General features: G+C 42.5%; 1 long non-coding RNA gene across 1 annotated transcript; it reads left to right on the top strand.

Moving 5' to 3' along the window:
* Positions 1-34,502: 34,502 nt before the first annotated feature.
* On the top strand, positions 34,503-40,526 carry LOC309362211. The gene is made up of 3 exons (XR_014164880.1): positions 34,503-34,908; positions 35,620-35,686; positions 40,410-40,526. It is a non-coding gene; the product is annotated as an uncharacterized lncRNA (long non-coding RNA).
* The last annotated feature ends 31,563 nt before the right edge of the window (positions 40,527-72,089 follow it).

The raw sequence follows: 72,089 nt of genomic DNA, 5'->3' as shown, positions 1-72,089 counted from the left end.
GAGACTCAACTCCATAGGGTTTATTCCTTAACCATTTCTTCTCCCAAAGATATCCTGCAATTTAGCAGAGGTGCAGAGTCAAAGCTTTTTCATCTCCTGGAGGGGCTAGCTTTCCATGTTAACAAACCCCATCTGCCCCTCATGTCCCTCTACACCACATACAGAAATTGCCTTCTTGACCATTGGACCCACTATTGGTCCTGTCCTTGCAATCTACTGGAGCCTTTCTTTGCATGCAGGTGAAGTCCCTAACTCACTGAGGGTTTGAGACCCATTGGCTACCCTCACCTGGTTTAGCTGGCCAGTTGAGGCCGTCCCTGGGGTGTGGCTGCTGTTGCATGCTGACAGTGTCTAGATGCCACAGGTGAGAGCTGAGTGCAAGGTGGGGGCCAAAAGTGGACAAACTAACCCAGAAGGAGCATGATGTGTCCCCCACCAGAGGTACTTCCCCTCCCCTAACATCCCATTCACCCTACTTTCTGGAGAAGCCTACTGGAAATAGGGTAGTCTCTCAAGTAACGCCTATAGGGCCTTTGTATGTTAGTACCAATAACTTGAATTTGGCCCAGTAGCGGATTGACAGTTAGTGCAAATCCTGCAAGCAATGTGTGATGTTCTGGTGATAGTTTGCTTGCACAAGCAACCTCAGGACCAAACCTGAGGGTTCCCCATACAGTTCCCCACAGTTCATGACAGCTCCTTTTAACCATCTGCAGATTAGACCTATCCAGCTCTTCACCCATTCCTTGTAGAAGTTGGTTTTCAGATCCCTCTCTACCCTCTGACTTCAGGCTGGAGGCAGTGGGGATAACACTGCTGGATGATGTCTTATGCAAACCCCTTGCCAGTAAAAATCAAAGCCTAATGCATAGGCAGCGAGGTTCCATCCCCGTCTGCCTACTACTATTCTAGCTTTTTTCTTTCTTTCTATTTTCAAGGGGCATTTTTATACAAGGATTTTTTTTTTAAATGATCCCTTCTTGCAATTTGAAATGGTACCATCCACTTTACCCTTCCCTGAACTCAGTTGCTTCATTCTTTTGCTTGTGGAGAGTTCAGGGCTTAGCAATAGACTCTCCAATGTGTTGTTAAATTAGCTCATTCTACAGCATTTCCTGCTGTCAGAGATGCAGATGTGCTTGATTTCATTAGGTGTAGCTGTAGGCACACTGCCATCCTGCCCTGCTGCTGAATTTATCCCATGACTGCTAAAGGCCAAATAATCATAATCATTTCAAGTTGATAGCACAGTGCATTTCCCTGGGGAGTGCTATTCAAATTCAATCAGTCATACTAACAATGGTCTCATAATTACAGAAAGGGAGTCTAGTACACTGGATTTTTTAAACACACATGCACAAATCATGTTCGCCTCCTATCAAATGGAATTACTTAGAAGGGAAGTTGTTGTTGTTGTTGTTTTAACAGTGGGTGCAATCTGCCAAGTGGGGCTCAATGAAGCTTGTGTCAGGCACAATGGAAGATGCACAGGAGCCTTGTTTGGTTGGCTGCACCCATTATGCCTCCCTTGCAAATTATGTTAGTCCATTGACTTGCAAAAAATATAATAATTGCTATGTTAATTAAACAGAGCTAAAGTTCTGTTTAATATTATACAAAGTTCGGTGAGCCAGAGAAGCCGTTTTGTACACAAACCTGAAGTCTGCATGCATGGAACAAGCCTTCCACTAACAAAAAGAGCTTGTAGGGAAACACAAGATAACATGAAGTGGTAATCACCAGTGGCCAAGGCATGGCAATGTATGATGAGCCCCTCTGGAATAGTAGGGTTGCCATATTTCAAAAAATACAAACCAGGACACCCCAAAAGTTGTTGACCAAAATTGTTGACTTGCTTAAGGACAAAGTGCCACGTTTTCCCCCAGGTATCAATTTCACCGGGAATATCCAGGCATATGGCAGCCCTAGAATAGAACAGAAGTCCACCTAATCTGGCTTTGCATAATAGTCAACCAGAAGCCTTCAGGAAACCCACAAATAGGATGTGAAGGCAAGAGGAGGGTTTTTTCCACTAGTTTCATTGACACTGGTGTTTGTTGGCACATTGCTTCTGAATGTGGGCATTTCCTAGGGATGGTGGGGAGGGGTTCAGCCCAGTTCACACTTCATGAAACAACAGACAAACAGAACTGCAGCTCTCCTTTGAATCATGCATTCCTCTTGAATTTCGTGAAACAGTTTTGCGACAAAATAACATGTAGGAGAATGTGTATATTAAGAGAAAGTGCACACAAGCTTGCATGTATTTATGAAAATAACATACAGAACTGCATTTTATTAGGCAAGATATGTATGCTATGAGAAATATAAACTAAAATGATGACAATTTTTTTATAAGGTCTTTATTATTATTTTTTTTTAGAAAAAATGTGGAAAAACAAGAAACGAAGTGAAACAAAAAATGGCAGATTCATCCATCCCTAGTTCCATATAAGAACATAAGAAGAGTCTGCTGGATCATATTAAATAGTCCAGCATCCTGTTCTCACAGTGGCCAGACAGATTCCAGTGGGAAGCTCAAAAGCAGGACATGAATGAAACAGCACTCTTCCCTGCAAGTGGTATTCAGTGGCAAACTGCCTCCAACAATGGAGGCACAACATAGTCATCACGGCTATTAGTGACCCTTGTGGTGATAGGAGTTTTTGTTTTTTTAAATCTTTATAAACAATACTTAAGACTCTGATGGATGGTACACACTTGCATGCATATATAATACTGCATTTTGCCACTTTCATCACCATCATCCCATGGTTGCCATTTAATTTTTGTAGAACCAGAGCTTGCTTTGCCCCTTTGTACAACCCCCATTTCCCTCTAGTTAACACTTGCAAATTGCTGCTGATATGGAGAAGTGGGCAGGGAGGGCCATTTCAAGGGGTGAAATACCAAGAAAGAGTAGGTCACAATGGCTATCAAGGGGATTAGAATGAAAAGAGGTTTTCCTTTTCTGTGTGAGTGGCATGATTCATATCTCTTTTGTGGGTGTGGTATAAAGCATTCAGTTCCTCTAGCAAGGAAATATGGCAGAAATACACATTAACTTAGACATGCTTGTGGTGAAATGTGAAGTGGATGTGAAAGCAGGCAACTAGATGTGCCAATATTTATTGTCGTTATTATATATTGCAAATTAAAACTATTTGTTCATCACATACGCATCCTTTCCTTTCTCCTAGGAGTTTAGGGTGATGTGTATAGTGCTCCTTCTTGCAGTAACCTTGGTAGGCTGAAGGACAGAACCTGAGCCAAGGTCATCAGAGTTAACAAGCAGGTATTTGGACCTAGATCTGTGATTGGGCTATCAAGTTTCCAGATTGGAGTGAAGGAGCTTTAGGGCAAATGGGGCACTGTCCCTCCAACCTGAGTCCACCCTTAGTCAGCTCCTGCCTGCTTTCCTTCTCACTTATAACCAATCCAGTGGAAGACACTGCTTGTCATCTGTCTCATCAACCTCAGCAAGCCCCCACCTTTGTCTCAGTGGTGCCCTTGTAGAACTCAGCAGGAAGGAGGAAGGGAACAAGGCAAGAAAGAGTTGCCCCTGCCTCTCATTGGCTGTGGCTCCACCTACTGTTGTTCGTCCTGCCTTCCACTATACCAGTCCCAAAGAGCACCAGCCACCACTGCACATATACCCCTTTCTCACTGACAGTAAATGTACGGCTGTTGGGGGCCATGGCCAGTTGTCATGGGAAGGGAGGAGCCAGTGGGTGCAGTCCTATCACCCAAAGGCTTTGGAAGCATCTTCAGCCTGAGAGATCATGTCCTCCTCCCAGAGAGCACGTGTGGCAGTGAGATCATCAGGACTGACCTCACTGCTTGTGTGCATGGGAGCAATTGTATAGCCACAACAACCCGATTGGTGGTCCCTCGGTTGCTGGGGTAATTCTGGCCATTCATGCATTAACCGAGGGACCTATATATACCACTGCACATTGCATTGAGCTTCCTCTTTTTGCCTCGTGCTTTGGATCACCCACTCACCCTCCCTATATTTAGGGTCCATTATGACTTTGTTATGCCACTGTGGGTCGTCTGTTTTGGGGACAGGGGCCCAGTAGGAATTTCCCCATTTGGTGGATTGGCTGGTGCCACTTGGGTTTCACCTGCTGCATAGCAAATCATCACAACTTTGTAAGGTTTGGTGGTTAGGCATTGGTTCAATGTGGAGTTGAGGGGAGGTTGTCACATCTGCCCCTCCAATGCGCAAATGGGTATTTCATTAAAGGAATCCAGGGGCTCGCCTTGCTTTTGTCCGATCCCCTTCCTGGGGTTAGGGCCACGCCAGAGCCCCTGGAAGCATTTGGGGTGAGTTTGAGACAGCGCCTAGTCCAATGCTCCCCCACAATGTTTACCTGTAGTGACCTCTGCTGGTGTCCAGTCGTCAGTGCTGCCCTGCTGAGGTCAGGTGCAGCTAGCCTGCAACCAATGCCTAAGCAAACCACTCACAATCTGTAATCAATAAAGTTGTGGCAAAATTATGCCAATAACCTTAAACTAAATTCTGTGTCAATTGTGTCTTTATTTATTGGGGGGAGGTCTTGGGATCTTAACACGCAACTGTGCAACCTTCCAGGTACGTCACATGACAGAGGCAAAACTGAGTGGAGCAATAGATGTAGATTTCACCCATATACTCAAGGCTGCAATCTACATATGCAACCACTTTCTCTGTCCTCCATCCACAGTAGCAGGAGGCATTATTAGAGTTAAAGGCTGCGTTCCAGCCGAGGTTGAGTGTTTCTTGGGCAGAGTCCCAGAAAGAGATACAAAGGCCTGGATGACTTCACCCCCTCAGAGGTTTCCTACCCTTGTGCTACCCCTTCACACCTGCACTTAATAACAGAACAAAAGAAGAGCCCTACTGGATCTTGCCAATGGCTCATTTAGTCCAGAATACCCTCCAACATTTCTCCAATGAAAATAGGGATGTCCCATTCCATAATGATAATTTTACTATTTATACCTCGTACATCTGGATGGGTTGCCCCAGCCACTCTGGGCAGCTTCCAACATGTTTAAAAACATAATTAAACATTTTTTAAAACTTCCCTATAGAGGATTGCCTTCAGACAGCTCCGGGGTTGGATAACTCCATACCCTCCAACATTTCTCCAATGAAAATAGGGACATCCTAAGGAAAAGTAGGACATTCTGGGATCAAATTAGAAACAGGGAAGGCTTCTCTAAATCAGGGACATCCCTGGAAAAACAGGGACACTTGGAGGGTTTGGTCCAGCATCCTGTTCTGGCGGTGCCCAACCAGATGCCTTTCGGAAGCCTCAAAGCAGGACCTGAGTGCACTTGTGATTCCAAGAAACTTGCATTGTTTAGAAACATCATGGCTTTGACAGTGGAAGTGGAACATGGGCATTGTGGCAAGTATGCACGTGCAGGTTCATATCAATTCCACTCACATGGAAGATTAAAGTTGCATGTATGTGACCTCCCCTGCTTTTTAAGGCCATGTAGATTTTAAGCTGTTAGGAGTGAGGAAATGCAAACATTAGAACACTATGCTCAGGACGGCATGCTAACTACAACCTTTTCTGGGTGGTTAGATTTTGCCTCAGTTACCCAAGCACTGTATGGCTAAATTCCAATCAGTTTCCCTATGGCACAATTTTATGGAGACTACAAGGGAGATTTTACATGTTATTAGGCCGCGACGGCAAATGTCTTCATTATCCAGCAAACATGTTAATTAGGCATTCTTCTAATTACTGTGATTACAATGTACTTAGTTCATTCCTAAGAAGAATTGTGCATCAATTTTATTGCCCCCCCCAAAATGTGTTAAATATTTCCTTGTCACATTTAACAGACTGGCTTTTTGAGAATATCCAAAAAGCTGAAATGCAGATACAGTTTGTCTCTGGTTTTAAAAAGACTTTAAAAGGTCACATGGCTCTATGAAGTAAGTTACCCAAAAGGAAACTTAAACCTGACCTAGCCAAATGTAGTCACGAAGCACGAGTTGTGAATATGAAAGTCTCTCTCTCTCATTCACAGCACACACCTGCAGTTAGGGGATAATTATGACACCCTGCCTTGCAGGAGTATTTGTAAGGATTACCGAAATAATATATACAAAGAATTTTGATCATTCAGAAGTTGTTGTTGTTTTTATAGGACTGGTGCAATAGGCCCTGCTGCTATGATGCCAGGCCTTTAAAGATTATTAAAGGTAAAGGTAAAGGGACCATTAGGTCCAGTCATGACCAACTCTGGGGTTGCGGCACTCATCTCGTTTTATTGGCCAAGGGAGCTGGCGTACAGCTTTCGGGTCATGTGGCCAGCATGACTAAGCCACATCTGGCGAACCAGAGCAGCGCCCGGAAATGCCGTTTACCTTCCCGCTGGAGCGGTACCTATTTATCTACTTGCACTTTGACGTGTTTTTGAACTGCTAGGTGGACAGGAGCAGGGACCGAGCAACGGGAGCACACCCTGTTGTGGGGATTCGAACCGCTGACCTTCTGATCGGCAAGTCCTAGGCTCTGTGGTTTAACCCACAGCGCCACCTGCATCCCTAAAGATTATTATGATGCCTTTAAAGGTCATAATGGTGCTGTGCTGTAAAACCACAGAAATGTGGCTCCCGTTGTGCCATGGATGCAAGGTTGCTCTGCAAAGATGTTGCCAGAGGTGTCTGGAAATGCTTATCTCTCTGTGTATCTTTATACCACAATTACCTTGCTTCAGTTTGTCCAGGCCAAGGCTGGATCTACACTGACCCATCTAAAGTTATTTCCCCCTACTAGAACAATATTAGACATGTCATTCGAAAACGTCACAGGGCATACTTGTAAATTAAAACGTTTTTTATATTGGGTTTCCCCCTGACAAATGAAAGTTAAACTCGGCCACACCATTTTCCAAACACTGAATCTCTACTCGCTGCTGGTCGCTGGTTGCTCTGCTCCTCCTTCTGGTGCCACATTTTAATTCTTCCTCCCTCCATGTCTTTTGTTATTTGTACCTCAAATACCATTGGAGTAGGGGGTCGGAGATGGAATACAGTTTTTTTAAAAAGGTAAAACACTACATATAAGCCGTCTTTCACCAATGTAGCAGCATAAAACGATTAAAAATGAAACAATAAAAAGACAAGGTAATAGCGCATTATGAACATCAAAAGTAGGACATCATGTGTCCATCTACATATCTTAATGTTAAAAACCATGACTGTAGATCTGTCCCAAGTATTTAGCCATCTTACTTGGAGCCAAGAAGATATAACAAACAGGTTTACGTATATTACTTTGATTTCTAACATTTTTATGCCTCCTTTTCTTTAGACATTCCGTTTGTCCCCCCAGGCCACCCCACACATTGATCTTGCTCTGCACCCTTCCCGAATGCTTGAGATGTGATAATACCACCTTCTTTGCCTACATGCAGGATGGAGAGAACGTGCGTGCAGCTTACAGGACAAAGGTAAGAGTCATATCCATTGTTCTGTCCAATTTTGACCCCTGGAAGACTGCTGAGAAGAGAATGCAGCCCTCAAGCAGAAAAAGATTATCCACCCCCATTAACATCGCCATAAGCATTATGTGCCAACGAGTTCAGATGTCAGCAAGGCCTATGAATTCTTAAACCTCAGATGCTGCCCATTAGCCTTAGCTTACCCACCTGCGTCTTGTGTTACAGTGATTGTTTTTGCTAAATTCTCTTTTTATTTTATCCTTCATTTGCTGCACTTCAGTGATGAGAATGAAAGCTTTTACCAAAGAGTGTGAAATTAGCATCCCTGTTGCTTGGGGGTAAATGTGAGAGCTGATTTATAATGTCGCAAACTGAAGACAGATGGAACTATTAAAAAAAAACCCAAAAAAACCCTCACTTCTTTTCTCTCATATACATAAGTAGTCTCATTAATACTTGTGTGCCAACATGGGTCTCCAACTTTAAACTCCAATGGGTCAAACTCAAACTGTTTGACATACAAAATGAAGAAGGTGAGGTGTCCAGGTTTGATTCCCCAACCCGGATTTATGGGGTGTAACTGAAAAGGCCCCTGGTTACAAGAAAAGTTGCTGAAGGTGAAATTTGTAGGGGGAAATGGCAACGATGAGAAAGGTGGGAAACCTACACCCTGGGGGCTAGATGTAGCCCTCAAGTCCTCTTTGTCTGGCCCCTTCCCCAAGTCACACCAAGTGACTCTGCTCCACATTCTGTTCAAGTGTTTTTGCCTGGCTGGAATGTGCCCTCAAATGACCAAAATGCCTTTGGGTGACCTTGATAGAGCATCAATAGATGAGTACATACTGATCTTTGCATGGCTGGGATGTAGCCTATGTATAAAGGTAAGAGTCACATTCAGTGCTCTGCCCCCTTTCACATCTGATTCTGCCCATCACTGGAATGTGACACCCAAAAGATTGCCCAGAATAAAAAGCAGCCATCTGTCTGAAAATAAAGTTCAGCACCCCTTGGTCTTTCCCAACTCCCCACAGAAAGTGGCAGCCTCCCTCCACTGATTTGCAGCTATTTAGTGTAGCGGCTCAAAGTATTGGGGGTAAAAGATAGGAATTGTTGTTTAGTCATTTAGTCGTGTCCGACTCTTCATGACCCCATGGACCAGAGCACGCCAGGCACTCCTGTCTTCCACTGCCTCCCGCAGTTTAGCCAAACTCATGTTAATAGCTTTGAGAACACTGTCCAATCATCTCGTCCTCTGTCGTCCCCTTCTCCTTGTGCCCTCCATCTTTCCCAACATCAGGGTCTTTTCCAGGGAGTCTTCTCTTCTCATGAGGTGGCCAAAGTATTGGAGCCACAGCTTCAGGATCTGTCCTTCAGTGAGCACTCAGGGCTAATTTCCTTCAGAATGGATAGGTTTGTTCTTCTTGCAGTCCAAAAAGATAGGAAAGGATCCCTTAATTCAGAGATTAGAGAACCCTTTTCAGGTCACGCACCACATAGACCTGATTGGCAACTTTCTGGGGAGGACAGTGCTTACCAATCATGGGTGTTGCCAGAGGCAAAAGTGGGTGAAGCAACCAATGTGATAGCTTTGTACAGTAGGGTATGTTCTTGCCATGGAAAAGTTAGAGGTCAGCAAAAGTCATCCAGACAAGCAAGAAGCACCTTCAATCCAGATGGAACCCCTCCTGCACGGCACAAATGAGTGTAGCTAGAGAGATTTCCAATAGTTGGGTAAAGGTAAAGGGACCCCTGACCATTAGGTCTAGTCGTGACTGACTCTGGGGTTGCGGCGCTCATCTCGCTTTATTGGCTGAGGGAGCTGGCGTACAGCTTCCGGGTCATGTGGCCAGCATGACTAAGCCACTTCTGGCGAACCAGAGCAGCGCACGGAAAAGCAATTTACCTTCCGTCCAGAGTGGTACCTATTTATCTACTTGCACTTTGACGTGCTTTTGAACTGCTAGGTGGGCAGGAGCAGGGACCGAGCAACAGGAGCTCACCTAGTCGCGGGGATTCGAACCGCCAACCTTCTGATCGGCAAGTCCTAGGCTCTGTGGTTTAACCCACAGTGCCACCCGCGTCCCAATAGTTGGGTAGAGGGGTTCAAATTTGGCTCTATGACCAGAGGTTTCCCACCCCTGGCTTAATGAAATCTACGAGCCACATCTCTGGATGCCTACCAGTTTTAGCCAACTCAGACCCCCACCCTCACCCCTCTGGTAACCATCTACCTCGCAAAATGGAAGTGTGCCAGGGTCCTCTGCTACCCGCACCCCTTTAATGTAAACAGTGACTCAGCCAGGAGCCGCCAATCTTAGAATGATCTCAGCCCACTGTTATTCTCCCCCTATTGTTGAATTCCCTTTCGTTTTTTAAGACATGCCTATTTCTTCTTTGCCTTTCAGATTATATTAAGATGTTGACTCTCATGGTCATAGCACAGAGCACAAACAGCCCATCAGCACTATTACAGAGGCCTGCTGCCCCTAAGTCAATAAATGAGTTGGTTTGGGTTTTGTTTTGTTTTTTTAACCAACTGCATTATAAATGGCTCACAGTGAGAGAATGAGAAGATGCGTGGGGGGGGGGGAGAGTATTTTTGCAGGACCATGTGGTTAGCATTTGGGTTGCAAATCAGTTCTAGTATATTAATCTTATACTGTCACTGTCCATCAGCATCTAAAGCACAGCATGACATAAACAGCACAGAGATGGAGGTAGAAATGGTTTTGAACAGATGTGTGTGTGGGCTCCTTCCTCCAGTGGTAAAAATGTGTTAGGTCTGTTGTTTGAATTTATATTCCACCCTTTCTCACCAAAGAGCCCAGAGCAGCAAACAGATATACAATTTCAAAAGAAGAAGAAGAAGAAGAAGAAGGGAAAACCATTCTAAAAGACATCAAAACATTGTGAAATCAATTATAATTAAAAATATACTTCCATACAATGATCTCAAACATTATTCTTCTGTGACCAAATGCCTCGGTAATCAGCAATGTTTTCAAGTTCCTCCTGAAAGTTAATAGTGATGGAGACAGGCACATCTCACTAGGGAGAGCATTCCACAACCAGGGAACCAGCTCTGAAAAGGTGCTGCCATAAGCCAGTGCCAACCAGACAGCCACCAGTGGCAGCACCAACAACAAAGCCTCATCTGCTGGTCTGAAATGGTTGGTATTTAGGTATCCCATACTCATTGTGAGAAGGAACTGGGTTGTTATGAGAAAATATGGGGATATTTAATAAGTGTTTACCATTCACGTGAAAAGGATAGGATCTCACAAAGGTTTCCTGAAGGAAAGGAAGGGAGGGAGGTTGTTTGATCAGCCCTCTTAAGGCCAGGCCCAGGCCTGCAACACCTGAGATCATCATCTGAGGCCCTTCTATATGTGCCTCCTCCACGAGAGGTCTGGAAGGTGTCAATAGAAGAACGTGACTTTTCTGTGGTGGCTCCCTATTTGTGGAATGCTATCCCCAAGCAGGTTTGCCTGGCGCCTTCATTATACACATTTGGGCACAAGGTGAAAATGTTCCTGTTCAACCTGGCCTTTGGCTGATTTACATGTGCCTTTTAAATGTGTTTTGAGCAAGGCATTTTTTCAGCCTAAACTCACTGGAACTGAGTTCCGGCACCTCTTTTGTGCATTCCAACATCTCTGTAGGTGGCTGTGGGTGACATGACAGAGGCTGTGGGTGGCAGCCGTGGAGGGGACGATGCAGAAACCCACGGTGGGGTGCTTCCCCCCTAAAAAAAGGTCAACATGTCCCAGCACCTCTTTTTCTAGAAAAAAAAGCCCTGGTTGTGAAAGGGGGGATTATTGTGTTGTCTTCATTCTTCTTATTTTTATTATGTATTTTGTGTTTTTTATATATTGTCATTTTATGTTGTGAATCACCCTGGCATCTACAGATGAAAGGTGGTATACAATTTTTTAATGATGATGATGATGATGATGATACAAACTGAATCCATATTTAGTGGGTGTGATTAGCATTTCAAGAGACCCACATGTCATGAAGTCCTTGAACAGAGGTCCAGTCAGTCATCTCAAGGCCAAAACCTATGACCATAGAGCACATGGGAGTTTATAGCCTGCTGTCTGTGCTTAGGTGCCACCTGTTGCCAGAATGCAGAGCTGCAGCTCTCGACTGAGTTATCAGGGGACAAAAAGGGACCATTCCGTCGTCCTACAAAGCCTCAAACTTTATGAGCTATTCATTGCCTGAGCAATTCAGTGCCTTAGTAAAGACTGAACTGCTCTTGTCCTTTTTTTGTCTGTGTTGTCAATGCCAGTTGCTTGGTCAGTGCTTGCTTTGCATCCAGAGGAGCTTGCCAGGCTTGGCAGCACGTTTTGTTCATCTCCATTTATCTAACATGCTATATTCCATAAAATGCAGTTGGCTCAGAGCAAAGAATTTTTACTTCTTGGCCCGCTAAGATGAACCGTTTGCTCCTTTTCGGTGCCGCAGCCTAGTAAGTCCCCTCTTGCGTGTTGCAATGAGATACCACATGTTATTTTCGAAACCTGACTGTGCCGTGTGTGACAATAACTTGTTACATGTGGCAGACCGAACAGTTGGCTCTCAAGATTAGGTTGGGCAATAAAAGGTAATTTTATATGTCACTGAAAAGATAATTAATTTTTTTTCCGAAGGGAACTCATCATCTGAAGAAGTAATCTCTGCATCAGGAGCCGGAGGCTACCTCATCTGCTTCCAGTACACTCTTCATGTTCAAGCGACACAGCAAGGTCACCCCTCTATTACAGCTTCTCTTGTTAGGCATGATTCTAGTGATGACAGCATGTGCCTTGACTGTTTGCCTGCTTTTTTGTTTCTTATTTGGGTATACACAGAAAACGTTCCTCGAACAGCAATGATCAACGATGCTTTCACTATGTGGAGTGCATTGCTGTGCAGGAAAATCTTCGTATATTGTCACTTTGAAAGGGTGGCAATGCACAAGGGCTTGTTTTGCTATGAGTATACAATTTCCCAATATTTCAAAATACATGGGATCTGTTCCTTTCCTGGTTACTGCTCATTTTTCCCCCACCAGGAGATGCTCAAAGAATTGTTGCATTGAAGCCACAGACACAGCAGTTATTTATTAAAAGTACCAGCTGGGACTGCTCAGCACTGCCTGGGTGTTTTATTTTATTTTATTTTTGATGTGATTTTAAAATGGATAGTGCAATTTGTGAGTTTGGATCTGTCAGCGTCCTGAATTGGATAAATCAATCCAAAGTCATGTTTGGGTCCACCATCTTGATTCAAAATGACAGCAGGCACTCAAACACTAATAAAGAGTGCCGCCCCCACCTTAGGAATGTCCGTGCCCAGTTTGGCGACAATATCTCAAGAGTCAGCAGAACCTATTCCCGAAAGCAGGTGAAGCCATCTGAAAATCATCTTGGTCTGCCGACTTAAAATAAAATGTTGCCCAGGCCTCAAATATAAATAGAGACTGTTGCCTCTACCTAAGGACCCGCCATGCTGAGTTTGGCAGTGATATTATGAGAAACACCTGAACCCATGCCAAAAATGGGCAAACTTATGCTTGTTAGCCGCCCTGAGCCCAGCTTCGGCTGGGGAGGGCGGGATATAAATAAAATTTATTATTATTATTATTATTATTAAAGGCATGTTTTGATTCAAAATGGCACTTGGCACACAGATGTCAAGGTCTCACCCCTATCTTGGTGATGATAACTTGAGAGGCAATTCAGCTTGATTATTGCAACATGCTTTGCTAACTTCAAGTTAACCAACCTTGGGTGTTGAAAAGAAAAAGGAAAAAAAGATTGCAGCTGTAAGTATGGACTCTTAGAAATCTGATCATTGGTGCTGCCATGAGGACTATGAAACAGGTGAAATAGATGGCACCTAGAGGATGAAAGGCAGTTTTGTAAATATCTAGTCATCTCAGAGTGAAGGCAGGAGTGCAAGTTCACCTACATTTCAAACTTATTTGTGGGAAGTACCGTAGATTTATTTCGGCTCATTAGTAATGTTTAAAGCCAGTCAGGACAGAAAACTTTAGGAATCAGCTGCAATGTGCATCCAAGAGTGACTTGGGGAGTTCACAATGAAACCTTAGATACTTGGCCTGCTATGGCCAGGCTAGCAGTCCAACTAGCAGTCTTTTCACAGCCCAACCAAGTGGAACTCCTCACAAAACACTTTACCACACAAGGCACATGTTTCTGTGTTTTGCTGACAAGATGACTCAGAGGCAACCAAATGCACCAACATTAGCTCCATTTGAGGCCAAGACATTTTTTGGCACAATCTAGCATCACCAGGAGACGCCATACAATGGGGGCTCTCTACATCTTGACAATGTCTGCATTGCTGAGACACTGCATTCCATGTACTCTGCTCTAATGTGAATGATTTGCAATGGAAAATCATAACAATTTGGATTGTGTCTGCTGTCTGCATGTGTATTCAGGGACTTTAATTTATCTACCCTCTCTTCTTTGTTCATTTTAGGGTGATTATAATGTTGGAAAACAGCTGCCTAAGATAATATTGTGTGTGGAGGGGGGGATGCTCTTGAACTTTCTGTACACTTTGAGAACATTTAAACAACTACTGCCATTCACTGGGATGTTTATTTACAGAGGCTAATACACATAAACAGCTTCTGTGGGAAGATGCCCTGTAGCCTCTAGTAGCTTTTAAAGAAATGTTAGCAAACTGTGCATGGCAAATCTACACTAATATTGTATGCTAGAGTATATTATTACAATTTTGTTTTAAACATTTCTATACTGCCTCTCACATCAAGTTTCAGAGCAGTGTATAGCAATTGCATATTAAAACATTAACAGGAAGATGATGCAACTGAAGAAATTGGGCAGAGTTAGAACTATGATGTATCAAGCAGAGGTCTGGGAGCACAGATGTGTTTTTAAAAAGACATCTAAACTTTATTGCGGATTCTAGCTGCCATCAAGTCAGGGGCTGATGGAAGAATTGTGTTGCAGGGGCCGCCCTGTCCTACTAGCCTGGCCATTGTCACAAACTCTGTTCCTTGATCTGAATTACAGCTCCCATCATTTCTGGCCACTGGTCAAGGTGATGGGAGTCAGAGTTCTGCAACATCTGAGGTCCAGGTTGCCCACACTTACAATAGCATGAAAGGCACTCCTTCAGGTATCTCACCATATTCAAGTATTTTACTTACTGGCTTTTTTTAAAAGATACTTTATATACTAAAACGTTCTATGTTTTTATATGTTAAAAAGAAAATTCTCTTAACAGTTCACAGGTATTACTGTAAAACCAAAATGCAAATGAAATAAGATATTACAGATAAAAAATTAACAATTATAATTAATACATTGCAGAAATTCTATTAATTAAAATAATTAATTTGCATTAGATGATCTCCGTAGTCCCTTCCAACTCTACATTTCTATGATTCTATGATTCTGTGTATTGTTATTGGCCAACCCAATCACTGCCATTATAATCTAGGGGGCATGACTCTCAACCAGGGTCTGTACTCCTTTGGAGAATTGAAGACACAGTGGCAGATTGTGTTCTCCCTAAAAGAGGGCACATGTTGCAGTGAGACCTGGAGACCGACCTCCTGTGTTGTGGGTGGGTGAAATTGGACAGCCACAACACCCAACTGGTAGGTCCTTCGATGTTGGGTTTAATCTGGCCAATGGGGTGCAGTCCAAATGGATTGAGGGACCTATAGATACCCATGCATGTGACCCAGAGTTTCCTCTTTCGGCTCATGCATTCGGAACACCCGCCTACCTCTCCCTACTTTTAGGGCATTTTTTGCGATTGACCTTGCTATGCCGTCATGTGTTGTCTGTCGTTGGACAGCGGCATGACAGGAATTTCCCCCACTTGGCTGATTGGCTGTTGCCATTTGGGTTTCGCCTGCCACGTAGCAAATTGTCACAACTTTGTAAGGTTGTGGATAGGCACTGGTTCAGGTGATAGGGATGGGAGAACGCTCTCGCCATCCCTATGTGAAGGGTATTCCGTTAAAGGAATTCAGGGACTCAACTGGTTTGGTCAACCCCCGAGAGGGGGTTGTGCCCGTGCCTGAGTCCAAGGGGGCATCTGGGTGGTGAACATAGTTTGTTCCTGGCTTTTTGCCTACCCACGTGTTCACCCTTGGCTGACCTATGCTGGTGCCCTGGGTCAGCACTACCTGCAAGGCAGGGAGCTAGTCAAACTAGAGCCTATGCAACCACTCACTTTCTGTAATCAATAAAGTTGTGGCCTAAATTCTGCCCAAAAAGCAAAACTAAAATTTGAGTCAAATGTGTCTTTATTTAGGTGGGAGATCTCTGGGTCTGAACATGCAACACCCCCATTTGTGCCATGCCAGGCGCTGCTGCTGCCGGGGAAGTGAAAAGTGATGGCTGCTTCCGGCAAAATCTCACGAGATCTCATGGAGCTGCTGCCTCGCACTAAGTGAGGTTTTAGCAAGGGACTGGGGAAACCTCCCTCTTTCACCTGTGGTGGTAAAACAGGATGGGCCTTCCCCGTGTGCTAATGATGAGTCCAAAAGACACACTCTGCAAACTTTGAGAGAAAGAGAGATAATGTGGATGCTGAATACAAGGAGAAATTGTAGGCCCTGCAGGTATAAACAGTCACATTTATGAAAACAGTTCCCTGACACGATTCTATCTCTCCTCTTCAGATTTCGACTGCCATTATCTTGAAGTAGGGGAAATGCTATCTCTTTGTCTTCCGTGTGGAATACATTTGTTTCTCGGGATGCTCAGTACCAATATTGTAAGACTATGAGACAAGCGTCCTTTTGGCAGACGTTCCAGTTTGTGCAAGAGGAGCCATTCTCTTAATCAGAGCCCATCGTGCTGCTTCTTTTTAAGCAAATTAATCGTATTATAGAGATAATATGTACATGGAGCTTGCTTGAAGCCCCAGTTTGGTTGATTCCCCGTGTTAGTCCTTTGCAGCACAAACCCACTGAAATTGATAGAAATGATTAAGTTAGGTTTATTAATTTCAGTGGGTCTACTCTTGACTAAACCGTAGGTTAGATACAGCCTGTTATAAATAAATTCCAGAAACCAATGTTCTGAACGCATTGCTTTCGGGACTTTATAATAGGTTTCACAACAGTGTTCTATATTTGCATAATGCTATTCAGCTGCTCCTTCCCTCTAAATATATAACCTCTTGTACTCTTCCGTAAACCTCTCCTATGAACATAGGAAGCTGCCATATACTGAATCAGACCACTGGTCTAATTCAGTAATGTCTACACTGACTGACAGCCCTATCTGGAGAGTAAGTATGGAAGTTTCTGCATGCAGCACATATATTCTACAGCACAAATGTGACCCCTTCAAATGTGTACTTAGGCAAGGTCCCTCTTAGGAACAGAAGTAGCTGCTTTATGACACATTGGATTATTTGTCCATCAGACACAGGATTGTCTACTCTGACTAGCAGTGGCTCACAAAAAGGGTTTCAGGCAGAGTTCATTCACAATACATCCTACCTGGAATTTTAAACTGGAGATGCCAGGGAAGGAGGGTGGAACCCCTTTTGCATGCCAAGTATGTGCTGTTCAGCTGAGATACAGCACTTTTCTTCTGAAGGTCTGACGCCCTCGAGAGCGGAATATGATGGGACACTACAGATGGATGAAGGAATCAGCAATCCTTCTGTGCAAGTAGAGAAGTTCCTAAATGGCTGCAAGGAGTTTTTCAGATCCTGGCCAGAGTTGGAAACAAGCATGGCTATTCCATGGTTTATAATAGCTGGTGCATTGACCTTCATAAATGAAAGATGCAATTGCCATATAGGGCACGGGACTTTACATGCCTTAACTAGGCTTCGCACTGCCACAGCTGGTTGAGAACATATATATTAGTGATGAATCCAGTAGACTTTTAGTGAAAAAAATAAAGCATGAGAACAGTTGCATTAAAAATGGAATGCACAGCATCCTATTAGCAAGAATGTTGCTGCAGAAGACATTGTTCAGATCCAGTAGGGCAGATTCAAAAATATATTTCATAAATTATTCCTCCCATGTGAATATATCTCATCAAATTTGCTGCTGTGTTAGGAACGCCTCACATATCCAGTCCCACTTGCACCCCAAGTATAAATCTCAATCCTCAGAATCATAACTATAGAATGCCAAATGAAGCCATACAGATCCAACTTCCCGCACCCTCTGCCAAATATAGGACATTTAGCATGCATTAAATTTTAAGTCTTGACACTTACATTTGTATGCAAGTAGGTCCAACACGTACTGTCCTTTCATGACATTTTGCAGTGGGCATGAGTGGGAACTATTTGTTAAATCTTGGTTCACATACACCCATAAGTAGAGAAGGAGAACATGCAAACTTAAGGATTCCTCCACAAGAAGGATCCATAACTCTTTAATAAAGCAGCTGTTTGACATGCAGAAGGTCACAGGTTCAATCTCTGCCATCTCTAGCTAAAAATGAAAGAAAAAAGAAACCAAATGATATGGTTTCTTGATATGGTGATATGGAAGACATTTCTGCTGGAGAGTCACTGCCAGTCAATGTAGAAGATAATTGGTTTTCATCTGGAAGGTTGAAACTAGGGCTAGACCATTTTGGCTCCTGGGTAAATAAGGTGTCCCTACTCCATCATAACAAGGCTCAGAGTAGACCAGCAACACCTCCTATTCATTAAGAGGCCACTGTAGAGGTGATATCAAAGGGGAGAAGATCTGGCCTCCAAGGAATGTGCCACAGCTATTGCTGCCACTGTGGCAGCAGCAGTGAGTGATGCATCCCTTGCCTCATGGGTAGGCCAGTCTGGCTGGGACCCAGTACCAGGTGGGTTGAAAAACAGCACTACCCACATATAAGTCCATGGGGTGGGGGTGGGGGTGGAGAGAGATATGGGTTCCCAAATGTATGTTTGAGTTAAAGGTGAGTACTGGGTCAAGAAAGGCTGGATACTACTGGTGTAGATAATGTGCACTAAATAGATGGTTTGACCTGGAATAAGGCAGCTTCCTGTGTTCTCATGTGAAACAAATGCACCCAGAAAAAAAGGAAATCAACAAAAGGCTTTATTGCATTCCCAAAGCATCATATATTTGAATATTCAAAGGACACATTTGCATATCTGCAAATGTAATTATTAACTGCTTAATGAGAGATTTAAGATGGTTAGAACACAATTTGGTTTCAAATGTTTGCCTTAAAATTCCTCCTCTTGCCTTTCTTCCTTAAAGGAATATTGCTATGCATTTTGGTAAGACACTTGTCATTTTGAGTGGTTCTGATTTTTGTGTGATCTCAGATGAGGACCCAAAACGAGAAACCAAAGAAATTACAAAGTATAAGGCAAATGAGCAAGTCGTGTAAATGATCAGCGAAAAGTCCATTATGAATGATATTGCTGATGTCAGTTTAATGTTGAGCTGCTCTAGTTATTGGTGCCCCGAGGCAGACACAGAGCTTCTGTCAAATCCAATTCGCTCACACAGCCAGTGACCTTCATGCTTTAGTACTGTGGTCTGTGCTATACATAGGTGGCCTGATGCAACCAGCATCAAAGGGTAATAGTTAGAGGGGTCCCTACTCCTTTCTTCCTGAAGCTTAAACAACAGAAGCAGCCTTAATTTCCCAGGAACAAATTCAACATTGGGGGAAGGGCTCTGATTTGCCCAGTTTATCTGAAGTTAATATTTCCTGCTGCACTGGACATGGGAACAAGGAATCCAGATTCTCTTTCTTCCTTTTCTTTCATTACTACAACTGTGTTCAAATGCAATTTTCACACTTAGCAAATGGGAATACACAATTCATTTGACTTTCAAAACCACTACCAGGTGAAATTGGTCTGGAATAGGTATATGTCTCTCATTGCCCTGTCCCACCTCTGCCACATCCTCACTACACCCCTGGAATGCCCCCTTTTGGACTCACACTAGCATAAGTTACATGGTCTAATGGGCTGCTGACTGAGCCAGGGTGACTTAGCCTGGTGCATCTCCAGCTCAGCTGAGGTAAAGGGCTTTAGATCCATGTAAGCCAAACTCTCTCATCCTTCTCATATCTTGTGTGTGGACTGTGCTGTTAGTGTAACTAACCCAAAGCAAAACAATCACTTCCCCTTTCCCTGCCTACTCATGCCTCTTATTTCCCCACTTCCTCTGTGTCTCTTTTGGATTATAAGCTTCCTGATGAAGGAATTCCATATATTAAAGGTCCATGTACATAAATAACTTATATTATTATTATTATCTCTCCTCCCTGCCCTGTCTCTCCTTTCCCCCTGCTTGTCCTACCACTGCAACCTAAAACAACTTCCTGAACTATTCAAGCTATTGCAAATCATAAGGACTGAGGCACAAAAGCTGAAGGTAATGCACAGCTACCATGGCCTCTGACAGCCTTCATGAAGTTGTCTATACCATTTCTAAAGCTATCCAAGTTGGTGCTGGTCACTACTATATCTTGTAGTAGCTTCATTTGACTATGCATGGTATGATGAAGCATTCTCTACTGCCTCTTCTCTTGTGTTTTCCGCCGTTCAACATCAATGGATGGCCCTAGATTCTAGACTTATGTGAGAGGAAGAAAAAAAAAACAACTCTCTATCTACTTTCTCCACGGGATGCATCATTTTGCACATTTCTATCATATTCCAAATTACACAGCTCTGTCTCCTGCCCTGCATCACTTCTGGCCTGACTATATTGACAATTGGTCAGGCTCATTATGCTGCAGCATTGGCAACAAGCCCCAAACTCTCTGGCTCCTGGCTAGGGTTGGCAGAATCTATTCATTTCAGTTTGTCTCAGTTTCTCATATTTGGTTTTTTCCCCAGTCTTGAATTTAGTTCTCCACATTTCCTTGTCAGATTGCAATTTATTTATTTTTCAAAAAAGTACCCATGAAAATTCACCAGCATTTAGATGCAAGTTTATCCCAATATACACATACTTTTCTTTTAATATGTACATTTTTGAAAAGCAATTTCCCTTGATGTAATGCATTTATATATGTTATTTTCTCTGATATATACATTTACATGCACACTCTACCCTCATGTATTGTGTTGGAAAGTGTGAAGTAGATGCGTTTGCCTTTAAATGTGAACTGAGTTGAATTTCTCACCCAGCTCTGCTCTTGGCACAACCTCAGATTGAGGCTGAAAGAAATAAAACAGCAAGAAATATACAGAAGAAGAAAAAGAAGACAGTGGTACACTGTTCACAAAAGTTACAGAATACAGAAAAGAAGTGCAATAAATAATATAAAGAAGTTAACAATTCAATCATAAACACAAACAGAACTAGGCAGCAGTAAGAATGATAATTAAAATGCCCAATTTAATCGGATAACAGGAAAAAATACCAGGGTATTTGAAAACAACCAGATGTTGGAAATGTTACAAGAAGGGAATTATTGGACAAGGCCTGCTGCTGCTGCTGCTTGCATCTTCTGGTGAAAGATTTGAGAGGCAGTGTTGGTGCTGCTGGTGAAAATTGTTTATAAGCCAGTCTTAAGATTGTCAAGTGAACATGAAGAGAGAATGTGTGGTGATAAACGTTGGTGCCTCAAATTTCAGCGGCATCCTGTGTGATGCCAAAATTTGGTGTCCTCCCCCTTTCCTGCTGCTTATGCTCCACTCTAAATCATAGTTGTGGCACCCCCAAGGTCTGGTGCAACTGAACCGGACACGCTCCCCTAAATCTGCCTCTGCGAGCACTGATATCATGGCTCAGTGCATAGAACTTGAGACACTTTATCTCATGGGTTTCAACCCACACTGGGCAAAAAAATTTTTAAAAATCATGCATTGCAGAGGGTTGGACCAGATGGCCATTTTGGTGCCTTAAAATCCTACAATTCTGTGATGATCAACACACCATCATCAGTAACAGAATTCCTTGCAACCTTGGTTTTCTCCTGCAAAATGCAGGCATCTAAAGGCTAGGCCAGGAGTGGGACCCTCCAACTGTTTGTTGCTCTAGCTTCCATTATCCTTTACAACTGGTCATGCTAGCTAGAGCTGACAGGAGGTTGACTGCTGCAATGACCAATGAGCTAAACATTTCTCACCCCTGCTCTAGGCAGTGACAAAATTCCAGAAACTCTTGAAAAGCTTTCTGCTTTGCTCTGCCTCCGCCCCACTGCACTTTTATTTCTGGTACCATCAGGTAGCAAAGTGTTTATTCTAAATTGTAGACCTCAGCAAAAGCACCCTTTTCTACTCTCATAATGGGTTTTTAAACGAAGATCCTCTTTCTCTCTCCTGAAGATGTTCCCTTTCTTTGATGCTGTCCCCTGCCATCCCATGAATTATTTAAATTCCCTCAGCAGATTTAATTTGTTTAGTGTTTAAAAGTTGTTTGTGTCCTAAGGCAAGGAAATGTCCCTGCCCTGAAAAAAAAAAGAAAGATTAGAAGTCTTGCATATCTCCCAGATGTACCAAGGGGGTACGCCTTGGGACAGGCTGCACTGTGATATATAGCAAGGTCTGATGACTCCCGTGTCTATGCAGCAACCTGAATGTGCATTTGGATCACTAAGTGAATAGAGGTTGCTTTTTTATCTTCAGTGTTGAGGACTGGTCCATGTATAGAATTGCACTTAGGTAGAGCATCCCCTACACACATACACCACAAGCCTGGTTAGAGGTCTATATGTGCAAAGGGGACCAAGAACTTCAGATCACAGTAATTCCATTTTAGAATGGAGAGACTCCATCAGGCAAGGCCTTCTTCCATCTGCCTTGCCCCACCCTCCAGTCTCTGCTTCTCAATTTGTATTGTATTATTTTATGCACTGTGGCTTGTTGTTGTTTTACTGATTGTAGTTTTCGAAATTATTTATTGTAATTGTTAAGAGTGGGTTTCTGTTTAATTTTTATATGCTGATATTATTATTCTATACTATTCTAATGATTGTTGAATGTTAATTTATTTGATGTAGATTGCTTATTTTAAGCTGTTTTATTATCATCACATTTTTGTATTGCATTAGATTGTTATAAGGTGTACATTCTTTGTTTCTTCAGCTTGTAAACTGCCTTGAGTATTGTAAGATAGAAAGGCGATATACAAATTAAAAGTGATGATGATGATGATGAGAGAGGGGTCGGGAGATGGGTTGGCCTTGGATCCACAAAGTGGATGCAAGTTGCATGAATGTGTGTCTCCTCACGAAAAATAAAAATGCATAGTCATTTTCCGCTGAGAAGCTCAAGAATAGTTAACCTATGGCCCTTGATATGTGCTTGGGCTACAATTCCCATCATCTCTGACTATTGGCCATATTTGCTCGCACTGATGGGACAGCAGTAGATGGAGTGCTACTGGTCTAGGACATCCAGTCTTAGTCTACAACTGGAAAAGAGACATTCCATTACGACCTGGGAACAGTCTCTGCCCCAAGTGTTTAGGACTTCTATTTTTGCTGAGCCTTGTAATCCTTATCTTTTTGCCCAGATGTTCCCCGACCCATAACTTTTGTCCCCCGCTTTATGTGTTTGAATCTCCTGAAATTCTGTTTTGTTTTATGTGCTCTTAAGTTGCTGTTGTATTGGTTTTAATGATATTGTTTGTTTTTATATTGTATGCTGCTTTAGAGATTTTTAGAATGCTACACCACTGATGTGGGGAATTCCAGATATTGTAGGAATTAAATCCTAGTTCCAATCTGCAGAGTATGCAGAAGTCAGCCCTCACTCATTTGACCCTTTAATTAGTTCTCTTTTCCCATCCTATTAAAACTGTGCAAAACACTTCTTTTAAAGTTTTTTTAAACAAACAAACAAATAACTTTTACTTATTGTGCTTGCAGTTGCAGATTAAATATACAATGCAGGCAGATATTTCTTAAATTGCTAATTTGCGTGGCCACGTGTGCTGTTTTTCCAGGACACATCCTCTTTGAGACAAATTGCATTTATTTGCTTTGAATGGCCGTCACAGTGTCCCCTCTCTTTTGCTCTTCAAAATATGGCAACCCTAACATATATGACTAACATTTACAGGCTGACTGATACTCCGAGGCAGACAGCAGCACAACTTAACATGCTTGCTGCTCTAACCATTAAGACTGTTTACTAATTGCCATAACTGTACCAACTGCAAATAACTGTCTCAGTCTTATGGCATCACAGAGTTCTACAACTCTTGCAATTAACACTTTAGATATGCATTTGGGATGCTAACGTCCCATAGATTTGACCCCCCCCGGCCTGAAATTCACCATCCCTGTTCTGGGGATGGTGAGGGTGCTGTCATCTTGTAGTGTATCTTGTCAACCATGTAGTTGTTAAGAGTGGTAGTCTTGTAATCTGGGGAACCGGGTTCGCGTCTCCGCTGCTCCACGTGCAGCTGCTGGGTGACCTTGGGCCAGTCCCACTTCTTTGAAGTCTCTCAGCCCCACTCACCTCACAGAAGTCTCTCAGCCCCACTCACCTCACTGTTGTGGGGGAGGAAGGGAAAGGAGAATGTGAGCTGCATTGAGACTCCTTAAAGGGAGTGAAAGGCAGGATATCAAATCCAAACTCTTCTTCTTCTTCTCTACAAAAGGGCCAACACTTTGAGAATGAGTTCACCATACTTTTACCACCCACCAATTGGGCACTGCATACTTCCTGTGTTTGCTGAGTGTGGGCATAGAACTGTATCCTCTTCTCCCCTTCTTAAATCAGTTGTTAATTTGAGAGCCCCAGATATAAATGGTTACAGAATTCCGGTCCAGGGAAATAACTTTAGAAGACCAATAGAAGATAAGTGTTTGCACTGAATAATAAAGCCCAAATCTGCATTTTTAAATATGGGATTAATTTAATCACATCTTAATTACAAATTAGTTAAAGAAAGAAAAATACAAAGAGAAAGTTTTTAAAAAAGGATGACTCAAACTAGATAATGAGATCACTGGTTTGTAAAGGAATGCTAATTAGGCATCACAAGTGGAGATCTTCTAAAATTCTGTGTGTGTGTTTTCACAACACCAAACACTGCCTGAAAATTCCTTACAGAGAGAATGTACCATAGAATTAATCTTTCTGCAGGTGACACAAGGCACAGAGTGGAATGTTTTAACAAATGTTTTATTTAAAGACAGGCTTGGAGAGTCTGTGGGAGTAATTGCCAGTTTGTCAGCTGAATCATTTTAGCCTTTGAAAGAGCTTTTTATCATTATATTAGATGATTCCTGATGTCAGTCCAGAGTGTTTTACTGGATAAACGAACCCCAATGTCACTGTGCTCCATTAGTATACATTAAAATTGCAGATTGGGGCTTGCTGTACAATGTCGCCGCATCATTCCCAAATGAATACCCATGCTTTTTAAGGCTAGGCAACTGAAACCTCATGTTGCTTTGGCTAAATAAATATATTTGTCATCTGACGTACATTGGATGTTGCTTACACTAAAATGAATGAAACATTTGCACAAATGCATTTGTACACAGATATGCTTGAGGATTTTCGTCTTGGCAAATTCCAGCCTGATCTGACCTTCTGGACCAATGCATGGATCAGGTTAGTCATCCATGAGCTTTCACCCTTCCTAAACTTTTCTATGCAATTTTCTTTGAAAAATGCAAAAAAATGTATGTTTGTTTGTGTTTTAGAGAAAAATGTTTAGAACTGTTTAACATGTATTTAGAAATCTGTATTTTAAAAGGGAAAACATTCAAAAATTGGTATTTAAATATATATCTGAACGTGACTTTTTTACAGATTTTTTTTTTTAAAAGAGGAGGGTTCCTTGGCATCTACTTGTGCTGGTAAATCTTTGTTAACATTTCAAATGTCTGCTTTACATAAAAGAAAGAAAAACCCACTGAAACTCTCTGCTGCCTCCTATCATATGCAAAGTTCTCCATCTCCTGAAAATGTATAGAATTTGTATCCCCTTTCCCACTTTCCATAGAAGAGGATGAAAGCTGCCTCTCTTTATAGGACACAAAGGTTGCAAGTTTGATCCCCCTATGGGACAGCTGTGTATTGCTGCACTGCAGGGTGTTGGACTAGATTATCCTCAGGGTAGCTTCCAACTCTACAATTCTATGGTATCTATGGCCTCGCTAGGGCCCCATCTGATCTATGCATTTAAAACACTGATGCCACTTTAAAGAGTCACGACTTCCCCAAAAGGATCCTGAGAACTGTAGTTTGCTAAGGCTACAGAGAGAGCCCTATTCCTTCTCAGAGAGCTGCAATTTGCAGTTTGGTTGTAGCTTTGTGGGTTAAACCACAGAGCCTAGGACTTGCTGATCAGAAGGTTGGCAGTTTGAATCCCTGTGATGGGGTGAGCTCCTGTTGCTCAGTCCCTGCTCCTACCCACCTAGCAGTTCAAAAGCATGTCAAAGTGCAAGTAGATAAATAGGTACTGCTCTGGCGAGAAAGTAAACGGCATAACCGTGTACTGCTCTGGTTCTCCAGAAGCGGCTTAGTCATGCTGGCCATATGAACCGGAAGCTGTACACCGGCTCCCTCGGCCAATAAAGCGAGATGAGCTCCGCAACCCCAGAGTTGGCCACGACTGGACCTAAAATGGTCAGGGGTCCCTTTACCTTTACCTAAACAGTCAATGCCCCCTCTGGGAATTGTAATTTCTTGAAGGAATAGGGGTCTCCTAACAAATCTCATCACGCTTAACAAACTACAGCCCCCAGAATTATTATTTTTTTGGGGGGGGGAGCCATGACTGTTAAATATGGTATGATGCTGCTTTAAATATATGCCACAGATAGGACCTAGAACTGGGGAGAAATGGAGATTAAACAAAAATTGTGGAATTGATTGAATAATTTGAGGAGAATTTTTTTAAAAAAACAAAACCCCAAAACAGTCCATCTCCCAACTTTGTTTCTCCTGGTAATTTCATTAATTCTTCAGCATATGAACTCCATTGAATTCAGTGGGCCTACTTCTGCTTATACACGCAAAAACACCCAATCCTTCCCTCCAAAAGAAGCTTCTTTCTTGGCAGGTATGTTGCAAGACATTCTTAGAAAAAAAAGAGAAAGAAATCCAAACATAAAGAAGTTTGCCCTAGTAGTTCAGAGTTAAAAATAGGGTTGCACAGAATAGCACACTGTGACTTTGTATTTCTAACAAGCCTACTTCAATCACTACCTTTTCTTTATAGGGATATTCAACACTATACCTCTTAAATAAAATGAGTTGCTGGATGGATGGTCTGCCCACTCTGTAACAGTGTGTATTTTTCTGCAGATATTCAACTGCTGTCTACTAGAATGGTGAACTGGCATTTGTAGCAAAGGAGGCAGTTGTGTTTTTTAATCCCGGTAGCCATTTTGAATGCCCCAAAATTGAAAGAATGGCAGCTCCAATTCTCTTCACGCCAAAAAAGGATTTCACCTCATTGCCCAAGTATAGCTGAAATGAAACAACTGATTTTGAAAGGGTGCTTTCCAATTCTGTACAGTCTTAGGCACCACAAATGTAGAGTGGGTCCAGAGATCTACATTGTTTGCTTGTTAGGCATTCATTTCTGTTAAGTATTTAGACAAGCAAAATTAGAGCTTCATTGCCAGTAAGAAGAGTTGCATAAACAAACTTAATCAATCTAGCATTCCCTCTGCTTCACAATATTCTTTTCTTAAATAAGCCACTTCACTTGCTTGATTTATTTATTTATTGTATTTCAAATTTATTTTTCAATCTTTTGATTTTTCTTATCTTCAATTTTCAATTCTTTCAATTTCTTGATTTTTTAATATATCATAGAATCATAGAGTTGGAAGAGACCACAAGGGCCATCGAGTCCAACCCCCTGCCAAGCAGGAAACACCATCAGAGCACTCCTGACATATGGTTGTCAAGCCTCTGCTTAAAGACCTCCAAAGAAGGAGACTCCACCACACTCCTTGGCAGCAAATTCCACTGTCGAACAGCTCTTACTGTCAGGAAGTTCTTCCTAATGTTTAGGTGGAATCTTCTTTCTTGTAGTTTGGATCCATTGCTCCGTGTCCGCTTCTCTGGAGCAGCAGAAAACAACCTTTCTCCCTCCTCTATGTGACATCCTTTTATATATTTGAACATGGCTATCATATCACCCCTTAACCTCCTCTTCTCCAGGCTAAACATGCCCAGCTCCCTTAGCCGTTCCTCATAAGGCATCGTTTCCAGGCCTTTGACCATTTTGGTTGCCCTCCTCTGGACACGTTCCAGTTTGTCAGTGTCCTTCTTGAACTGTGGTGCCCAGACCTGGACACAGTGCTCCAGGTGAGGTCTGACCAGAGCAGAATACAGTGGCACCTTGATTTTTTATTTTTTATTTCTTGATTTTTTGATTACAAAATCCAAAAATCAAGAAAGCAAAAACCGAGAAAACAAAAAACATATTAAAAAGGAAACAAAATAAATAAATAAATAAATAAATAAATAAAACAAATAAAATCACCTGCTTTTTTAAAAAAAAGATAGGAATAAATTGCTTCCAAGTATATGTGTCATAACATGAGCTAGTCTTTCCTTTTTATCTAGTTGTTTACAAATTTGAAAGTAGGCATTTTGTTGGTCAATTTGTTTGGACATGATTGTATCTGAATGACCAGTCTCTGTAATAATATACACTATACAAATCAGTATAATTTCTCCATCCCTTTTATTTCAAGAGCCGTCAGTCTTAAGAGATGAATGAATGCGTCATTCATTATTTCATCTGTTAGCACTTTGTACCACGCCCAGTGCAACTGAGATGTTTGTGGAGGAAACGTTAGAGTCCCTATCAAGAGCAGGTGATCTCCCAGTCATCTGGTCTAGGGAACCACCCACTAACAGTGCCCAAGTCTTATTGGGATTGAGCTTCAGTTTGTTGGCTCTCATCCAGTCCATTACTGAGGAAAGACCCTGGTCCAGCACTTCCACTGTCTCACCTGCAGATGTAAAGGAGCACTAGAGCTGAGTGTCATCAGCATACTGCTGACAACGTGCTCCAAACCTCCTGATAACCCCACCCAGTGGTTTCATGTAGATGTTAAACAATATGGGGGGTAGGATTGAGCCCTGCAGAACCCCACATTGAATTTCCACACGGTTGAAAAGCATTCCCCAAGTAACACCCTCTGGGAACAACCATCCAAGTAGGACTGGAACCACAGCAAAGTGGTGCCACCCAGCCCCAGTTCAGAGTCACTCAAGAAGGATACCATGGTTGATGGTATTGAAAGCCGCTAAGAGGTTGAGAGCAATTAACAGGGACATGTTTCCCTTGTCTCTCTCTTGACAAAGATCATCATACAGGGCAGTTTCTGTGCCAAAACCAGGCCAAACCCTGTTCCAGGAAATCAGTTTCTTCCAAAAGTGCCCGGATCTGGTCCGCGACCACTCACTCCAGAACCTTGCCCAGGAAAGGGGGATAAGCAACTGGCTGGTAGTTAAGTTTTCTGAATCCAGGGAAGGTTTCTTAAGGAGTGGTTTTACCACTGCCTCCTTCATACAGGCAGGGACCGCCCCCTCTTGTAAAGATGTTAACAATTGCACCCCTTATTCTGAATCAAGATCAAGGCCTCCACAAAACCCAGGGCTGGATTAATCATTAAGCAAAATAAGCACATTCTTAGGACATCAAGGGAGGGGGGCACCACAGAATTTTCTATTACCAGATTTTTAACTTTAATGGTCACAAATTGATCAACTGGGTGTTCATTTGCGCAGCTGAAGTACATTAAAATTCCAGCAGAACAACTATGCAACAAGGGAGGCTGGATGCATCAACTCTACTAAGTATAGAAGCAGATATATTATGTAAGATTAGTTCTGATCAAATACCTTGCAATTAGAAAAAGTAGGAGAGTTTTTTCAGATATAAATAAAGTGAAAATATGCAAAGATAAACATTATTTGCAATTTTACTGTAGGTTTTACTTCATTTTGAAAAGCACAATTTTATTTTACTGTTTATTATTATTGTTTGGGGCCATCAAAACCTTTTAAGTACTTAGGGCCTCGAAAGTCCTTAATCCAGCCCTAACAAAACCACATCTTTCTGCCACTCTGTTGATTCTGTGCTTTTGTGTACCATATAATGTACCATTCAGCAAGGCAAAGCATGTAGCTTCAGTTCAGGTGGCAGAATGGATGGAGATTGCAGAAACGGATGGCTGAGTAGTCCAGCAAGACTTTTTAAGCATGCCCAGCTTGGGGAGGAGGGAGATCTTGGTGCTCTCCTTCAGGCCAGCACTGCCTGGGATTTCCCTGCTACGGCATCCCACCCCACCACAGCCTGTAAGATATTGAAGCAAGGCCCTGCTTAGGAACCATTGCTCTAATGTTTGGCTTGCAGAGCTAATTAGGGCTCGTGAGATCTCCCTGAAATCTTGCAAGATCTCTCAGGCTCCATGCAATCTCACAAAATTTCAGCAAAATCCCGCAAGATGTTGGCATAAATCAGTGCTGATCCTGGTGCTGCTTCTCTGCCAGTGGCAGAGGTGGTGGTGTGGTGCCCATATGGTTGCCTCTTTGGGGGTCTCTACCCCTGAAGTGGCTGCTTCATCCCATCTCATGAGCAGGCTGACCCTAGACCCAATCAATATATACTGTACAGGGAACCATTGTCCATTTTAAGAACCAAATGAAATCTTTTCCTTCCCTGGTTGGATTTTTGAGGCTTGTCTACAAAATTCTGCAAGTAGGAGAAGTATGAAATATGCAAAGGTACAGGTAGCCTTGACATACTTTTTCCATTATCCATTCTTTTTGGCGACAGGTAAACTGAAAAGGGAAAAAGCTGAAGAATGCCAAAGTACCTCTGGCCAATAGGAAAATGGAAGCCATTGGAGTTTTTTTTCCCAGAGTTCTTTCCAGTAAAAAATGAAGCCTGTTTTCATATGATGTCTTTTCATATGAGTAAAATGATATCTGTGAAAGAAAGTACTGTAGAAAATATTACAGTAGCATTTAGGGTACACCTTGTTGAATCAATCCCATTTCTCTTTTATTAAACTGCTGAGAATAATATTCCAGCAACCAATTCTGGTAGTAGTACAATATCATTGTAATATTACTGTCACACTCACCATTTTATTTGATTTTGTCCCTTCCTGTACTGGTACTTATCTTTGCATGGTTCCCACATGAAGAGGCTTTCCCTCCTGGTATAACAGCTTAGCATTTTAATTTTCCTTCACTAATAAATGCTGAATTTGCAGACTTGTTTCCTAATAAATTTGCTAAATAATGCTTAACAAAAAAAATGCAAAGCAGCCAGACTCTAGGATAAGGGATGACAAGTGGGACCTGCAGCAAAATCATGCAGTGTATCCTTGCTTCCTAACAGCAGTGCTACAGTTCAAGGTTTTCAGCTAAGTTTCCCTCAGAGAAGACTCAGTTAAATTACTCAACCTATCCTAGGCCCCATCTGCACTAGACATTTAAAGCAGTATCGTACTACTTTAAACAGTCACAGCTTCCTCCAAAGAATGCTAGAAATTGTAGTCTGTTAAGGGTGCTGAGAGTTGGTAGGAGATCTCTATTCCCTTCCCAGAGCTAAAATTCCCAGAGTTCCCTGGTTAGAGGTGCACTCTGCGAGTTGTAGCTGTCGTAGGTGTCGTAGCATTAAGAAAAGCTCTGCTGAATCAGTCAAGAATCCACCTAGTCCAGCATCTTGTTCTCATTGTAGCCAACCAGATGCCTATTATATGTGTGCAACAGCAAGCACCAGACTTGTAATTCCCAGCTCCTGGCCTTCAGAGGCACACTGTTTTCAATAGGGAAAGTAGACCATAACCATTATGACTGGAAGCCATTGTTATCCTCCATGAATTTGTCCGATCCTATTTCATTTCACTATATGAACCCCAGCCACCATGGCCAATAGTCAGGGTTAAGTACCTAAGAAGAGCCTGCTGGGTCAGGCTACTGGCCCATCTAACCTTGGATCCTGTTCTCACTGTTGGTAACCAGATGCCCATGGGGAGCGCAGAAGGAGGAGCTGAACGCAACAGTCTTTCCTGCAGTTTTCAGCAATTGATCATCAGAAACATACTGCCTCAGGCAGCGGTGGTAGAACATAATGATCAAGATGAGTAGCTGTTAGATAATGGAAGTCCTAGTCTAAACATCAGGAGGACACCAGGTTAGAAAAGGCTGCAATAGAGTGTGTGTATTCTTCCAAACAGATGGCGGTGTTTATAGCTGCTTATCGCTTAATATTTATTTATTTTCCCCGCCCGAGAAGCGAAGCATGAACCGTAGAGGAGTGTGCAAGAAGCCAACCAGATCTATGGAGCTGCACACAGCCAAGTGTCTCAAAATATATTATTGAGCTCAAGCAGCCAAACAATTTGGCAAGCTATTCAGCTAAAGCAGGGAGTTCCGGCTCACTGCCTCTCCCCCCACCCTCTGCTTGCTGCTCAAAGAGGCAGTATGGAAAGCATCACCTGTAAACTGCAAGTGGTGATGTCCGTGCGTAGAGATGCATTCAAAACAGGCAGAGGCATTATACTGAACTTGAAGTGAGATTGGCAATTGACAGTCCTTTTGCGGTGCTCTGCTTCCTTCCTCTGGCTGTCGGGGCGTGATAATGAAGTAAGCTCTGCAACACTGCATAGCAAGACAGCAGCATGCAGTTTCATTTAAGAAGTACATCTATGGCAGACCCTGTAGGATATCACAGCTTTACAGCTCCACAGGTTATAAGAAAAACAAAGGAAGGAAGGGGGGGGGATGCAGTAAAGCCATGGAGGCTGATCCATTAGGTCAAATGGGGACTGCCTAACCACCCCCAGTGTGCTCTCAGCCAGCCACCACTTGCCTGCCATCTTATTTGCAGTCAACTCAGAAGGTGGTTCCGCCTGTCATTTGCTTTTGATCCACCTACCATTGGCCTCCCTGCCTTGCACCCTACTAGTTCCAATAGGCAACAGTCAGCACTGCCGTTGTCAACATCTACCTCCTTTGTTGTGTCAGTCAAGAGCCACAACATCATCTCTATTCTTTCTACGCAAAAGGAAGAAATCTGATTTTACAGACTAGGCAGAGATATGAACCAAACTTTATGTGAAAAAGCCATTCCAGGTGGGGAGCATGCTGGGTGGGGAGCAGGCTGGCACAGTGAGCAGTTCAGTTGCTAGACTAAACTCTAACCACATAAATTAACCCATTGGCCTGATGACTTGGGAAATCAGCAATGGATATATAGAATGCTTGCCCCAGCATGGGCAATACAGAGTATTTTTGGCCCCCAAACTTTCCTCTTCACTCTGGCATGTGACAATATGTGATGGTGTCTTGTCGCTGATCAGCGGTCTTTGTTTTTGGTCAACTGTAGATTCGTCTAGTCTTGATTCTGTTGCTTTTCTTTATGGGGTAAGTGCTTTTATTATATGGCTTCACTGTTTTTTTATTGGGTTGTATCCCACTAAGTTATACTGAGACCAAACCCATTTAAATTAATGTGCCCAAGTTAGTCATGCCTATGATTTTCAATGGGTCTGCTCTGAGTAAGACTAGTTTGTATGCAGCCCATTGTTCGGTTTTAAATTTTGTATTTCTATAAACGTCTGCATTTGTAGGAATTTGATCGAGTGTCGCAGTGCCTGTACTTTGGAACTCCCTGCCTATTGAGGCACCTTCACTACCCTTTCTGGTGACTGCTAAAAACATTATTTCTAAGCAGTACATGTGAAAAGGATCTAGGAGTCTTGGTTGACCACAAACTTGACATGAGCCAACAGTGTGACGTGGCAGCTAAAAAAGCCAATGCAATTCTGGGCTGCATCAATAGGATTATAGCATCTAGATCAAGGGAAGTAATAGTGCCACTGTATTCTGCTCTGGTCAGACCTCACCTGGAGTACTGTGTCCAGTTCTGGGCACCACAGTTCAAGAAGGACACTGACAAACTGGAACGTGTCCAGAGGAGGGCATCCAAAATGGTCAAAGGCCTGGAAACGATGCCTTATGAGGAACGGCTAAGGGAGCTGGGCATGTTTAGCCTGGAGAAGAGGAGGTTAAGGGGTGATATGATAGCCATGTTCAAATATATAAAAGGATGTCACATAGAGGAGGAAGAAAGGTTGTTTTCTGCTGCTCCAGAGAAGCGGACACGGAGCAATGGATCCAAACTACAAGAAAGAAGATTCCACCTAAACATTAGGAAGAACTTCCTGACAGTAAGAGCTGTTCGACAGTGGAATTTGCTGCCAAGGAGTGCGGTGGAGTCTCCTTCTTTAGAGGTCTTTAAGCAGAGGCTTGACAACCATATGTCAGGAGTGCTCTGATGGTGTTTCCTGCTTGGCAGGGGGTTGGACTCGATGGCCCTTGTGGTCTCTTCCAACTCTATGATTCTATGATTCTATAAGCATCTGGGCAAGCAAGCTGTAAGAAGGTCATCTTAATCTGTTTTAGTATTTCAACACTAATATGTTGTAAAGTATAGTTGTGAATTCTTTCTCCATTTTATTGCTTTATCTTTTTGTGATCTAGTTTGAGATTTATTTGTGTGTTTTTTTACAATCAAGTGGTGGATAATATTTTACAGGCTCACAAGGCAGTTTACAATATAAAAATGCAAAAATACATAACATAGTAACTAACCAAAACACTAATTCCCATAGTGTTATTATTTTTTATTATTAATATTATGGAGTAAATTGTGTGTGTGTGTGTGTGTGTGCGCGCCCACCCTTGGGTCATTTTTTAGAACGGTGACTAAGAAATGTATAATAATAATAATAATAATAATAATAATAATAATAATATATACGTATAATAATAATAATAATAATAGCAGTTGCCAGGAAAATATGTCAAGAGCAACTGTTGGATTAATTTAATACAGACAGACTTCGCAGTGAGGTTTCTGAATAGCACAGACCTATTTTGCTCTAGTGTAGAACTAGATAATAGGCTTGCATTTCTAAACACTTTCTGTTTGTCCAAAAATCAATGCCTCCCTGATTAATTGGGGTCTTAATGATATTTTTTCCCCATCAGTGTGCTTCTTTGATTACAGGGAGAGATGAAATGAGTTGGAGTCAAGTATCAGTCAAATAATTGGGCAATTGCAGGGAGAAACAAAAGATGGAACACAGTTTTGCAATCCTTAACCATTTGCTATATTTGATACTTGATGGCTCTCTGCTTAGTAAGGATCATACGCTGATGGGAAACTGATGTCCTTTAACAGCTTTTCATTGAATTTTTTTAAAAAAACCCAAATACTTTTCTCACTGCTGACATCTATTTTTCCTTTAATATTATTAAACATTGGATCTGATTAAGAACACAGGAAGCTGCCTTATATTGATTCAAGCCATGTACCTCAGTATTGTCCACACTGACTTGCAGCAGCTCTCCGTAACTTCAGGACCAGGTCCTTCTCGAGTCTACCGGACATGCTAGGGATTGAAGTAGGGACTTTTTCTGCATGCAAAGCAGGTATTCTCCATTCCCCATGTGGATAACTCTGGAGCTTAAGCAGACCAAACCTCTGGCCTGAAGGTAAGCACTTCTCTTCCATTTCACAGACTCTTTCCTAGGCACTTTCTGCACCACTGGACTGGTAATGTACAGTGTGAGGCATATCACAGCCCAGGAGAAGGGTTGTGAGAGTTTGGGTTCTGGCACTGCATGTCTTGGTGATCAAGTTCTTATGAGGGCTCCTGTTTGACAGCCTCATGTGCAGTAGTCTTTTGATCTCCAGCAGTCAGTTCAGAGCCCTGAGTTTGGTCTGTTTTCTTAGCTGCTGTGGATTCAGGAATCATGACAATGCTATTTACCTTGGCCATTTTACCCACTATTCTCTGCTCTGAGTTGCAGTGGCATGCAGTAGTGTTGAACACAGGTCACCTAATCCTTTTGAGCTGGAGAGCTATCCATGGTCCTGAAGCCTCTAACCTGTCCTGCCACTTTCTCTGTGGGTTCTGGCTTTGAACCAGAACTCAGCTCTTATGTTGCTACCTGCACTTTACTACTGAACTAGGACTTGTTCCCAAATGTATCCAGAAGGTTTATTTAGTGCAAGGTTTTATACACCATAAAATTGGTGGCATGACCTAGCTAGATCTTGCGACCAGTTTTTTTGTGGTACAGATCTCTCAGTGGTGAACCGACCTGGATAAATTAGGGGGAAAGATTAATTTGCTCACTTCGGTTAAACATGTTATCTAAATGGTATGTGCTTGTCTCTTCTTTTTTATTTTATTTTTCTAGGCTATTCAAAACAACTAAGGAAGTGTTGTGAAGGATAAAAGAGTGGAGGAAAAAACACACTTTGAAGGTTTTAAATTAAACATTTTTGTATTATTATTCTTTTTAAAAAACCACCTTAATGGTGGGATTAAGATGCAAATGAAAAGAAAAGAGAATGCCTGTCAGAAAACATGAAATCACTTCTTTCCTTTGACCCATTCATAAGCCATAAGCAGCCAAGTTAACAGATTAATTATTTCAATATACCTATTTAAATGTCACCATACTGTAATTAATTTTGAACATCACCACAGAAACACAGCAAATATTATTGGGAGGGGAGACTTTTATCTTGCTTTTGGGGGGGATGTTGTAATGTTGTAATGCATTAATTAGTTCTTTGAATGAGTGACAAGCCAGAGCAGTCTTGAACAAAGTTGTCACCAAAAAGGTCTGTTCCTGTCAGTTCTCTTACAAGTAGATCTTTTTTCTTGCGAACTACATCTGCACCCCTCACCCCACCTGTTCTTTTCAAACATAGCTAGGAAAATTTTGTGACATGGCTTTTAGGAAAAAATAGATTTTGTGGGAGTAAAACCTTTTAAGGATGTGGCCTTTCTCCCTCTTTATTCTTTTAAGAGAGACTGACAAAATTCATTTGATGTATTCCAAAGCAGGGGAAACCAATGTGGTGCTCTCCAACGTAGTTGGATTATTGTTTCATCATCCACAGCCAGCATAGTCTATGATAAGTGAGGATGGGACTTAAGGTCCATCTCACCATGTTGGCTACTCCTGTTCTAAAGTTCTGCAGACTAAGGCATATGGAGCTTGCATCTCTGTTTTCTTCTCATGATCACATATAAGAGTGAAAGCATTCCTCCAAGTTGGGTGGGATTCCTTGGGGAATGCCTGTAGTTCAGTGGCAGAGAACAAACTGCTCACCAAAGGTCCCAAGCTCAATCCCATCATCTTCAGGTATGCTAGGGAAGACACATGTCTGAAAACCTGGAGAGATGCTGCCAGGCAGGGGAGACAGTGCTGAGCTAAATGGACCAATGATCTGACCAAGCAAGATTCTTTTGCTCCTTCTTGCATTGTAGCTCCTCCTTGTCTGCCTTGACTCAGTAGTAGAGCCACCTCCAGAAAACTTATACATCTAGCACTGGTCTTATCACTTGGGAACACTAGGTGGCTGTCACAGGCAATGCTTCCTCCTGGGGGTGGGATACCTGTATACCTGAAGGAGCATCTCCACCCCCATCGTTCATCTCAAACACTGAGATCGAGCACCAAAGGCTTTCTGGTGATCCCCTCACTGTGGTAGAAACCATCATAGGGAGACAGTGTAGAGAAAAATGTGTATCTGTCTCTCATAACAGCAGAACCTGGGTGTCATCCAAACAAGTTTAATGGTGGGAGATTCAGGAGTGACAAAACAAAGGACTTCTTCACACATTGTCAAACAATAGGATTGGTTTCCACAAGATGTGGAACCAACCAGACAAATTCATGGAGGATAAGGCTACTAAGTGGCTGCAAGTCACAATGAAGCCCTTGCTCAGCATTTTCTACCGGAGTTCTTCCTTCAATAAAGATCACGCTTTTGCCCACTGATGCCATTCAACAAAGCAAACATGTTTGTATTATTGGCTCCTCTGCCATTATTTTGATGAAAATTTCATGACCTGCAGTGACCTTGCCCATAATATCTCTTGTGGAAACCAGTCTTAAATCCTGTAAATCTGCCACTTTGGGAATCTTCAGAAAGAAAACACTGACCACAGTGATATATATATATATATATATATATATATATATATATATATGTGTGTGTGTGTGTGTGTGTGCGCGCGCGCGCGCGCGCGCACGCACGCGCAGGTGTGCACGCACATGTGCACATGCGTGAGACAATATAACATCATAATTAGAGTTTATACAAAAACTCATTTTGCTGAGATTTTGAGAAGGTGATTTGGGGTCAAATTCTTAAGTTTCTGTATTATTATTATTATTATTATTATTATTATTATTATTACCCCGTTCATCTGGCTGGGTTTCCCTGGCCACTCTGGGTGGCTCCCAACAGAATATTAAAAACATGATAAAACATCAAACATGTTTGATGCCTTCAGGGCTGCCTTCAGATATCTTCTAAAAGTCAGATAGTTGTTTATTTCCTTGACATCTGAAGGGAGGGCGTTCCACAGGGCGGGTGCCACTACCAAGAAGGCCCTCTGCCTGGTTCCCTGTAACTTGGCTTCTCGCAGTGAGGGAACCGCCAGAAGACCCTCAGCACTGGACCTCAGTGTCCAGGTTGGACGATGAGGGTGGAGATGCTCCTTTAGGTATACTGGGTTGAGGCCGTTTAGGGCTTTAAAGGTCAGCACCAACACTTTGAATTGTGCTCGGAAATGTACTGGGAGCCAGTGAAGGTCTTTCAGGACTGGTGTTTTATGGTCTTGGCAGCCACTCCCAGTCACCACATTCTGGATTAGTTGTAGTTTCCAGGTCACCTTCAAAAGTAGCCCCACATAGAGTGCATTGCAGTAGTCCAAGTGCGATATTACCTCATAATGCCAATTGATTTCATGGTCCCAATTAAAAATCTCTCTCCAGGTATGCAGTGGTGGCTGGTCACCAGTGGCCATTGAAACCAATAGGGTGGAAGGCAAGGAGGTGAACTGTAGGTAAAGCCAGAGCTAATTACAGGCACAGCCAACTCATCCAAGATTTGTCCCCATTCTTCTCTCAGTTGAGTTCAACAAGGGCAGCGCTGATAATAAGGAGAAGGGAGCTGACTGCCAATGACACCACTATGACAAGTAGTGAGAAGGGAAGCATAGGTTCTGGCTGAGAGCAGACTGGGTTTGGTGGAGAAGTGCTCCAGTCTCCCTAAAAGAGGAGCCACCACCGTAAATACATGTGTACAGTTCTATCTATAGTCACAACTATGTATTTTCTGTGTGTTTTTAGTTCCTAGACTACAAATTATATTGCAGAAAGATCAAGGGTGAAACAATGATGTTTCTAGGATCTTGTTTATTTATTTGGTAAAAAAGATACAGTGTGCCATGCTATCAGTCTTGACATGTACCCAACACGAGAGTGAAACTCAGGTTAGGGGTGGCTTTAAGTGTAAAAAGGGTGCCTTCATGTCATCCAGAGGCAATACCAATTAAAGTGACCTATATCACCTCATCACACCCTGTCTGGCATTCATATACATTCCCCAGAGTTTGCTGTTCAAGGTATTCCAAGCAGCTGCTCTGATCAACATGAGGAGCAGCTCCATGCAATAATGAGCACATTACATTGACAGCTTCCCCATTAGGGGTCTACAAAAGGTTATTTCCACAGTTGGAAGTGCCTTGAGTGGTGTGCTTGATGTGGCAATCTTTCACGGGAGCAATGTGGGGGTCATTGTATCTCGCCTTCTTGCCAGATTTTGTGAAGGCACTCTCAAGTGTCAGCAAACCACCACTGAAATTGTAGGGGTGCAGACTAGTCACTCTGATTCCACAGCAATCTCTTTGCTGCCCTTGTATTTATCTGAGGCACAGACACACTTGAAAAGTTCACAATTCTTGCTAGCAGACAACAGAAAAGCAAACGTGTCATTTTCTTCTATGCGTTTTCCCATTGGAAACTGTTAAATGTGTTCTACTCTAACAGGTTTCCTAAAGCCAGGCTTTTGTTGTGAGCCCTGATCTGATTGACTCAACTTATAAAGGTGGCTATGCTTGCAGTTGTGTTTTGTAATTTTCAATGTAGGTTTCTGTATCAGAATGAGAGTAGGATGAAAGCCTAAATAGCAGAGCAGGAGATAGATTCCATATAGTTGTCTGCACCCTTATCTTCCCCACCCCACCTGCCATGGACCAAGTCTGACAGATGGGCAGTGTGGGCCTCCCACCTGTCATTCACCCAATGGCATCTGGTGACTCGGTTTTGCACATTCAGTGTGAAATTAAACAGTGAGGGCAAAGGCACAGCTGATTTTCAGGACTTGAAAGTACAAATAACACCCCTTTGGCCCATCCACATCCTGGCCTGCGTCACAACTGACCTTGTATATGACTGAGGCATACCTCAGTTAACTATGGCAAGGCCAAAACAGACTTGTGGGGGACATGGGGATACTTAATTAGCTCCATGGACTGAAGGATCTTCACCACTGTTGTAGAGCACTGCAATAATAATAATAATAATAATAATAATAATAATAATAATAATAATTTATTATTTATACCCCATCCATCTGGCTGGGCTTCCCCAGCCACTCTGGGTGGCTTCCAACAAAATATTAAAATACCGTAATACATCAAACATTAAAAGCTTCCCTAAACAGGGCTGCCTTCAGATGACTTCTAAAAGTCTGGTAGTTGTCGTTCTCTTTGACATCTGGTGGGAGGGCGTTCTACAGGGAGGGAGCCACTACCGAGAAGGGCCTCTGCCTGGTTCCCTGTAACATGGCTTCTCACAGCGAGGGAACTGCCAGAAGGCCCTTGGCGCTGGATCTCAGTGTTCCGGCAGAACGATAGGGGTGGAGACGCTCCTTCAGGTATACTGGACCGAGGCCGTTTAGGGCTTTAAAGGGCAGCACCAACACTTTGAATTGTGCTCGGAAATGTACTGGAATAAGACAATTAGAGCTCTGCCTTTTTTGGGTGTGCAGTTTTTGACCATTCTGCACCAATTATTGATTTAAAAGTATGTACCCCCAAAACATCAAAATGGAAGGAAAATCTGTCTGCAATTCTCATGGGTGGGGTACAGGTTCCTTTTGTCACTTTTACCTTGTTTTCCAGGTGGGAAGGGGGTGCTTTTCATTCAACAATGGTCTGTATTCTGGAGCCTTTCCATGGATCCATGTTTCCTGAAAACCCAGCCTTTTCTGTAAGTATGGGAGGGCAGGTAGGCTGCTTACTGTGCACATGACAGATTTTTTTAAAAAAAAGAAGAAGAGGATTCCTTAAAATGCACCCTAGGCCACCCCCAACCTCTCTCACCACCAAGGAAACACAACGAGCGAATAGTAAGAGAATCCGCACAAGTGATGCTGACACAACCCCGCCCCCCACTAAGTAGAAAAATAGAAACATAACCACCTGACCCCACCCCACACACCATTCCCCCTTCTTTCCCCCTCTTTTCTTCCTAACCTAACATTGTATGTAATACTAATGTTTCACACCAAATGAAACTGAATTGTAGAAAACACAACTTGAAAAAAGAGACAACGCATGTGTTTTTGTACACAAAAATTTAATAAAAATATATTTTTAATTACTATTTTTTAATATCTTTATGTACTGGTGTGTGTGTATTTGTGTGTGTGTAAAGGTACAAAGAATATTTTCTCCTAAAAACTAAATCAGCAAGGCACTAATCCCAGGCATTCAGCAGACAATAGACGGTCTCTCTAGCTTCCTTTACTAATTAATTAATTAAGCCAATTGGAAGTGCAACAGCTGAGATCATTCAGCATGTAACTTAAAAGGTTAATTTTGTTCTCAGTAAGTCAACTCGCCAGGACTGAGTAGGTGCAAGTCCCAGATAGCAACCATGGTCTGGGTGTTCACTGTGAGAATGGGATGCTGGATTAGATGGGTCATTGGCCTGATCCAGCCATGGGACTCTTCTTATTGTCTTTACTGAGGTAGAACATGGTCAGCCGTTGGTAAAGTAAAATGCACAATTGAACAGTAGTACCTTGGCCAGGAGGGACGCAGGTGGCGCTGTGGGTTAAAGCCTCAGCGCCTAGGACTTGCCGATTGAAAGGTCGGCGGTTCGAATCCCTGCGGCTGGGTGCGCTCCCGCTGCTCGGTCCCAGCGCCTGCCAACCTAGCAGTTCGAAAGCACCTCCGGGTGCAAGTAGATAAATAGGGACCGCTTACCAGCGGGAAGGTAAACGGCGTTTCCGTGTGCGGCTCTGGCTCGCCAGAGCAGCGATGTCACGCTGGCCACGTGACCCGGAAGTGTCTTCGGACAGCGCTGGCCCCTGGCCTCTTAAGTGAGATGGGCGCACAACCCCAGAGTCTGTCAAGACTGGCCCGTACGGGCAGGGGTACCTTTACCTTTACCTTACCTTGGCCAGGCACCTAAGAACAAAGAAGGAAAGAGCCTGGCAGGGCTTTAGGGTCAGTGAATTCCAGAGCGACATGAAAGTGAAATAAAAAGTGACTTGGCAAGTAGCAGAGGGAAACAACCTTACTGCATTTCAAGCTTCTAATGTACATATACATAGTTTTAGTCATTCTCAAAGTAGACTCATTAATGGTGGCACATTATTGGAAAGTCCTGACTTTCCAATTTGAATAATTGGATGCCAAATTATGGCAAACTGAATTGACAGAGAAGCTCACTCTGATGTTTGGGATATTGAAAGGAATGAGTCACACAGACACTACCGATAGGCACGATTTTATGTTGCACATCAATAAACTGACAAGCAACAGGAGCATAGCAGCTGCATACAGTAAATATACACAGATGTGAGCTCTTCACAAATGTAAATAGCTCTTCTTCAACTGATGGACATGAAATCTCAATCTTTGGACTATTTCTCTGAAAGTAAAATTAAAGAAATATATGGGACAGTGGCCAAAAATACACTCTAGTTTTGAACAGGGTACTACTCAATCGGTTATTGATTTATGTGGTGTTATGTCAAAAATGTGTATAACACGACCACCACACCCACAAAGTAGACTCATTGAAATTAAGGGTAGTGATTAATTGAGGTTCACTAGTTTTAATTGGTTTACTCTGAGTATAATTTCATTGGATACAATGAAAAAGTCATGAAATCCCTGGATCAGGACTTTGATGGTCTTTGTCAGAAGGGTAAAATTGACTACATCTTCTTTGACAGCCGTGAAGATACAACTAAAGTTAGGTTGAAAGCAGACAATTCAGATCAGCAGTTCACCAGCATCATCAAAGAATGGCATTATTCTGTGTGCAGTGAGCCAGGTGGAAGATATCTTCACTCTGGATAAAGGCTTGAGAGAAAAACCAGCTAATAGTCTTGTAGATTTCATGAACAAGGACATTCATAAGAGCCTGCAGGCCATTGGAGATCATTCTACAAATGTTAGCACTGGCTGGGAGGGTGGTACCATGCACTGGGTAGAGGTCTAACTTAGTCATAAGCATCTGGTTGGTTTGTGCCCTCCACACCAGTGAGTGACCTCTGTGACACTTGATCACAATGCTTAATAGGAAGATCTTTTCTAAATATCAAGTGGGCAGGTAGCATTGGCAAGATGCTATAGATCTTGAAATTGATCCTTCATTTACCAAACTCTCAACTGGAGAACCTCTTACTTCACTGTCATAAAGGATCTATCTGCAGATCAAGCATATGGGTATTGGATCACACAGGCCACAAGGACAAGAAAACTTCACACAGATTTGGCATTTCTTAAAATTGGTCTAGTGAGCCATTCAGGGTGGTTAACAACAGTAAACAGGCTTTGTTGCATATGGGTTTCAAAAAATGGTCTCAATGGCAAAACCCTCAACAACTTCAGACTGATAGTAGAAAGCATTGTTTGCATGTACTACCCCTGCTTGTTCAACATCAAAGTAAAACAATCTTGGGTAGAAGGCCCACACCACGCCTTGTTTCAGGCTGCAGAAGAAGGCTGTAGTGGATGCTGTTTTGCCAACCGCACAGTGGTATGCATTCAGTGAAATGATAATCTAGCCACTCTTGGGCTCAGATGACAGTGAGGAGAGGAGAGCTAGTGTCCAAAAGATTGCGAGAAGCCAAGTTACAGGGAACCTGGCAGAGGCCCTTCTCAGTAGTGGCACCCGCCCTGTGGAACTACCCTGAGGGGTAGAGATGATGACACATGGGGAGATTTTCTGTACTCCAGAGGAAGACATATTCCATCAACCCTAGTGCTTTGTCCATGTTGGAGTTGATACACTGGTCTGATGGGGTATATGAACCTCCTTAGACATGTAAACTTACTACAGTGAAAATTAATAAATGAAACCATGTAAGTTCTACAGTGGTCCTGTCCTGCTCAGTCTATAGTGAGGTGTGTGAAACAGGTTATAGAGGTAGCAGGCACATAGAGACTGCATCACTTAAACCTTTCTGCATCCTGGGGACAAAAGAGTAGGGAAGATTTCTGCTAGGTCATTGATTGTGGGCCCAGGGAGAAAACAAAGCAGTGGCACCCCACTGGCATCTCTTGCTTTTAGAAGAGATTTGGGAAACAGGTGATAACAGACGCAAGTTTGTACTTGGCCTGAAAACATGGCAAAGCTCTATTGCATCTTTCAGTGCAAGTCTTGTATGCACAGATAGGGATGCTTCAGTGCAGACTGAGGCGATTCATCACTAACCAAGAGGATGCTCTTCCACATCAGCAATTGTTCAATTTCCAAGCTCGTTCAAGCATCTATCCACCTATCATCTCTTCATGTCTGAAGAGTAGCAAATCCCAGTTGAAAAGCAGTATTTTATTTTTTTATAATTTGATGGATAGACTTGGGCCAAGCAATTTATTTCAAGGAGGGCACCATGTTTCCAATGCTCTTTACATAACACATGGCCCACAAACATAAGAAGTTAGGAAAGGGATGAAAGCAGCAAATGAATCACCCTGAGGCAGAAGTTAGGATGCTCCCTGACCATAGCGTGCTTTGCTTGGGGTTCTTTTCTAGCACCATTGCCCTGTGCTATTCCTTGCCAAGCAATCTGTCCTTGTGGATCAAAGTGGCGCAAACATATTTATATATTGGCTTAGAATTCACATCCCAACATCATCAAGTAGTGCTTGGATGAGGCATGGACAGAAAAGACATTGATTAACTTAATTCAGTCCTATGTTGTGTTTTCCTTCATCAATTATAAAAATATAATTGTTTTAAGCAGCAAAGTCAAAGAGACAAGCCTTCTTCATTTATTCTGTCCCTCAACTGCCTGATATGCAGCCTGACAGAATTACAAGAGTTGGGAGGAAAGGCAGAGATCATCCCATGCCAATGCAGGAAATCTACTGTTTCACCATACCCCAGCCTCTGCTAGAAAACCTCTAATGAAGAAGAGCTTACCACCTTCCAAGGCAGCCTCTTCTATGTCCATACCATCAGACAGTTCTTCCCAATGCTGCTGCTTTGAAAATGGAAGAGGTCCTCCAGGCCCCTCTTCCTGCTGTTTCATGTCTGTTTCCAAAGTGAACAAGACACTACAGCTGCAGTGATATTGCCAGAGACTTTTTCTGCCTCCAGCAATAGGGCTTGAACTAGTCTACAAGCCTCATGTTCCCTGCCCTAATTGCCAATGCAATAACATGTAAGTGTGTTAAGCCTTAAAGTGGTTACCAGTCTGTCATTCATGTGCACCAGAAGGCCCACCAGCAGGCCCATTCAGAGCTTGCTTGAAGCACTGGGTGGGAATCTTGTTAGAATAAAGTTATAAACTCAAACAAAAAGGCAGCCAGTCCCTGGTGGGGCTCCCTGATTAGCTTAGCCCTCTATGTCCCTGAGCTCCCCCTTCCTCTCTGCATGGGTCTAGGGTGCCTCCTAGGGTGTCTGTAGAATATCTCAGTAACTATCCCCTCAAAACTCAGCATTACGCAAGAGACTGTTTGCTATTCCTCCTTAAGTCCTGCACTGAAGATGCTCTCCCTTGAACATACCCACTATTCATCAGATGCCAAGATTGGATGCCTACTCTCCTACCTGTTCTGAACAGGATGGGTGGGCAAAGAGCTTCTATCTGTGAGTGTGCCAGTGGCCTTTCCCCCACTGATGGGGTGGCTGATGGGGAAAGCATCCAGTTTTGTGGTCCTGTATTTTTTCTGTTCTTTTAGTAGTGGCTGTCATTATGCCATGGCCCCTCTTCAGCCATTTTGTGATATGGCACAGACATTTTGTGACTTATGACTGTTGGACTTTCTCAAAATTCTGAATGTGCTCATTGAATGTGCGCAAAAGGTTGGCAACTTTTGCATTTTGTAACATTTCAAATTCTGAGCAAGTCTGGTTCTCTTTCTCTAACCCTCTAAACACTTAAGGGTTTTCCATAACTGTATAACGACCAGTCCAAAATTCTTACTCATATAATTCTGCCTCAATCCCTAGTGAGGTTTTGAACAAATAGCACAAATTTGCAAACTAACAGGGTTCATAGACAATATTATGCATAATCTCTTTGTCTAGGTATAAAAGATCTCAAGATGTATTTGTTTGAATTACTGTGTACTATCAACGTAGGCTTCTCTATACAATTGTCACATTGTGGAAGGAGTTTGCATCACTCTTCACATTTCAGTGCTCCCTTTTTAAAAAACAGAATGCTAGGAGTCACGTTGCCATGACAATGTGTTATGTTTGTAAAATGAAGTTGTGACACTTCCTTCACTGCTTTTCATTTATGACGCAGACATTGTTCCTCCCCATCACTGCACCTCCAGCATTTAACATTTGCTAGGTTTGGCAACTAAAACTGAGGGCATCATTTAGGAAAGACCTGGGCCCCATCTGCACTATAAATCTAAAGCAGTATCACACCACTTTTAACAGTTGTGGCATCCCACAAAGAATCCTGGCAGCTGTGTTTTGTAAAAGGTGTTGAGAGTTGTTAGAAGACCCCCTATTCTTCTTACATAACTTCAGTTCCCCGAGGAATTTATTGTTAAACCACTCTGGGAATGGTAGATCTGTGAGTGAAACAGGGGTCTCCTAGCAACTCTCAGCACCCTTAATTCAAAACAGTTCCCAGAATTCTTTGGGGGAAGCTATGGATGTTTATAGTGGTATAATACGGTTTTAAATGTATGATGAAGTTGGGGCTCTAATGTGTTTTCTTCTTAATGAAAATGATACGGTGGTGTGTCTTTGTACAACAAGGGTAGAGAAACTCAAGCCTGGTGACTGCATGTGACCCTCCAAACCTTTCTACCTGGCCCTCAGAATTCTCTCTGGGCAACAGTCCCTTCTCCCAGGCTGCTTCTTCTTATCACCTCTGCTCTGTGCCGTCCTCAAATGCATTTGCCTGACAGGTATGTGTGTTCTTGAACTGTGATAATGCAGTTACAGATAGGTAGCCGTGTTGGTCTGCCATAGTCAAAACAAAACAAAATCCTTCCAGTAGCACCTTAGAGACCAACTAAGTTAGTTCTTGGTATGAGCTTTCGTGTGCATGCACACTTCTTCAGATACCAATATCGGTATCTGAAGAAGTGTGCATGCACACGAAAGCTCATACCAAGAACTAACTTAGTTGGTCTTTAAGGTGCTACTGGAAGGAATTTTTGTTGTTGTGATAATGCATTTTGCTTACCAAGATGGAGGAATGAAAGGAGTGTGAGTGGGTTGGTGTTAGAAACCTCTGACTGGCTGGAATGCAGCCTAAGAAAAGAGTCGCATCCAATTCTCTGCCCACTTTTGCATCTGGCTTCACATGCATGGTTTCCCACAAACCAGTGTGGCCTTTGGACTAAAAAAAGTACCCCCACTCCTGCTACACAGGAAAACTAGCATTACTGAAGTGGGGAGATTCGGCCTGAAGCATCACCTTAATGGCAACAGCAGTCCGCAGAAGAATCCTAACAGAAGAATATGAATCGGGCATGCTATTGTCATGCTCAAGTTAGAAGTCTATGCAAGGCAATATAGGCTGTCTAAGAGCCCAATTTAGGCAAAGGGCTGTCATTTCAGACCCTCCAAGTGTTTCTATTTTCCAGGAACAGCCCCGGATTTACAGAAGTTATCTTGGTTTCTGATTTGATCCTGGAATGCTCTACTTTTTCTTATTTTCATGGAAGAAATTTGGGAGGGTATGGAGTTATTCGACTCCAATACTGAGCGATCTGAAGACAGCCCTGTATAGGGATTTTTTTTAATGCTTAATGTTTTATTATGTATTATATATGTTGGAAGCCACCCAGAGTGACTGGGGCAGCCCAGCCAGATGGGCCAGATATAAATAGTAAAGTTGTTGTTGTTGTTGAATAGGACATCCCTATTTTCATTGGAGAAATGTTGAAGGGTATGTGACTTAAGCTGCACACTGTTTGCATATTTTATGTCTATAAAAAATGCCTTCTCACAGTCTAGTGATTTCGTTGTTCTGTATGGGACAATGACAATAAAGATTATCATATTGTATCGTATTGTATCATATTGTATTGTAGTTCCATTTGGAAAACAAAAGCTTAATACAGATTGATTCTGCACTACCCCATGAGCCCCAGGTGTGTCCATTGGAATATGGATGAAGTAAGTCCTGGCAATTGAAAGTGCATCCCCACACACCCTATAATGTTCTTCAGTCACCTGGTAATCTGCACAAGCTTCTGTTACAGAAGCTTTTTGTTGCTTTGTTTTGCTTTATTGTATTTCATTTCAACAACAAACCACCTTCCAACAAACCACCTCAGAACAATTTCACCATGCAATTAACAAATTATAAAACAATTTGCATATATAAAAATAGTTTACATATCAGCAGTTTACATAGCAACAAGCCTTTCCACGTGTAGGATGAAGGCACTTGCCTTTTGATCGGGCAAGATTGGAAAATGAAGCCACCATTATCCTCATCAAATCAGAGGCTTCTTGCATCATATGGGGTCAGACATTGCACCAGGTTATTACGCACTTCAGATCTAGAGTCCTTCACAGGTAGGTTTTCATATCTCTTTCTATCTCCGTCTCTATAAACTGAAACTCTTCTTCTGGTTTTCAAAACACTCCAAATCCCATTTCCCGATATCTTGCCTTTTATTTCACAAGAGGGCCCTCTCTCCCCCCTCCTCCCCTTTCCTACAGAGTAAAGAGCTGCTAGTATTTTGTTTACTCAAAGAGGTGGGGAAACAACTCAGGTATTTCTGTGTGCACATCAGCCTGTGTACATATGCGAGTGTGTTTAAAGTGCATGCAAGTTAACTGAGCTAATGAGCCTTGGCAAAGTTAATTTAAATCAATAGTGAGTTTAGTAACAGGTAAACAAATTAAGGCAGCAAAGAAAAATAGCAGCAGCAAAAATTTTTACTCGAGACACTTGAAAGGATGCATAAACATGACCCAAATCTGGTGAAATTGCCAAAGGAAGATGTGCAAGTGACTTGTGACTTGTGATGTGTTTCAAGGGAACAACTCTCAAAGCTTGTTGCAGCAGATCCTTCCTTTTGAGAGATCCAAAGTGAAAGTGATTAGTGTACATCTGATGTTCCTCCCCAGCTAAAAAATCATGTTTTTATAACTATAACGCTTTCTCTCATGCACACACATGAATACCTGTACACACACTACTTGCCTTAGCAAATGCATTTCCCTGATCTAATGGTTTTGTGGAGTAGCCATTGGGAACATAAGGGAGACCACTGAAGAGGTAATCTGCATCACAGTGATGTTGTGAACTTTACTCCACATGCTAAATGTCTGAAAAATAAATGATTGTATATTTTATGCTCATATTAGTCTATTTGACATATTTTCTCCCAAGTAAATCCTATTGATTTTTTTTTAATGGAATCTTAAAACATTTCAGAATCATCAGATAGGAGAGTTCAAACAGGTCAAGTGGGCATGCTTATTGAAACCTTATTTGAATTTCCAGTTTATGCCTGTTATAATTTCCACAAGATTTACACCAACAGGAGGAAAGTTTGCTGTTTCTTAGGCAAACACTTGCCCCTTTCACTCCTCTCTGGTCTTGCCTATGTGAGCAGATGGCAGCTGACTACCAGGCCAAGAACCAATGGCCATACCATGGAAGCCAGTATGGAGGAAGCTAGGACCTGGGGTGTAGTTCACTAGTGAAGAGGGTCAGTGGCGGAGCTTCATGCTCTGGTGGGGGGTGACGGAGAGCAGGCGGAGGCAGGGCTGGTGCATGTCCCGGGGGTGTGGCTCGCCACCTGCGGGGGGTGTGGCATGTGTCCTGGGGGCGTGGTGCCCAGCATGGGCAGGGGGGCAGCCACGATGGCACCCCACCAGGATCATGCTGCCAGGGGCGGTACGCTCCCCCCCCACTCCTCTTCCTCCACTAGTGAAGAGGGTAGAGCTTTGGGACTGGGTAAGGAGCTGAGTCCTCTGGAGGGACATGGTGAAGCTATCCTTACCTCCACCCACTACTGAAGTTATTTTCTCTTCCATGGTCTCATAGACTCTGGGTAATATTCTAGGCTCATTTCTGAATGCAAGCACAGCTAGAGGCCTGCAGCCAGCTGGCTCATTATTTAGATCTTATATCTGAAATTCATCAAACCAGCTTATTTTACTGCCCCTTGATTATCAGGATTGTTGCATTCCATGACATCCCAATATCTTAGGAATAGAAAGGAGAATTTTAATATGAATCTACATTATCTGTACTTCTCAGACCAAATGTGGACTGACACATAGCTATTCTTCTGCAGCCAAACAATATGTACGTAAATGCACATATTAAGGGGAGAAAGTGGATAAAATGCATATTTTAGTGAAAAAGGCATACAGGAATTCATGTTATTAGGGGAAATTGCTTGGGGAAATGTGTATATTACATAAAACTGTGTATAAAATGTGTTTATTAGGAGAAATTTGCACTAAAATGCTGATTAATTAAATTAATTGGACTTGGGAAATTGCTGTGGAAATGTGGAGCACTGAATTTAAAATTGGAAAAATGATAAACCTAAAGAAATGAAATTGGCAGATGTATTGATCCCTACTTAGGGACAGCCACCTTGATGTCAGGAGCTAGAGTCAGGCATAGGTCAGCAATAAAGCAATAAAGCAACCAGTGTCAGTGAAATTAGCTCTTTATTCAAAGAAACCTGAACAGAACACCCCTAGTGATCATAGCAACTCTTCTCAGCAGGTTTTGCTCCAAGGATCCCCTCCTGGTTCCTTTCCCAGCAGTCTAAGGCTCTATCGTCTTGTCTCTCATTGCTGCACCATCTTCATCCCTCTCTGTGTTCTGTGTTCTGGGGTGGAGGGGGGGGTGGAGCTTCCTGCTCACTAAACTCTGTTGCCTTTTCAGCTTCCAACTCCTTCTCCTCCAGGTCTGCTCCCTCTTCTTCTTCTGACCATGCACCACCAATCTCCTGGCTCTGAGCCTTCTTCCCCTATGGGTTCCTGTGGGAGTCCCCCAGCTTGGGCCTCCCACCACTCTCTGCACCCACCAATTCATGATGCTTGGTTCCTTCCAGACAGAAATGCCAACCTGTGAGGCAGATTGGGGGGGGGAGGGTCAATGCCATATCAGGACATTGGGAGGAGCCAGGGGGCAGAGGAGAACATGGTGGCAGCATGGGTTCAATGGATGGCGGTTCCTCCTCCTCCTGCCACCACCCCCCTGCCAGGGGCTGCTTCCACAGCAGGAGAAGGATAAACTCACCACTGAAGCTCCACCATGCTCATCTCTGCATTTCGACCTGATCTTTTTGAACATAGAGGTGGTCCTCCCCAGATAAACAATTGGGGGGGGGCAAAAGCATTGGGACCCCAGTACGTTGTGCCCCTGCTTCCAGATGTTGACTCCCATCATCTCTGACCAGTGGCCATGTTGGCTAAGTCTGATGGGAGTTGGAGTCCACAACATCTGGAGGTCACCTTATTGGCTACCCCTGCAGCAGCTCAATAAGTCAATCTGAGAGGCTTCATTGCCACATGTGTGATACAATATAGATGGCAGCCATAGTGAAAAATATACATTGATTTACTGCTCCTGAGCTTGCTTTCCCCCCAGATGGCCAGGGTGTTTCATGGGAAATAAATCATTGTTCCCCAGCATATAGCAGTAAAGGAGGAAGCGGAGAGTGAGTAGGGATTAAACCAAAAACGAGATCATAAATTGGTGGTGTTTGCTTATTCATCCCACTATTCGGATACATTCAGTATTAATTGCTGTTATTTTCACTCTGCATATGATGCACCATCTACCATTGCCTTGTGTTTCCTTTGCATGGAATAGAATAACATAATGACAATGTAAGGAAACTTCACCACAGTGGATAATGTAGTTTTGGATGGAAGATGATCTGTAGTGGAACAGAAACAGTGTTGCATGTGATGAAAGCATGATGGAGAAGAAAACAATGCCTTACATTTCTCAGGATGAACTCATATATTTCAAGTCTACAATGTATGATGCAGCATCAACTTGACAATAAGCTCTGCCTGGCATTCTCTTCGATTCCAATTGCTAGATATTCTGCAGTGGTCATTCCTTTCCAAGTGCATCTTTGGTGACAAATGTTTGAATGTTTGAAGGTGCTTATGCCAAGATTCAGTCTGTTTAAGAAGTCAGTCAGCTAAAGGTGAATCTTCACTGTCTCTCCATTATCTCCCTTTGCAAATATTTCTTCTGCAGCAGGATGTCTGTCTCATCACATTCTCCAAAACAGAGAAGGATGTAAGTGTGGGAATACTTTGGGCCTCTTAGAACTCTCCTATCTATGGATGACTTTGGAACATTTTATGACTCTCTATCTGTTCCACTTCAGAGGTTCCTTTTGACACTTCGAAATTAAATGCAAATTCCTTAGAACATTTAGTTGTAATAGCTTTGAAGAATTAGGCAGTTAAATTTGGGCTTTTTGCAGCAAAGTCACTGGAGGCTACTCCATTAGGAGAATGGGGCTCTTCCCCATTCCCTACCTATCCCCGTCTGCCATCAGCCAGCCCCAAACTTCCTGCTGTCTTATTTGCAGCTTGTCATTGATCTCCCTGCCTCCCACCCTACCAGCCCCAATGGACACTCACTGAGTAAAGTTCTACTGACTCTGAAAAGTGAAGTGTGTGTGTGTGCACTTTCTCTCTTCTTGTCTTTCTGTGTGGGGAGGGGCATCCACCACAACACGCTTTCAAAACTCCAAGTGTGCCCATAGGCCTAAAGAGGTTAGTTACCCTTGAGCATCCCCAGGTTGGTCCTTCACTGCCTTTGTTGAAGGAAGATTCCCTGACTTCATGCATGATGATAGCTTTGTGAACTGTTCTCAGTAATTTGGTTTCATTCAACTAGCACCTAGGTGGGGATCCTGTCACCCTCCAGATGTGGCTGAACTACAACACCCACCATCAATCTTGAAAATTGCCCATTGTGACTGTAGCTGATGGGAATTAAAGTCCAACGACATCAGGGGAATGTCTACAGTCTCCCTCTATCCAGCGGTGGAGGAAGCCGCTCGGGCGCCTAGGGCAGTGCACCCAGGAGCAGGGTGAGCCACTCATAGGGATGGGGTGAGGGCGGGACGAGCTGTCCTTAGGGGCAGGGCGCACCACAGGGCCTCTGGAGTCTGCCTGCCTCCCCCTACTCAGCCGCCCTATAGCTGGGGGGGGGGAAGGCAACGGGTGGACAGTTTGGGCAGCGTGGAGCCTGTGTGCGCCCAAGCCACCAAGTCTTTCCCAGGAGAGACGCGTGGCTCAGGTGCACTGCAGGCCCCATGGTGAGTGACATCTGGCATTTTGTCACACACACCCCAGTGGTGACACCTGGGGCAGCCCACACCCACATCACCCCCCTTCCTCCACCCCTGCCTCTATCCTAGCAGTATGTAACTAAACTTGTGGGAGTTTTTAATAAGCCACTCTTTCACTCCCCTTATGGATTCAGGAATAATCATATGGTCAGTTGCTTCCTCATCAATTTATGACATATTTGCAAATAACAACAAAAAGCAATCATTGGTTAGATGATGTGACAAGATTTTACTTCCTCCCATCCCAACTTTTTACAAGCTTAATCATTATGTTTTGTGCATCAGAGTTCTTCATATTGAACTTAAGCTTTTAAGTAAAGGCAAAATGTAAACAAAGCTTTTAGGTTTTCATCAGATTCTTCATTAATGGAACTCAAGTGGACATGTGGACATCCCTTAATTGCGTCACTCTAATTCAGTTATTCCTTCTTGTAATGCTTTGCCTTTTTGTCTTCACTTGTGCTGATAATAAGAACAATGAGTCACTTCATGAATGAAGTGGCCAATTCTTTTTTTTAAAAAAACACAATACTTAAATGCATAATAAAATAAAAGTCCTAGGAGGAGAAAGTAAATTTGCACTCTTTTCTAGTCATATTGATAGGCATGTTTTATGAAGCTAGATAATGTGCTTATTATCTCTTCCTATAGAGCAGGGATAGGGAACTTGTGGCCCTCCATATATTGTTGGACTGCAACTCCCATAATCCCTGACCACAAGCCATGTTGGCTGTGGATGTTGGGTGCTGGAGTCCAGAAACATCTGGAGAGGCATAGGTACCCCATCCCAGCTATAGAGCATCTGGATCCCCCCAGTATCATTTCTATTCCTATAGACATATCTGTTTTCCTGTAGTACAAGCAAAGGAGTGAGCACAGCTCAGTTTAGAATTGAATAATCTAGAATGAGCAAAACAGGATTAGACTTTAAATCAGGTCTGAATTGGTTTGCTTTCATCTTTGACATTCAGAACTTCCTACAACCCTGGTGATGAACATAAAAGAGAAAAGGGAATGTCAATATGGTTAAAATGTTATGGAATGCTTGGGGATTATTCAGTATCAGTATACTGTACCTGAAGGAGTGTCTCCACCCCATTGTTCCACCCAGACACTGAGGTCCAGCGTCGAGGGCCCTCTGGTGGTTCCTGCGCTGTGAGAAGCCAAGTTACAGGGAACCAGGCAGAGGGCTTTCTCAGTGGTGGCACCCGCCCTGTGGAACGCCCTCCCACCAGATGTCAAAGAGAACAACAGCTACCAGACTTTTAGAAGACATCTGAAGGCAGCCCTGTTTAGGGAAACATTTAATGTTTGACGGACTATTTTATTTTAATATTTTGTTGGAAGCTGCCCAGAGTGGCTAGGGAAACCCAGCCAGATGGGTGGGTATTATTATTAGTAGTAGTAGCAGCAGTAGTAGTAGTAGTACAGTAATAGAGGTTTGGCTAGAATGTGTATTGCAGAACAGGAAAGGCACTATACAAGGCCAAGTGGGTGACAGCGTGGTTACCTATCAGAGGCAAGGAAGCTATTAGAGGCAATAAGAGAATTAATGTTCAAATGCAGAGAACCAGAAGAAACACAAACTTTGAAAAAAGGAAATGCTAGCAAACAATAATGGATGTAACAATAAAACCTTGCCACCCAACCATGGCAATTGAAGGCTGTCTTCACCCAGTGCAGAAAAAGTCAGGATCTCACCAAACTGGCATGATTTGGTCCTGGTGCATGCCATATCCAAATACATCATTAAAGCTGAAAATATCAATTCAAAATATCATATCAGAATCCATATAAACAATTCACTTTGCTACTACTATCATTATAACATTATAACATTTTACATTCATTGTACAATAGGAAATATAAATCCAAAAATAAATTAGTTGATATTGTTTATGCTGGAATGTTAAACCAGAGTTTGTTATGAAAGGGGGGGGGGAATCAGTTTAGACAGGTATTAACAAATAATATAACCAGCAGACAGTTCCTCAAAAGTGTCAAATGCAGGAAATGGCAACCAGATTTCTCAGAAGCTGCAACAGCTGATCTCTCACATACCCCACCCCCAATAATATGGTGTAGCTCTGAAAAACTCCAACAGGAACAGAGACATGGGGAAGAAGGAAGGTTAAGTCTCTTCTCACTAGCCTTTAAAGGCTCTTTCTCCATAAATTTGTCTAGTCCTCTTTTAAAGCCATCTTAGGCTTCAGCCAGACAGCACCCTATTCCATTTTCCTGATGATTGCTTACATGTTAATCTTTGTGTTTTGTGTGATCTTTCACATGAGGCATGATCTTTCACTTCTGAAAACCTAGCAGAATCCAGTAGAATTTCAGCACTCATTTCCATGCTAATTGCTTCCAGAAAATGTCTATTTACAACCCTGCTAGCCCAGGAAATCATGGGACAAAATTTGTGGAAGTAACATACAGTTATTTCCTGCAGTTTTTATGGGTGAATCATGGGGAAACATAAGCTCACATACACAAAGTGTTGTGTCTGATGATGTTGTGTCATGCCACACACACTAGTTTTAATGAAATAGATCACAACATGTTAGTATGTTCTTCAAGAAAAACACAGTTACACAGCACAACAGGTAATGTATTGTAAAAGGGATGTTAGAAACTCTTTTCATATGAAAACGTTAAATAATGTAATAATGTGATAGGATCATTAAGAGTGCAGCTGTTGACCAGTGATAATTTTGTAAATGCAGTAACATCAAGAAGATAAGGTCACATCAAGAACAGCGCGTGGAAAGTCACTTAAACAAAATTGTATTAATCTGGAAATAATTTGTATAATTTGTAAAACTGGGTTAAAATCTGGTAATTTGACAAAAAATAATGGGGGGGGGGGCAAGGAATGTTAGAAATTCATTCAGAACCACTAACATTATAACCACTAAAACTAATTCAATAATCTCCACAGCTGAATGCCCCCTTAGTTGGTGGCCATTGCTGCATCTTCTGATAGTGAATTCTATAGCTGCCCAGTATATTCTCTACACACCTCTGCAAGTGATTATCAGTATTGTAGCCAATGTCAAACTTGCCTCATACACAGAGACCAGGTTTCCCAAAGAGATCTGGCTGGCCACTATAAGAACAGGATGTTGGACTAGATGAGCCATTGGCCGTTGACCTGGTCCAGCAGGCTTTTCTTATGTTCTTATGGACTGAGGGGGGAAATTGCATTTTGCTCAAGGTTATCCAGACATTCCTATAAAATCTTAATGGAATACTGGGCTTCCTGTTGTGTTGATGCATTTGTTTCGTACACATAAACAAGCGTGCCATCTGTCAGAAAGATGATAAAGTAAGGCTAGAACATTTTGTTCTAGCTGAAAATGCTGCTTTTGGCTCAAAGCAAACATTTGTTTGCTTTGTAATCACAGATGTCTCGGATCCAAAACACACAAAAAAAGGTCATAAGACTCTCATTTAATCATAGGTGGTATTGCCTATGCTTATCACTGCCTTATGAACAACATTTTCTATGGTGGAGTGCTTCTGAAATACTCCTCAGCTGGGTTTTTGAGTTTCAGAATTCCTGGTTCATTGGACTAGTGTAATGAACCATGTGTAGGTTTTGAGGACGTTGCTTGGAGCAGACGTGGGGAACCTGTAGCCCTCCAGCCACTGCTGGAATACAAATCCTATCATCCCTGACAACTGGTCATGCTGGCTGGGCATGGTGGGAATTGAGTCTATGACACCTGGAGGACCAGGTTCCCCATCCCTGATTTGAAGTATGGAATGTTAAGATAAGGAGGAAGGGGCAGCTGAAAGGAAAGTGGAACAACACTTAGGATGGTGATGGAAATATAGGAAGATAACAGTAGAAAGAGGGAAGAGAGTGGAAGACAGAGGGGAATGAGCTGGCTGGGACTAGTTCTCTTGGATTCCTCCCCGACACAAGTGCACTACAAATTTGTTAATTGTTAACCCTGGGAAAATATGCTAAAGGATTTGAATATCTACCCCAACACTGAGTAGAGATGAAGGAGAAATATGACAGTGGTACCTTGGTTTTCGAACAGCTTAGTTCATGAACAACTTGGAACCCGAATGCTGCAAAACCGGAAGTAGGTGTTTCGGGTTTCGAACTATTTTTCGGAAGTCGAACATGCTCCGTTTTAATTCCCCGTGTTTCCTGTTGTGCTGCACATTTGCTTCCCTCTATTGTAATTCAAGCCTTCCATTTCTGATTGCAGTGCTCTAAGGTGATATTTGGAGCTTATATTTGGTGCTTTTGTTTTTGCTATTTATTTTGGTTTTTGGTTTTGAGGCTTTTTCAGTTTGAGGCTGACTGTGTGGATCCCAGTTCAGCTATTGATTGATTGATTGATTGATTGTGTGACTGCAGAAATGGATAAAAGCCCCCCATCCAAACAATGACTATGATCAGTGCAGGTAAGAAAAAAAATAATTTTAATTTTTATCCTCTACAATACTGTTTTATTTATTTTATTTCATTGTACAGTACATTGCTTATTGCTTTCATTTTAAGGATGAATGGTCTCGTTAGATAGTAAAATCCATGTTAAATTGGTGTTTTAGGGGTTGTTTTTAAAAGTCTGCAATGGATTAATCCATTTTGCATTACTTTCTAGGGAAAAGTGTGCCTTGGTTTTGGAACACTTTGGTTTTGGAACAGACTTCCAGAACAGATTAAGTTTGAGAACCAATACCGCTGTATTCAGTTCCCAATTAAAAGTAAATCTACTAAATTCAAATTTTTTTATTCCTGGAATGTTTCATTTTTATTATTAATAATGTAATTTAAAAAAACACACAAAAAAACCCTTGACCCTGAAGTTCCAGGGTAGGTTACAACACTAAAATGCAAACAAGAAAAACCAATTTAAATTGCAATAAAATATGTGAACAGAAGCATTTATTTACTCTGGCCTTTGACATCTAAGATGTGTTTCTGTTCAGGGTCATCCTATTCCTCTGGCTGCAATATGTTTCAACTGATTTTAATGTTAAATTGTTGAAGCCTGCCCTGGGACCTGCTGTTGAAGGCAGGTAATAAATCATCCGTCAAAATTTTGGGATTTTGCAATGCAGTTCTCCAGCCCAGTAATGGGTGCAAAAATAGGCACCACAATACTTCGTTGCTTTAGTTTCTGATGACTAGCTGGTTGATATCAGCTGGGTGATATGATACTTTCATTTTCACCTGATCAGAAAATGCCAAGAAATTTCCTGTTGACTGAGATCATGTAAACTAAAATATTTATCAATGGTGTTAGTCCACACATGCAGCTGCTGTTCATCAGGCAATTCTTCCATCACATGTGAAGGAGAGAGTGTGAACAAGCCCAGGGTCAGGGGAGAATTTTTAAAGGCATTCATTCCAAATCTGGCACCCATCCATATGTTTTTGGATGACAGCTCTCATTTTATATCTGAATATTGGCCACACTGCCTGATACTGATGGGAGATGTCCGACTCCAAAACATCTGAAGTGTCTGAATTTGTACAGACTCCTGCTAGATTGGGAGGTTAAGGTGGAAGAAGTTAAGGATGTGATGATTAAATGGTCAAAGGACTTTGGTTACTCCATCCAGATGGACAATTGGTAAAAATTATGGAAAAGAGATATAAAGTTTACTGCTTCTTACACATTAAAGGAAAATCTTATGAAAATGCTTTACAGATGGTACATGACCCCCAGCAAATTGGCCAAAATATATAAAACAAATTCAATGCAAACAAGCGGAAAGAACAATGTGCCACATGTGGTGGGGCTGTGAAAAAAATAAAAAGTTGTTTATGACGATTAAAAAAAAATGTTTAAACAAACATTTGTGAAAAACCTGAAGCCCTTCTTCTAGGCATTTTAACAACTGATGTCCCAAATGATAAGAGGAGGGTTTTCTTATATGCAACAACAGCAGCGAGAATGCTGATTGCTAAAAATTAGAAGGGAGAGAAAACCCCTACAAAGGAAGAATGGCCAACTAAATTATGTGAATTCCTAGAACTAGCAAAAATGACAGAGGCAATCATAACCAATCAAACTAAAAATTCAAAATGGAGTGGGATTGTTACAGAGCGTGTTTAGAAAAACACTGTTCCCAACAAAATCATTCATATGCTTTGTTTAACTTTTGCAAAGTAGATAACAGATAAATAATGTACAGTATGTAAGATGAATGAAGAAAAATAAGAAAAATGACACATTTAAAAAATAAGGAATGGGTAAGGAGCCACTCCTGGAAGACAGGAGTACCTGGCGTGCTCTGGTCCATGGGGTCATGAAGAGTCGGACATGACTAAATGACAACAACAACAACAACAACAAGGAGCCGCAATGAAGTGGAGGGAAGTCATTTCTAAAGACTTTAAGACTTAACGTAGCAGTATTATTTGATGTTGAATGATTTTGGTTTTCTTTTCTTTTTTTTGGGTGTGTAGCATATTATGTCTTGAATAATGAATGGAATAACTGTACAAATGATCAAACTTAATAAAGATTGAAAAAGCAAAAATATATAGAGAGTGTCTGAATTTGGGGGAGGCTATTATGGGGTGAATTTCATTTGCTATAAAATACCTTGTCAAACCTTGATATGGCAGGCAACTACAAATACATAAGGCATGCATAGTTGGTTTGTGGGGGGGTTGTTTTTTTACTATTAAAAACTTTTTTCTGCAAAGGGGTACACTCTCAACAACTATAACATTTTTGGGAAGTGTGTGGGTGAGAGAGAGAAAGGTGGGGGATGTCTATGCTTTATCTGAAGCTAAGCACCAATGCCATCTGGTTTATCTTTGCCATTTCTGAAAATCTGGCTGCCTGGTGCTATTTGCAGATTTGAACTGATTGGCTAGTGAGGTATCTTGTTAGTAAGGAATGTGGTCCAACTGCTTTATGTTCTGCAGTTTCCAGTAGCAATTGAGCATCAGACTCAGAAGGGCACTTTCTGTGCCAGGATTCTTCATGTCAGTTTCTGTCATCTTCATGTAGGGCTGGGGAAAATACTACTCTGAAACTCTGGAAAGCTGTTGCCAGCCAACATAAAGCAGCTTTCACCAAGTTGGTGCCCTCCGAAAGTTTTAGATTACTATCTCATAAGCTCCAGCCTATGACAATTGCTTGTGTAGACAATACAGAGCTAGATGGACCAATTATCTGACTTGATATTAGGCAGTTTCCTATGTTCTTCTGTCAAAATACTGCTCCTTGCATTAACAATGCTTATGCATGTCAGGTTATAATAAACCCCTTACTGAAGATTATGGTTTCCATTGTTGGAGATTTGAATTCCATATTTAGCGGTGTAACTTTTTTAGAGTAGGCACCCAGCCCTTCATTATCTGTTCAAAATACACTGTGCAATACAATTCTCTAATACAATTGCATGCTCTATCAATGAACAGAACAAACAAGAATATTATGAATTATAATGGTAGTTTTGCTGCGATCTAGGAATTCCCAGCCTACCACATGTCCTAGAGAATGCATATGCACAGAGCATTAGGGTTATTTCCACACACACACCCCTTTTCATTTGCATATGTGGAACTGACAAGCCCCGTTTTGAACACATCTACTTGAAAGACTTTTTGAACTTTGGAATGGGAAGGTATGTTGCTGGAGTAAAGATGAACACCTGCCTAAGCATACAGACCTCTTCCATGTGGATTTGCAGATAACAACCCTCCCTTTTACACTTTTATGTGGAAAACACATACAGGGACAGAGAGATCATGTAGTTGCTGGCTGCATGTTCAGTGGTGGCAACCCCAGATTATCTTGAGTGGAGTTGGGCTGCCTGGAGTAACCTGGGGCTGTCACAGGCAAGAAGAAGAGGCAGGCAGCCCCAGCATGTTCACCACATAGAGATTTGGGGTTGTCACCTCTGAACTTGACTGAAGCCCAGATCCCCCTTAATTGGCCCAATTTCAGTACAGGATTTGACTGAATCTGGTGCACAGCCCTAATATGTACACTCTGTCCACATGATTATGAACCTTTGTCCAGACAAGGTTTCAGGTCATGTGGACAATGCCTACATATATACCATGTGGGTGTGTAATGTGTTAAAGGAGCTATATAGACACGTTAAGTGGGAGTCAAAGGTGGTTGGAAGACATGGCTTAAGTTTCTGCCTATCCTTTTGGGCACTTGAGTTTCCCATTTTCTCCTAATTTCTCTCCCAAACCCACTCCAAAAAAATGGAGGCCTTTACTAATCTTCCAATGTCCCAGCAAACTGTTTTGTGGTGTTGTCTGTATCTAGTGAAGCAGATCCACAATGGGACATAAATCCCACCTGCATATCAAGACTAGTTATAAAATGATTTGTGCCATAAGCATTTCACTGGCGAGATGAGATGTAAAAAATAAAAATAAAAATGCTGTCATTGCATTCCATGAATGCATTAAAAGGGTTTTCTTAAACATCTTTGAGGACTTTAAAAACTCTCATTTATGTTCCATTCATAGCTAACAAACCTGGAATGCAATTCCTTGTGGAGTTTTAATGCTGCACAAAGCTATACACTGCACAATGCCATATGCTCTTAATGGGCCAATTTCAGAGAGGTACTGAGAGCTGTCAGCAATTTCCTATTAAACATCACTCCACTCTGCTATGTGTCACCACTGGAATTCTGTGCATCATGAAATTGCTTCTTTCCTCCTGCCCACACAAATGTTGGGCACAACACAGACATTAGGACTGTGAAAGCCCTGAAGTTTCAATTGGAGTGAGTTAAACACATACTTTAAACACTACCGTTGAAATCCATATTTCAGAAGAAGCCATTGGCTTGGATCCAGACTTAGGGCTCGTCCAGACTTCTACTTGTCCTGTGCATAGAAAGCATGGGACTGAGCAGTTTTCCCCTTGCCCTATTCCTTTCCCAGGGAAATCCTTAGGAAAAGCCATAGCTCAGTGGTAGAGCATCTGCTTTGTATGCAGCTGTTAGGTTCAATCATCAGCGTCTCCAGCTATGGCTAGGAATGTTCCCTGTCTGAAACCCAAGAGAGCCACTGCTCAGCCACTGAAAATCAGGGATAGCCAATGTGGACTCCCAACTCTCATCATCCCCAGCCAGCATGGCCAATAGTCAGGGATGATGGGGGCTGTAAACCAACAACAGTGGAAGAAACCATGTTGGCAATACTGAGCTAGATTGACCAATGGTCTCACTCAGTATAAGACAGCACCCTCTTTTCCAAGGGATGTCAAAAGAACTTGGTTTGTTCAGAAAAGGGTCCGCCTCAACAAGCATTCTGTTTTCAACAATGGTTGGCCAGATGTTCTGGGAAGTCATGATAGTCATTGGTTCAAATGCCATGAAATGGAAAATGTCCTGCCCTTGGACCACATCCAGCAGCTCAATCTTTTTGGGAAGTGGCACCCAACAGTGCATGCTCCTACAGTCAGGGAAGACTAGAGCATTTGTGTGCTACTGCCTGATGGGGTCTCTCTGTTTCCTCAGAAAGCAGAGCCGAATAGCAGACACTCAGGATCCAGGTGGAGGGGATAATTTGAAATCCATTGCTTAAGAATTCTGTATTCAGTAATATATACTGGTGGCAAAAAGAGAGAGAAGTATCTCCCTTGACCATAGAGTCACGGCATAAGGTCAAAGGAATGTAAACACCAAGCTGCAATGAAATTGGGAGCAGAGCACTTCCTACCCGCAGAAAACCTTTCTGTGAAGTTATAGGTTTGCCTGTCTATTCTAACAACCTTATCTTTCCTACCTCCTTATCTCCATCTGGAAGATACAATTTGGTATATTTTTAAACATTGTACGTGTGTGGGTGGGCATCATTGGAGGCTTGCCAGTGCTAGAGTCTCTGAATTCTTGTCTCCAATCAATGATAAGCCAGGGAGTGTAAAAGATGTCAGCCTCTTCACCTGCTGTGTGCAGCAGCAGCAGCAGCAGCAGCACAGCTCGAGAGGGAAAGGGAGACAAAGCACAATTCAAAGTAGAATGAAATGAAACAATTCTATACATATCTTTTTGTAGCCTTCTTTTGTGCTATTTAGACCACCCAGCATATCTTTGAGAGCAGCCCCTGTGCTGCTGAGAGATCATTTCAAGGAGGAAGCCACATGGGTGAGGGCTTATCACATGGGTCTTCCTTACAGAATCAGGGATGGGTACCAATTTTGTAGGTGCTGGGCCTAAGGCATGTTCAGATACATGGATGCAGCTGGGAAACCACAGCAGTCTAAAGTCCAAAGGGTCAGAGGCAAATCACATGGCTGAAGATAGGCTGGTCAGTTTCTACATCACAAGGATATGCCATACACTGAGTCAGACCATTGTCTGTCTAGCTCAGTATTGTCCATACTGATTGGCTGGATTTCAGATCTGGATCTCTACCTGGGGATTGAACTTGGGACCTCCTACATGCCAAGAAGATCCTTGGCCATTCCACTGGATCAAGTAGACAATGAAGAGGGAAGCAACGTGCAGCTAGGCAAGTCTTGAGAGCCTGCATGCTTACTTAGTGAGACCAGTTGCTGAGATTGAGGAGCTGACTTATATATTAGGGTCTGGTTGGTATCAGGAGCCCTGCAGCACCATTGGGATCAAGATTGGATTAGCAGGCTCTGATGGATGAGGAGAAATTAGGAGATGGAGAAACAGAAGAAGGCATGAATGGTGGGAAACTGTGTTGGAAGAGAGAGGGGGGTCTTCCTCTTTGGCTGCTAATTTAGCCACTTCAGAAGAGGGTGTAGGAGTGCTGGGTATCCCTGTCAGAGGAAGCTGGGAAGCGCTTGGGTCAGCTGAGGGAGGAGGGAAGAACAGGAGGCAGCAGCATCTGAACAGCAGGGTGTTGCCTTGTCATCTAGAACCGGTGCCTCATTTCCACATGGAAGCAAACCCACCCATCCTGACAGAGCATGTATTTATAACCCTGACATTCCTCCTTCGAAGTGAGTGAGTCTCCCATATAAGCACACACACCCATTGGGAATGAAATAACTACATCAGCTCTAGAGCTTGTGCTGCCCCTATCCCAGACTCCCCTGTACAAAGGAGCTTTTCATCCACAGTCTCCTTGATTTGCTCCGAAGATGCCCCCCATGGTGATTATTTCTGTGGCTGCTAAAATGAGGGTATCACCAGTTATAGATGGATAAAGGTAAAGGTAAAGGGACCCCTGACCATTAGGTCCAGTCGTGACCGACTCTGGGGTTGTGGCGCTCATCTCGCTTTATTGGCCGAGGGAGCCGGGGAGCAGCTTCCGGGTCATGTGGTCAGCATGACTAAGCCGCTTCTGGCGAACCAGAGCAGCGCACGGAAACGCCGTTTACCTTCCCGCCGGAGCGGTACCTATTTATCTATTTGCACTTTGACGTGCTTTCGAACTGCTAGGTTGGCAGGAGCAGGGACCAAGCAACAGGAGCTCACCCAGTCGCGGGGATTCAAACTGCAACCTTCTGATCAGCAAGTCCTAGGCTCTGTGGTTTAACCCAAAGCGCCACCCACATCCCTTTTAGGTCCACAATATCTTATGCCCCTGAGATTCTCCAGAAGAGAACATAAAATTGCACCCTGCACTTCATTATTTTCCTCCAACCAGTGCCTTTTGCAACATAATTGCTGCATTTTTTCTTTTTACAATGCTTTTATTTTTGTTTAACACCAAAACAAAACACAGCTACAAATATCCTTTTGACCATGCTGCAAAGGAGACAGAGAGAAAATGTGTAAACTGACCTACCCAAGGTCAAATAGCTAGCATGCATCAGAATTTGGGTGTTTATTCCCCAGCTGCCCATGAACATGCTTTAGTGCTGTGACCAGCATTATTTTCCTTCAGGTGGAATAATAATTGCTTACACAGTTGGGATGATTAATCACATCGGTAAGGTGCTCTGAAATAGACGGATGCTATCAAGGTGCTAAGAAATATTTTGACTGCTTTGGAAAGGGAGAACGGATTGCATTTTTGTTTACTCATAATGCAGCCCTTCTGAAGCCAGATGCAACGAAAACACTTTCTAATGAATGAGCTCGGTAAAGCTTTTCTCATACTGAACCCTCTCTCATCTTTAGAGCATTAGCAACATTTGCTGAGAAAGCCAACAAAATTATCTGCTAGAAACTGGAGCAAAGAATATTGAATTTGTGTGGTTTTTTGGGAAATGTAGTTCTACAGTGTGCACCCCTTTAGAAGCTGGCCTCAAAATAGTCCTCCCCCCCCCTTTCCTTTTTGCTGGTGGTGTTTGAAATCAGCTCTGTGGCAGCCAAGATAATTTATGGATCCCAAATCAAATTGAACTTAGAAAGTTGGAAACTGAGCAGCACCAGTCACAAATAATCTCTAAGTACATTGCACAAACTAACTTGGGAAGATACTGGCCAGCACTCTTCAGAAAGAAGATATTATACAGAAAATAGATTAATGTCAGTTGGGCTAATGCACTGTCTCCAGTTTCCTGTATGTTCAAAGCTTTATTGATGGATAAGAATATAAGAACAAACTTGCTGGCTCAAACTGTCTAGTCCAGCACCATGTTCTTGCAGTGGCATCAGACACAAAGAGACTTTCTGTACCCTGCACACTGTAACTTGGGAGATTGCAGGGATTTAGAACTTAGGTCCAGAAATGCCATTAAGATAATGGATCTCTTCTGTTCAAAAACTGAATGTATGAAGTTGCCAACTACTGGGTCAGTTCATGGACCAAACTAGCTCAGTAGTATCTATTCAGCCTTGTCTAGTCTGATTTAAGCAGTCTTTTGTGGCCCTTCTGCATGATGTATTGTAAAGGTACCTGGCTGGGATGTTCCTTGTGCAAGGCATGTGCTTCCCTCCCCCATTGAGCTATAGATTCTCTCAGATATCTGAAAGGCAGCCTCATTCCCCACAGTTCCTCTTGGGCATTAAGATCAGCAGAAGGGGCCTTCTTGGTTGTTCCACCACCCTCAGATACTCAGGGTGGTGGCGGCCAGGGAGAGGGCATTCTCTGTGGCAGCCCCCAGGATATGGGATTTCCCCCTACAGTGTTGTGTCTGCCATCCTCATTGTACAGCTTCTTCTGTATGCTGTTGACCAGGGCTGGAGAAGTTGAGGGTGTCTGCTCCCATTTAACAACGGTCAGAAAGTTGTGTTCCAGCAACATCTTGAAGGACATGACTTCCCTATCCCTGCAGTAGACAAACTGCTTTGCCCTGGCCTTTGACACATGAAGGGTGTATGTGTGAGAGAGAGAGCGTGTCTAACAAAACAGTCATTTTAAATTCTTATATCAAAATGTTTCAGCTTCTGACATAATCAGTTGCTCTGATGAAAATGATGCTGTGTGCAGCTATAGGGCTTTGAGGGTGTAAGGCTCAGAAGGGCTTCATTCAACCTTGTACATTGAGGCCATGCAGTGTTAATATGTCCAGCACATGCATCCAGAAGTTATCCCTCCTGGCTTATATTGTTGGATCTGTTGGCATCTCTATAGCAATTACTGATAAGCCCAATAGGTATATGCGCACGCACACATATATGAGAACTCACTCTATTCTTTTAATTACTGCAATCTTGTATTTTTATATTATTGCACTCTGGCCTGGAACCTTATGGTGACATATGGGTAAGGAATCAGAAGAAGAGGAAGAGGAAGAGGAAGAGGAAGAAGAAGAGGAAGAAGAAGAAGAAGAAGAAGAAGAAGAAGAAGAAGAAGAAGAAGAAGAAGAAGAAGACCAACATGAAGACCAACAACAACAACAACAGGTGAACATAGAATATAATTATTGGTTGTAGTAGTTTTGCAATGGAACCAATGAACCACAGAGGCAATGGCCTCTCCCTTACTGCAGAGTCTTCAAGCACTTAAAATCTCAATTTCTTAGTAGGGCTATGTTTAAAACTTGTTTGATCTCTGCCCTTTTTTTGAGTTTGTCTGAAACTTCAAACCTTAATTTTGTATCACTATTGCTTGGTCCTCTTAAATAGGCCTATATTTAAAACTTGTCATTGAGGTTTTCATACCTTTCTTTAACATCAGCAGCCAGGACAGCCTCAGCCCTCTTTTTGAGTTTGTTTGAAACTTCAAATCTCTATTTCTTATTACTACTGCTCGGTACTCTTAAATAGGGTTATGTTTAAAACTTTTTTGAGTTTCTGCCCTGTTTTTTGAATTTCTTTGAAACTTTAAAACCTCAATTTCTTATCACTACTGCTCGATTCTCTTAAATAGGGCTATGTTTAAAACTTGTCATTGAGGTTTTCATACCTTTTTTGTAAACGAGGAAGCATTTCTAGCCCTGCTCTTGAGTTTGTTTGATATCACTTAAAATCTTATAATTTCTTTATTTTCTTCTGGGGAAACTGATTAGTTCAGTGAAATGAGTTTTGTAGCCGGCATCTCATTAAGTTTTTGTTTAAATCTAGTTTATTTATTTATTTTTATTATTCTATAGTCGATTACTTCTCATTTCAGGGATTTTCATGGTAATTTCTTTTGTTTTGTGTTATTTCTTGGCTCCGTGACTGTCTTTTTTTCACTGGAGTCTTCAAGCACAGGCTGAACGACCATTTGATGGTGAATGCTCCAGCTCTGAATTTCCTATGAGCAGAGTCAAGACAAGGTGATCTACAAGGCCCCCTCAAACTCTGTGCTTTTGTGGCTCCCTTGCCTGTTTATACTTGCCAAGGAAGTTCACCAAGTATGCACTATAGACAGTATAGCCAGAGCCAAAGACAGGTGGAGCCAACAAACTTTGCCCCCATCCTCACCCCTGTTAAGTTCTACAAGAGAAACACTGAGGCTAAGGATTAGGGGAAAGCTGACAGGCAGTGCCACCCACAGAACTGATTGAAAGACAGGAGGCAGGCAGGTGGGGCTGGCTGGGGGCAAACTAGATAGTGGGGCAATGTCCCATTCATCCTAATGAACCAGCCTCCATTGACTATACAGTAAAGCCCCATTGGATTTATATAAGCATTGAAAGTAGGAGGAGAAAAACCCATTCAGTGACTCCTGTGACAGTATATAAACGTTGTTCTCTCTCCCACCTTTCTAAGTTAAAGCTATAATTTTAAGAAACATAGTTCTATGAATATGCTGCTATTCTTATGGCAAAGACTGTGTATTTAATAACCTATTTTCTAAGTACTGTTTTCATTCTTATGAATCTTCTCTTCTTTTAGATGCTATATTATTATTTTATTACTTATTATTTAGCAAATACCTATCCTGCTCTGCAGACAACAGATACTCTCAGTGCCTTTCTTGAGAACATTCACCCCTCCTCCTCCTCCTCCTCCTCCTCCTCCTCCTCCTCCTCCGTACTATTATTTCCATTCCCCATTTGCTGAACTCCCCCTCTAGGCCCAATCCTAAGAAAGAGAGAGAACACAAAGTGTACAGAGGTTACAGCTTCTTCTCCTTCCCCTTTTCCCACTCACGTACTCAAAGTTGTCAAGTGAACAGACAGAAACAGCAGTAAGAAGAAACGGCTGGGCCAGGATGCTCAAAGGGTTGGTAGTGGCTACCCCTAATAAGACTGTGGTGAGGAGGCTTGACATTTCCTACATTTGTAAACTCCAGAGGTAGATGGGAGGTCAGCAGTCTTCACTCTGGAGCACTGTTCCCTGGGATCCTGCCAATGGAGCTGCAAAGGTTGTCTCCCGGTAACTGAGATTTTCATATATAAAACACAACTGGGACATGGAGTCTCTATCAAGAATCAGCCGTCTTATCAATAACTCAAACAACAAGCAGTAGTTTATCTTCTCATACCTCTGGAATGAATATGGTCCCACCTACCATCATTCACTCTTCATTCTACAGAGTTACTGCAAGCACTTTACCAGAATCATTCCAGAGGCTCATTTGACAGCACTTTCTCCAATGTTAGGCCAGACATGATGGCAACAGATATGTAGATAAAACATATCTTAATCATGGAGAAATGGGCTGGGTGAGGTCTGATTGAAAACATCAAGATGACTATTTAAGCAGAAGGTTATGATTTTTCCTTCACCTGCCACTTGCTGGAAGGCTCTCTGCCAAAGTAGCAGCTGAACCCACTTCTGGTACTGGAGCTCAGCTGAAAAGAAAAGTGCCTGCAATTACAGGCTACAGAGACATAAGCTACACAGCAGGACAGCAGGCCTAGAACCCATTTTCCCCCATGCACTGTTTCTCCTGTAAAAATCAGACTTTGCACCCCAATATGCAACTAGACAGATGTAGCTTTAAACTAGGAGCGGCGAATGGCATATGCATGTGAAAAAACCCCTCAGGTCCCTCTATCTGGTCCTCAAGAGTTTCTCCAGTCCACACTACACACTGGCCCTGCCCCATGTTATTCTCAAGTGCTTTTCCTTAGCTGAAATTTGTCCATGAAGTGTGAGAATGCTGGAATGTAGATAACTGTGCAAAGGTAAGGGTCACATTTGTTACTCTGTGTGCATTTGCCTCTGGCCATGCCCATCCTTAGGAGGGTGCTGATGAGCAACACTGTTTCTGTTCCACTGCAGGACACTGTCATTCATCTCACTGTCAGCTGTGGCAAAATTACATGCTTTTCATCATTTAGACAATTGGTTATATATTGATTGTGTGCTAATTATGTAGTTAATTAGGCAAGTTATGTATATATTTTTACATTTTCACCATGGTAGTCTACCCAATGGATTTCAAAGCAAAGGAAAGGTGGATTAGGAGGTAGGGAACTTGTAATCAATTATGCATCATTTGTCGACTGAAAGCAGCAGCAACACAGAATACCAGTCATATTCACTGGACTGATTTCCATTCTAGAGATGGAACAGTAGGCAATAAAGTGAACCTGTTTTTGTCAGAATTCATTGACATCCCTACCCAAGTGGGAATACAGTCCTTAGCCTTTTAGCACAGAGATCCCAGTTGTAATCACATCCAGACTGGCACCTGTTAAGGAAACCCTCCATTCCCATCTCCCTGGAATGCAGTTCATAAACCTCTGCATTTGTATGCTTGGCATGGAGAGAATGAGCTTCTGTCTCTGCTTTATCCTTTTTTAATCAGCCACTTTCTTCCTCCCCCGTAACAGTGATTGTGTGCTGATGAGCTTGTTCTATGATCTGCATGTCCATTGCATGTCGCAGCCACGCAAATCACTCCTCGCGCAGCCCATAAAGAAGCAGGCTGATGGGCTACACCAATTTGCATGCTCCAAGAAGCCTGTGTAGGAAACAATTAAGAGGCGTAATCATCTGAAGAAAGTTCCATGAAATCTCTAGCTTTTGAAAAGACAAAAAAGAAAGAAAATCATGACCCAGCTGTTGTGCAGTGAAATCATGCCAAACCTATCACTTTGAGAACAGCTTCAATTTATTTGGGCTCGACCTGTTCTTTAGTTAACAAGATCTAGGCAACAAAAATATGAAGCATGGCACCAAATTAAAACAAGCCCTGAAGGAGGAGGCATTGGAGGGAAGTATTCAGTTCTGCCCTTGGAGTATTACAGCTTATTTAGGTACCATCTGTTTTGAAATTGCCACGCACTTGTGGGGCCATGCCAATGCCTATACTGATGCCAGGTCTTGTCATTTATAAATTGTGTGTGTGTGCGTGTGTGCATGCATGTGCACACCCACCCACAAAAACACACTTCTTCTTTTTTAAGTCTCACTCCAAATTGTGGAGCAATAAGGTCAGATTATTTCATAGCTCTCTCTCTCTCTCTCTCTCTCTCTCTTTGTGTGTGTGTGTTACTCTAGAGCCACCAGGGATTATTCCTGTGTTAGGAGCTGCATGACTAGGAATGGTCACCCTAGTGACAGTGGAGGCTGGTCCACTGGGGTAAATGGAGCACTGCCCCACCAACCTCAGCCTGTCCATAGCTGCCCCTCTCACCTGCCTTCCTTCCAGTCCAGGAGATGGCTTTGGCTGCTAGTTTACTTCTGCTACTTAGTCTTCGTGGGATTCAACAGGGAGGAGAATGGGAATGAAGCTGGGATTAGTTAGCTCTGCCTGTCATTGTTTCTGGCTCCAGGACTGCTTTCTACCCTACCAGTCCCAATGGGCACTTGCTGCAATGAGGAAGGCAATACACTGAGAGAGGAGAGCCTATGGAAGGAATCTTGCCCCAAACCTGGAGCCAACACTCACCAAGAGGAAGAAACCATGTACCACACAGATGCTAACTCTGAGAACAGAAGAACATAATCTGCCCTTCAATACACAAATGCACACAAAGTGCATTTTGCAAACTGGTTGGAAGAGAATAAAAGTTAGAACCATCTATATTTTATCAGCTCATGAAAATTGCCAAATCCGATTAGGCAAGCAATCCATTGTATCCTGTAGTCCTCTGACAGGGTTTTTCAAACCAACTGAAATGCTATTGCAAATATTGAATCATGATGAAGACATGCCCTTTGTAACTATTTTTCAAACGAATTAAGATGAAATTTATAGGACATAAATTATAAGTGAGCGTCCTCTGTGGGGTGTGGGTGAGTTGTTTTTTAAGCACAAATGAATTATTAGTGCTTTTTATCATAAAGGCAAAAAATAAAGTACAGTATGTGTTGAATGCAAGAGTAAATAATGAATTCATTTAAATTAAATAGTCGGGTATTTTTAGCAAGCTGTCAGTCCACACCCACTTTTACACTTCATCCTCTCCCAGTGTTACCATGCAGCCCCAACACAGGGTTTTCCACAGGGATATGTGGCCTTCAAACCAAAATTATAGTCAACCTAATTATGAAGGAAACTGGTAAAAGTAACATGTCTGAGTAATATTCACTATTCCCAAAACAAGCATCCCAGGAAAGGGAGTGGAGGGAGAGTAACTCTGGAGTAATGGTGTCACACCCTGTATCTTTTTTCTTGGAACATTAGTGGTGAAAGATAGGTATGAGCAAATTTCCCTTTGTGTTCAATTCCTTTCATTCTTCTGGGCTGAATCTGACAAATTCCTTATAAAAGTATAAGAAATTCTGCTTGTGGAATGGAACTTCCCCTCCCTCTTCTCCCTCTTTTGAAATCCGTTCCAGAGGGTTGAGGGGAGGGGACAATAGGGAGAGGTGAGAGTAGGGAAGTTCTATTGCGCAAACACATTCTGTTGCACA

This window comes from Podarcis melisellensis (genome assembly GCF_964234715.1).
Source record: "Podarcis melisellensis genome assembly, chromosome: Z".
In the NCBI taxonomy this organism is placed as follows: domain Eukaryota; kingdom Metazoa; phylum Chordata; class Lepidosauria; order Squamata; family Lacertidae; genus Podarcis; species Podarcis melisellensis.
Note: the sequence above shows the minus strand (reverse complement) of the source record. Positions and strands in the feature narration are given on the sequence as shown.